General features: G+C 33.0%; 5 protein-coding genes, 1 non-coding gene and 1 pseudogene across 8 annotated transcripts; 3 read left to right on the top strand and 4 right to left on the bottom strand.

The window, feature by feature from the left end:
* The first annotated feature begins 5,032 nt into the window (after window positions 1–5,032).
* On the top strand, window positions 5,033–12,528 carry LOC116112781 (homeobox-leucine zipper protein ATHB-15). 3 transcript variants are annotated; one of them, XM_031398914.1, is made up of 19 exons: window positions 5,033–5,709; window positions 6,225–6,600; window positions 6,848–7,007; window positions 7,213–7,313; window positions 7,426–7,516; window positions 7,899–7,994; window positions 8,077–8,190; window positions 8,282–8,365; window positions 8,522–8,677; window positions 8,790–8,864; window positions 8,959–9,065; window positions 9,146–9,338; window positions 9,573–9,758; window positions 9,940–10,020; window positions 10,726–10,860; window positions 10,958–11,286; window positions 11,645–11,750; window positions 11,910–12,059; window positions 12,173–12,528. In XM_031398914.1, exons 2-19 carry the CDS (start codon window positions 6,392–6,394, stop codon window positions 12,317–12,319), a joined length of 2,520 nt encoding a protein of 839 aa, XP_031254774.1. In that variant the 5' UTR covers window positions 5,033–5,709; window positions 6,225–6,391; the 3' UTR covers window positions 12,320–12,528. The 3 variants fall into 3 exon arrangements, with proteins under 3 accessions (XP_031254774.1, XP_031254773.1, XP_031254772.1); XM_031398913.1 differs by having other exon boundaries at window positions 5,033–5,790; XM_031398912.1 differs by having other exon boundaries at window positions 5,033–6,600.
* A 1,470-nt stretch (window positions 12,529–13,998) lies between these two features.
* On the bottom strand, window positions 13,999–15,139 carry LOC116112875. The gene has a single exon (XM_031399004.1). The coding sequence runs from the start codon at window positions 15,061–15,063 to the stop codon at window positions 14,464–14,466; it is 600 nt and encodes a 199-aa protein (XP_031254864.1). The 5' UTR covers window positions 15,064–15,139; the 3' UTR covers window positions 13,999–14,463.
* Window positions 15,140–19,343: 4,204 nt separating this feature from the next.
* Window positions 19,344–20,242, top strand: LOC116112891. The gene has a single exon (XM_031399016.1). It carries the CDS (start codon window positions 19,417–19,419, stop codon window positions 20,020–20,022), a length of 606 nt encoding a protein of 201 aa, XP_031254876.1. The 5' UTR covers window positions 19,344–19,416; the 3' UTR covers window positions 20,023–20,242.
* A 9,197-nt stretch (window positions 20,243–29,439) lies between these two features.
* TRNAK-CUU lies at window positions 29,440–29,512 on the bottom strand. Its single transcript has one exon. It is a non-coding gene; the product is annotated as a tRNA-Lys (tRNA).
* Window positions 29,513–37,247: 7,735 nt separating this feature from the next.
* Window positions 37,248–42,962, top strand: LOC116112851 (casein kinase 1-like protein HD16). The gene is made up of 16 exons (XM_031398977.1): window positions 37,248–37,905; window positions 39,199–39,333; window positions 39,430–39,503; window positions 39,593–39,662; window positions 39,764–39,819; window positions 39,925–39,996; window positions 40,205–40,299; window positions 40,394–40,460; window positions 40,554–40,683; window positions 40,808–41,026; window positions 41,152–41,291; window positions 41,553–41,727; window positions 41,872–41,962; window positions 42,053–42,210; window positions 42,297–42,485; window positions 42,577–42,962. Exons 1-16 carry the CDS (start codon window positions 37,519–37,521, stop codon window positions 42,634–42,636), a joined length of 2,118 nt encoding a protein of 705 aa, XP_031254837.1. The 5' UTR covers window positions 37,248–37,518; the 3' UTR covers window positions 42,637–42,962.
* Window positions 42,963–44,576: 1,614 nt separating this feature from the next.
* LOC116112822 (protein SAWADEE HOMEODOMAIN HOMOLOG 1-like) lies at window positions 44,577–48,433 on the bottom strand (the record flags this gene model as incomplete). The annotated part of the gene is made up of 9 exons (XM_031398939.1): window positions 44,577–44,794; window positions 44,981–45,112; window positions 45,431–45,574; window positions 45,961–46,012; window positions 46,145–46,208; window positions 47,278–47,419; window positions 47,506–47,551; window positions 47,701–47,786; window positions 48,422–48,433. Coding segments are annotated over 9 exons (723 nt in total), but the record flags the coding sequence as incomplete, so codon positions are not given.
* Window positions 48,434–49,638: 1,205 nt separating this feature from the next.
* On the bottom strand, window positions 49,639–51,979 carry LOC116112782 (annotated as a pseudogene).
* Between the last annotated feature and the right edge of the window lie 10,962 nt (window positions 51,980–62,941).

Here is a 62,941-nt window from a genome sequence, read left to right as displayed (position 1 = left end):
ATTTTATAAAATTTGTATATATTGGGGTGTTCAGTTAAATTAGCAAACTTATGAGGTTTTTTTTATAAATTTTTAAATTTTACCACTTAATACTCCCCTATTCAACTATCCAATATTATTTTCAAAATTTTATCCAAAATAATAAAACAAACAGATTTTTTCTTTTTCTTCAAATAATTTTTGTACGATGTTTACTTAGAATCTATTCAAACTTTTGACTTTCAAAGATCGCAAAAATAATTATTTTTACTATTTTTAAAAAATAAATAATTAAAAAGATTTTTGATGGTTTCAAATAATTTTGGTGGTTTTTAATTAAACGACCATACAAATATATATAAAATTAAAAATTTATTTGTATAAAGTGTCATAGATAAATACAATAACGTCCGTGAAAAGTTACACTTATTTATATTTAAAAAAATATTTAAATATAACTATTTAGTTCGTTAGTGAAAATGTAACTATCCTTTTACTATAATTGATGCCATAATTATTCCGTTTTATCATATTTTTTTCCTTAATCTTTGGATAAAAGTAATAAATAAATAAATATAATTTACGTTGGGCCATTCTCTTTCTCCCTTAAAAAACACGCCATAGGGGTGCACGTTAGACCCGGCGCCGCCGCCGAGTAAATCGTTTCAATTTAATGAAACAAATCATAACATACGCCATGTCACCCGCCAGCTCAGCCAGCTCAGCTTCCCAAATTTCAAATATCAGGACATATCTTGGTAGGCCCCACGAATACCCTGTCGGGCCATGCCTGTCTGTCATCCCCCCTCCACCACCACTACTACCCGCCCCGAGTGTCACGTCATGTGCAGTATTATTAATTGCGTGTATCTACAGTGCATGACACATGATGCTGATGACGATATCCAGGAGTGATAATGTGAGGATGTCAGCGGTATGGAGGGCTTTGATATGATTTGTACCGGCCCCAAATCTTAAGAGGAGGTGTGGGCCCGGTGTGGAGAGAGAGGTGTAAATGCGTTGATCTTGTGGCAGATGGACCCACTTTTGGTTGCATCAAGTGAGACACCATAAATTGAGGTTGAATGATAAGGTCTATAGTATTATGATAGTCCCATATTAGATAGGCCCTTTGTACATGATTTTGTCTATGTAACATTATCAATACGTTGTAGCCATTGAGTTCATACTCTTCGGTTTTTTCAGATAATCATCAATTGCTTATTAAATAGGCCTTTTAATTATGATATATTATTTTTTATTTATTTAATAATAATAATAATAATACACCATAAAAATTGATGAATATTATAAGATTATTTTCATCTAATTTAATTAATGAAATATTCTTAGTATAAAGAGTGAATGAGGTTTTCCCGCCCAAGGTTTGCCTTGATGGCATTTTCCAATAAAAAAAAAATTCAAAATATCATTTTCTTATCTATAGTGTATATGACATTACTACTCAAAGCTGATTCTGATGGCAAAAATTATCTCTGTCACCATTATTTAAACCTCTAGTTTCTTCTTTACAAAATTCCTTGTACTTCGACATTTGATTTCTTGTCGATTATCAGCCATTATAAAGTTAGGTTTTCCTATTTTTAGCTAATTTTTAAGTAGTTCGACGGTTAATATTCAATCGATCACTACTATTCAATCCATCGGCTTTTACTCTACAAAACCCATCTTACTCTGGTTTCTGGTAACTCATCAAACACCGATGGAGAAAGTAAAGTGTGTTTTAGATATTAAAAAAATATAATCTTTGGTGGAAAAATGGTATTTTGAAATTTTTTGGGTAAAAAAATTAATTAAGGCAAACCTTGGGTGGGAGAAGGTTATATCATATATGGGTAATTGGAAGGGATAGATAAGGAGGCAGAGGCAGGGTAAAGTGAAAAGATTAAAAAAAGAAGTGAAATTAGTTAGAGTGTAATGTCAAAGTTCTGAAAATAGATGATGAACATTTGATGGAGGAGGTAAAAATAGTAAATCATCATCAATCATACATCAAAAGTGATGGCTACACACAACATATTCCATTCCCAATTCATGATATAAGATATGATATCATATATAATAATAATATAATAATAATTTTCTTCAAATTAATTTAAATCTTATATAGGAAGATAAGGTCTGCTAACAGTAACACCCAATTTGTCCCCACTCAAATTACATCACACCCACCAATACCATCCATCAGGTCACTTACGTCCCATTCTTGTCATTTCATCATCTCTTTTACTATTTTTTATGTTTAATTAATTCTTTAATGTTAATTCTTTTTACATTAATTGGGCCTTTTTCGGGGAACTGCCACATTTATTTGTAAAAATTGAGATGAATGTTCCTATGCTTAAATATATATTTGTCTTAATTTGTGAATTATTGATTAATTCATTTATAATAATAAAAAAATGTGTTTTAAGTAATATTTTCAAAATTTCTGTTATAAATAATATGGTTTTACGTTGCACTTTTTATTTTTTTTAATCATCGAAATATTCGGATTAGTTTACGTATATCTCAATTAATCTTTTAAGATTTTAGAACTATCGAATAAAAGTTATAATAATCACCTCTATTAGTGTCTGAAGGAACTCAAATTCAGATACTTATAAAATCTCATTTTACGTTTTTTTTATAGAGATATAATCAAGCAAAATCACGTAATACGAAATTATACATCTAGATATGTTTTATAAAATATAATTTATTTTTCATAAAATATATATGTTATAATTTAGTGTTTTTATTTATTAAAAAAATGAGATAAAATGACTTATTTTAAAATATCTATTTTCTTATCATACCTATTTATAATTTACGCATTATGTTACATATATAAACACGTATCATTTTAACACTGAGTACTCTCAAATACTACTCACCATTTGACCAAAATTCAACTTAGAAAAACAACATAATTAATAATATTAATCCTTTTAAAGTTTGATTAAATAGGAGAATATTTTTAGTGATTTCTAAAATAATAAAATCATCATCAACGTAAATAATTAATTTGATAAAATTTTAATTATTCACTAATTACATCAGTCTGAATTATAAAACCTTAAAATACGAGCTTTTTAAGATTTTGTTTTGCAATCTCCATCGGATTCTAATAACAAAAGCAGATCTTAATCTTAGATTTTGAAAGCAGATTACATAGATTTTAATAAACGGTTAAAAATATAAAATAAAAATAAAAATAAAAAGATTAATGAAAAAAGGTCACGTCTGTCAGCTGCTCTGCACTGCAACTCTTATATACTGCTTAATTGTTCTCTTTGCAGTCTGTTGATTTGACGATCATCATCATGATGCTGCAGAGCCAAATTAATTTTATTTTAATATAATTTATGTTTTATTATTTTATTATGTCAAGTAAAATTTAAAAAAAAAAAAACGTTTTTTTCAGCTTTAAAATCGAGACGCATGCAAGAACCTAATCATGTTGTCCTGTGTGTCCCACTCCCACGCAGACTTCTTTCTTTCATGCCTTTAGTATTTTATAAGTTTCTGATTCTCTCATTAATGCCCCTGTACTTCCCTCTTTATTACAACTCTCTTCTCCACTTCTCTAATTCAATGCCCCCTATTGTTAGGTAAGGTCCTTGAAATCTTTTTTACTTTTTATTTTTTTTATTGCCTTTTAATCATTTGGGTTTAATCTATGTAGATTTGGTTTTTTTTTTTTAATTTATTAATTTTTTTTTTAAATACGTTTGTACTAGTTTACGCATATCTTAACTAATTTTTTGGAATTATAAACTACGATAAAAACTCTAGTAATTATCCTTATTAACAACTGAGGAGAAACTCAAACTCATAACTTTTTTTTTTTATGATTAGGGACGTTCATGTCAATTTATATATATTTTAATTAATCTTTCGAAATTTTAGAATTATCGATTAAATAAGAGCTCTAATGACTATCGTTATTAACACCTAAGCAGAGACTCGAACTCACAACTTTTTAAATAATATAAACCATAATCGATTTTACAAGATATATAAAATAGTCCCTTTATAAAAAGATAATTGATATTTTAGTTAAAACATCAACATTATTAAACAAATAAGTAGAATAATAAATTATGCATGTCAAAAAAACAATTTTCATATAAAAAATACGGGTGGAAACGATTGAATTAATAATAATAATAATAATAAAAAAAAACCAATTAGTTTCGTGATGAATCTCTTATAATTGTACTCTCCAAGATTTCAAACAATTTTCATATAAAAAATTACGTGGAAATGATTGAATTAATAATAAAAAAAAAAAAGAGACAACTAATTAGTTTCCTGATTGGATCTCTTATAATTGTACTCTCCAGGGTTTCAAAATCAGATCCTCTCGCCATAAATATTAGTAACTATGTAAGATTAAAAATTATGAAAATATTTTCGAGATAATTTATAAATTCTTGATATAATTATTTCAATCAATATGGGTTTTTTAGTGATTGTGATTATTTGAGTCAGTTTACATATATTTCAATTAATCCTCTCAAGCTTTAAAGTTAACGACCAAACAAGCTCTTCAGTAATAACTTCTATTAACGTATGTAGAAACTCGAACTTAAAAATTCATAAAATTTTCTTTTGTTATTTTATAATTAAATCACTCACAGATGATTAATTTATATTAATATTATGGTGAAGTGCATATATATATATTTTTTATTTTTTTATTTTTTTCCTAGGCTATTGTCACACTCATTTAAGGTAATTCAAACATTTCGAATGAAAGTAATATTGCAATAAGTTTAGGAAAAAGGGTAATTTGGTAATTACAGATTACTCACCAATTTAAGAAAGGAAAAAAAAAAAAAAAAAAAAACTATGAACTGCCATTTTCTTACACAGTGAAAGAGTGGAAGAGCATCAGAGCCGAAAGTGACGAACCAATTAAAAAAACCTCAACAACAAAAACAAAAAGTGAAAAAAGACACCCAAAACAAAAACAAAAACAAAAGCCAAAAACCAATCCAAGTGAAAGAAATGTAAAAAAAAAACAAAAACCAAACTAAAGCTGTTGCACTGCACAAACAACACAACACAACACAACAAAAGCAAAAACACCCCAAAGTAGTAGTAGTAGTACTTTTCTTGCTTTTGCTTTTTATTTACCTCTCTTACAACTACAACTACAACTACAACAACAACAACAACAGAAACAAAAGCTCTAGCTGGCTGTTTTTGTTTTTGTATTTTCATTTACTCTCAAAAGGACCCATCTCTTGTTTTTTCATAAACACAAAAAACCCAGATGTTGATTTTTGTGTTTGTTCATTGGTGAGCTGTAGAAGTTAGGGAAAAAAAAAAAAAAGAAAAAATGTTTCAGAGGTTAGGGACGATTCGCGAGTATGGAGATCGTTGAAACGTTTTCGATCTGTTTCGTGGTTGTGTAAGCTGAGAGATCTTGCAGACGCGGTGCTTTCTGTTTATGTTGCTTTCGTGTTTGGAAGATGGGCGAGTCGGAAATGAGTAACTGAGTGGAATCGGTAGCTCGCGAGCTGAGGAGAGAGAAAGCCATCGAATCGCGGTGAAACGTCTTGTTCGAAACGTTTCGGTGTTATTTTTTTCTAGTTTGGTTGTTTTAGGAAACGTTGTGATTTTCTGGTGAGAATCCTTTCTGGGATTTTGAGCATCAGCTTTTTGGAATTGGTGGCTGGTGGGAAGAGTGAACTTTGAGCGACAAGAAATACCACCCGGGTGCGAAACGTTTCGTGGGGTTTATTCTGTTTCTGATGCTTTGGAGAACACTGGAAATGTTTTCGTGAAACAGATCGTTAAGTGTCGAAAGCTCTGATCTCGAAGGATTTATGCTTTTATTGTGTTTGGGGCTGTCTCATAGTTACAAAACAAGAATAATTGCGTACCGAATCAGGATATCCTTGTCTCTTGTCGTTTTTATCTTTACTCTTTAAAATCTTAAAGTTCGAAAATTGGATATAAATTTATGGAGTATATGCATTTTAGTGAAACCCCCTTAGATTTTGTTCTTTGTTTTTAAGCTTTAGAGGGTGTGGATAGTTTGTTTGAGGAAAAGGAGCTACTTGTGTTTGGTTTAGTTTGTGTTTATTTTGCTTGTGCTTTAAGGTGTATCAACTATCAAGGGCTTAAAATTGTGTTCAAGGAGTAGAAACCACTTGTTTTTGGCTTTTAGCTTTTTGTGGGTATTACAAACCGCTTAGAACTCATTGGTGCATTTTTTGGTGCTCTTGAAGGTATTAGAAGTTTGTGAGCTTGTGCTTAAGGAAATTTTAGCACTTGGTGGGTAATGTCAACTTGTGCATAAGGTGTTTGAAGCTGTGAGTGAAGAAGAGAAGCTACTTGGCTTTGTGCTAGTTTGAATCATCGTGGGAATTTGTGAATTTTGGTGGTGAAATTGAAGATGGCAATGTCCTGCAAGGATGGTAAATCAGTGACCTTGGACAATGGCAAGTATGTAAGGTACACACCTGAGCAGGTTGAGGCTCTTGAGAGGCTGTATCATGAGTGCCCCAAACCCAGTTCAATTCGCCGCCAACAGTTGATTAGGGAGTGCCCGATCCTCTCTAATATTGAACCCAAACAAATAAAAGTTTGGTTCCAGAACAGAAGGTACGCATGGTTTGCAAGTTAATATTGTTAAGTTACTTAAGTATAGTGCAATTATTTAACTTTATTGTTGTTAGGAAATGAAACTGTAAGCTCTTATGTTTCGATTCTTTTGTTCACCTGGAGACTGGAAACCTTGTTTAAACTTAGTTTCACAAGTAATGTTTCGTGGGTTATTGCAATATTCTTAATTCTTTTGTCATTTGGTAGTAACATTGTATTTTGTTTGTTTCTACTCTTGCTATTTCAGATGCAGAGAGAAGCAGAGGAAAGAGGCCTCCCGCCTTCAAGCAGTGAATAGAAAGCTGACAGCTATGAACAAGCTGTTAATGGAGGAGAATGATAGGTTGCAGAAGCAGGTGTCACAACTGGTGTATGAGAATGGATACTTCCGCCAACATACCCAAAACGTAAGAATTTATTCTTTTTGCTTTAAAATTTTACTTGCTTCTTATAATTGGCTATTTGGTTTGTGAGGATTTGTCGGAAAAGAAAATGAAAAGCAATTCTTTTTATGCAATTTCTGGGCAGCCTAATGAGCTCAACTGCATTATTGTTTAAATTATCTTGTTGAATCATGTGGAAGTTGAAAAAATAAGAGTTGCTTTCTTACAGACAACGCTTGCAACCAAAGATACAAGCTGTGAATCAGTGGTGACGAGTGGTCAACACCATTTGACACCTCAGCATCCTCCAAGGGATGCTAGTCCTGCAGGGTGAGTGAATGGGTATATGGTTGTTGAGTCATTTTCTGTCATCGTTTTCTGTACCACTTTGATTTTTGTGTGTTTGTTAGTGGGTCATGAATTCATGCTTGTATCCTTTCAGGCTTTTGTCCATTGCAGAAGAGACTTTAACAGAGTTTCTTTCAAAGGCCACTGGAACTGCTGTTGAGTGGGTCCAAATGCCTGGAATGAAGGTATCTGTTTGACCTTTTTCTTTTACTTTTTTTCTGAAAAAGTGTGTAATTAAGTTTTCTTTTTCTATTATCTAATAAACAAAAATTAAAGATTGTCCCAGAAGAAAACTAAAACTTATGAGTGTAAGGTAAAAGGAAAAAGATTTTAAAGCTTGATGCACGCGATGTTCCTGAATGTTACACCTGTGTGGGTGGTAATGGGTAGGAAAGAATGTGGGGAGTGGGTGGAAATAGTGGGACCACAATTGATATAATGTTTATATTTCTACTCTATTTTATTATCTTGCGGTAAAGGGTTGACATTTATTTTGGTTGAATAACAAGTTTTAATTTGTTTCATAATGCCCCTTTTTTTTAACTTTCTTCTTCTTGTCATGAACAGCCTGGTCCGGATTCCGTTGGAATCGTTGCTATTTCTCATAGTTGCACTGGAGTGGCAGCTCGAGCCTGCGGCCTGGTGGGTCTAGAGCCTACTAGGGTACGTACACTTAATTTCCTTTCTTCTGTGATATTCTCTTTGTTAAGTTTGTGAGACTCATAAATGACTATGTTCATTTCAGGTCGCAGAGATCCTCAAGGATCGGCCTTCGTGGTTTCGCGATTGCCGAGCTGTGGATGTTCTGAATGTGCTGCCAACCGCCAATGGTGGAACCATTGAGCTGCTATACATGCAGGTGATAAATGGTTGTTATGTACTTATAATACTTTTTGGAGCATTTTTGTTTGGAGATATTTAATGTTACCTTTGTTTTGTTGTATATTTAGCTCTATGCGCTGACTACATTGGCACCAGCTCGCGACTTTTGGTTGTTGCGCTATACTTCTGTTTTAGAAGATGGTAGCCTTGTGGTATGTAATACTAAGTTTATAATTTGTGAGACTAAATGATATTTTATTTTGGCTGTATGGATGGGCACAAACCCATGTATGTTCATCCTTTTTTATTATTATTTTTTGCTAATCTGATGTTTCCCTTGCATTGGTCTATAATGTGATATTGCTTAGGTCTGTGAGAGATCCCTGAAGAATACACAAAATGGTCCCAGCATGCCACCAGTGCAGCATTTTGTCAGAGCAGAAATGCTGCCGAGTGGGTACCTGATCCGACCTTGTGAAGGAGGTGGTTCAGTCATACACATTGTTGATCATATGGATTTGGAGGTACCTGTCTTTATTTGAAAATTTATCTTTTGCATTGTTGATTGTGGTTACTAAATAGTAATTTCCACTGAGCAGTAAAAAACTAATTATGCATGTTTGTTCTGACATATAGCCATGGAGTGTGCCTGAAGTTTTGCGCCCACTATATGAATCGTCAACAGTTCTTGCTCAGAAGACAACAATGGCGGTAAGCTTGTCATTCACTTTCAGCATGGTTTCACTGCTTCTTCAGAAGGCTGATGATTTTATTTTCCAATGGTGTCTTTCTCATTTTTATTCAGGCTCTACGCCAGCTGAGGCAGATAGCTCAGGAGGTTTCTCAGTCTAATGTCACTGGCTGGGGAAGGCGACCTGCCGCTCTACGAGCACTTAGCCAGCGATTGAGCAGGTTTGTATCTCTAATTTGACATCTCATGCAGTTAGTAAATATTTCTCTGGTATTCAAATCTGATATATGCTTCCTGATAGGGGTTTTAATGAGGCTGTCAATGGATTTACTGATGAGGGATGGACAGTGATGGGAAATGATGGCATGGATGATGTTACCATTCTTGTGAACTCATCTCCTGAAAAGCTAATGGGTTTAAACCTTTCCTTTGCTAATGGGTTTCCAGCTGTCAGCAACGCAGTCCTATGTGCAAAAGCATCAATGCTTTTGCAGGTTGGTACACTGAAAATATTTGTTCTTATTTTTCTTGGTGGCCGTTGGTTGGCTATGCTTTTGATAGTATAGTCCAAAGGCAAAGCACATAGCAAACCAAATCTGTTGGAACTTTTTTCCTCTGAATGGAGCACTATCGCAAATCTTGTTATGTTTTGGATTCAGCTTCTTATATGAATTTTAAACAACTTTTCTTTCTAATACCAATTCTTTTGTCTACTATTTCATTTTCAGAATGTGCCTCCAGCAATCCTTCTTCGGTTTTTGCGAGAGCACAGGTCAGAATGGGCAGACAATAATATTGATGTTTACTCAGCTGCAGCTATCAAGGTTGGTCCCTGTAGCTTAGCAGGGTCCAGAGTTGGAGGTTTTGGGAGTCAAGTTATTCTTCCACTGGCTCACACTATTGAACATGAAGAGGTAAGCATCTTGATACTTATAGTTATCCACAATTATTTTATTATACTGTATTATTCTTTCTTATGCATTAGTGTGATATAAGAACTTGGTTTTACTTTTTGTGGTTCCTTTTTCTTTTTTCTAAAATATATATTTTGGACATGATCCTTTTTTTTCCTTTTTTGTTTCTTTCGCTTTGTAGTTCTTGGAGGTCATCAAGTTGGAAGGTGTTGGCCATTCTCCTGAAGACGCTATAATGCCTAGAGACATGTTTCTCTTGCAAGTAAGTATCATTTCTTTATATTGTTTTCCTATTTCGTCTTTCAAGAGTTCAATTTGTGCAATTATAGGTTTTATAATAATTTAGCTTCAGTTAGTTTGTTTTGTCTAACTTTTGTTAAGAAAGCAAGAATAGTCACATCTAAGGTATGAGTTGGACTTGTGTTATGACCTGGATTTGAGAATGTTGTGGGTTTCTTTAAGCATCATATTTGTTTGACCCTAAATTGCATTGTACAGTATGCGACAAATCAGGGATGCTTTCAATTTTGTTTTATTTTACTTCCTTGATAACAGATAGAAGCAAGTGCCTGTGTGATATAACATGTTGAATGTTTGTTTCCATTGGTGTTGAAATGGCTATGCAATTTAGAGGCTTATCAGAACATACTTGTGTTAATGAATATGTTCCTCACTTCCTCTTTCCCAAGCTTTAGGTTATCCAGTAAAATTTAGTCTACAACACTTTGATCAGCTAGTTTGCTATGTCCACACAGAATTAACCTTCTGGTGCAATTTGGTGTTCAAGCAATATCATCAATTACAAAAAAGGATCTTACTTTTGAATGCACTGTTCTTGATTAGTTTACGCTTGTGAACGGTTAATATGGCATATTTGGAAATACTTATGTTGTCTTTGATATTTGGTCTTCACAATGATTTTATTGTTGGGTCTCTTGGTAAAATTTCCTCTTGTACTGTTTTATAGCTCTGTAGTGGAATGGATGAAAATGCTATTGGCACCTGTGCTGAACTTATATTTGCTCCCATTGATGCTTCGTTTGCTGATGATGCTCCTCTTTTACCATCTGGTTTTCGCATCATTCCTCTTGATTCTGGAAAGGTTGGTTAAGAAATTACATTGTTGCATGAACTATTCTACTTATTATTGCATCACATATTGTGAACTTCCCTAATTGATACCTTGCAAAATATTTCAGGAAGCCTCTAGTCCAAATCGAACCTTGGACCTTGCTTCTGCTCTTGAGATTGGCCCAGCTGGAAATAGAGTGTCTAGTGACTACTCTGCTAATTCTAGCTGCTGCATGAGATCAGTGATGACAATAGCATTTGAATTTGCATTTGAAAGTCACATGCAGGATCATGTGGCATCCATGGCTCGGCAATATGTCCGCAGCATTATATCATCTGTTCAGAGGGTTGCATTAGCACTCTCTCCCTCTCATTTAAGTTCTCAAGCTGGTCTTCGGACACCTTTGGGCACTCCTGAAGCACAGACACTTGCTCGTTGGATCTGCCAGAGTTATAGGTATGTTATTTGTCTGTTTTTCAATTTTTAAACATGGAAGGTCACATCATTTATTTAGCATGGAGGACAATACCTTTCTGTGAACAAATTTGTTGCCAAACTGATTTTTGTTACAATTGCTTTTCATTACTTTATCAAGTCATGAATGATTTTGTGTCATATAGATGTTGAATTTCAATTTCATACATACTGGAAAACATAACTGAAATTAGATTGTTTCTGTATTTTTCGCTTGTATGTTAATGGACTCCTAAGAAATGCTGTTGAAAATGTACATTGATGCAAAGAAAACTGCTGCTATGTTTTGTTCCATGATCAGAGGTTTCACTGTTTGTATTTTTGTTTCTAAATTTCCCAGGTGTTACTTGGGTGTGGAGCTGCTCAAATCCAGCAGCGAAGGGAGTGAATCCGTTCTCAAAACCCTGTGGCATCACACAGATGCTATCATGTGCTGCTCTCTGAAGGTGTGCATGATGACTCCCTCTTCATTTTATCTTGCCTCGTGATAAATGAGGTCTTTGGTTGGGGAGTTATAATTTCTAGGGCCAAAGAAATCATATCATTTAAAAATCTAGTATTCTCTAAAAACCAATTCTGTCTAAACACCTGAGTTTATGTTGCAGGCATTGCCCGTTTTCACTTTTGCAAATCAAGCAGGACTTGATATGCTTGAGACAACCTTGGTTGCACTGCAAGACATAACTTTGGAAAAGATATTTGATGATCATGGACGAAAGACTCTCTGCTCAGAGTTCCCACAGATAATGCAACAGGTTCAATAATTCCCTCAATTCTGACTATATAGAAAAATTAGACAGCTTTATGAATTCTTTTTTCCTTTTCATGAAAAGATGAATAGAAATTGATCGAGTTTTGCACTTTGTAGGGGTTTGCTTGTCTTCAAGGTGGTATCTGTTTGTCGAGCATGGGTAGACCGGTTTCTTATGAACGTGCAGTAGCATGGAAGGTACTGAATGAAGAAGAGACTGCTCATTGCATCTGCTTTATGTTCATTAACTGGTCTTTTGTCTGATATTTGGAGCAGCCAAGGATAAATAGAAAACACTTTCAGAAAAACAGTTTACATTTTGTTGGCTTGTTTAAACTTTCGGCCATGAAAGCCTTAAAATACTTTGCTACTAGGACAGATAAGGTTGTTAGGCCTCCTTTTGCTTTTCTCTAAACTTGCCTTGTGTTGCTTGGGAGTTTATTCTGTAATGAATATGCAACATGAAAACTTAATTAGGTTTGCAAAATCCTTTATTTCTTGTGTTGCATCTGGGGTCACTTCTGTTTTCTGCAAAACAAAAATCTGTTTTGATTTTGGAAACATGTTTTCTTGGCAAAACACTCAAAATGGATAAAACCCTTTTGGTTATTTGCAAAGCAGTTTCTTATTTGATGTATTAAAGTGTTGAAAACGTTTTTTTAAGATGCTTTGAAAATTTATTTATGTTAGGTTTTGAAAATTTGTATTTCTTGATGTGAGTCATACCATTAAACATGTTTTATATGTTTTTACGTTTTAGAAAACAAAAAAAATGTACAGTATTTGGATTGGATGTAACCACTACCTGAAATGATTCATCGTTGAAATAACAACAAAAACAGAGAAAATTGGGTTTCATTATTTATATGTCTACGTATGATGGAAATGGTTCTCATATTTTTAGAAACAGAAGCAACTTAAACGATTTCAAATTAGATACGAAATTAAATTGTGAAGTTTGGGTTTATGTCAACTTAAATTTATAAGTTTTAATTTTGACAAATTAAATGAATCATTATATATCACTGTTAAAATATTTAGTCCATTTCAAGATCAACAAAAACATGGAATTTGACCACCCATGGGTGGTTGAGAGGTTGATTATGGATTCTTGAGTTCGATTTTTTTTTTTGTTAATAAAGATGGTCATTAAAGGTTTATTCAATCGTTAATTTTAAGGTATTGAAAGTTTAGTTGAAATGTGTAATATCCAATCATAAGGTAAGGTTTATGTGTTCGTTAATTTATGTCTGATTATATTGTGAATAATAAGAAGAAATAGGTTATTGTGGCATTGATTTAGAGCAATCTAATGTAATAATAAGACAACTTCTCAAATCTCAACCATTGGATTATAATAATCAAAGGTTAGTAGCTTGTGTTACATATTTATGTCAAGATCTTATGTTATAAATTACTTTAGATTGTGTGTGTGTGTGTGTAATATGACATATTGATTATTGCGTTAAGTACATCCCAATTATTTAAAATTTTAAACTAAACTTTAAAAGTTTTGTATTTTCAGTATCTATTAATTCTTCCTATTATAGATTTCCCTTTGGTATATGCTAGCTCTTGGTTGATTCTTTTGAGATACTCAATGTTATTCAGTATATTTCAACAAACAAATATTTCTATTGTTAATCTTTCATGGGTAAAAAAGAAAATACAAATTCAGAAACCCAATAAATAATCGAGATTATATAATATTTGCTTCTTAGAGGGAATTCTCATGTTTATTAATTGAAGGAGATAAAAATAAGGAGATCACTTCTATAAAAATGAAAATAACAAAACACTTTATTTAAACATAAATATCCCATAAATAAAGTTGTACATAACAATGATTAAAGACCATGACTTAAACAGTTAAACCACATCTAATCAAGCTAAAACACTCAATAGGGTACTATATATATATATATATATTTTTTTTTTTTTTTTTATATTTTAAGAACCCTAGTAGGGTATTTAGAAGGCAACTTGTTAGCCCTAGCTCTACCTCAAAAACCCTAGAAATTGAGTAAAAGATAAAGAGCTAGGCAAATGGAAACCAAGGAAAGAAAACTCCCCTTTGTCAAAAAAAGTGTCGCCGAAAAAACCCTATAAACTCGATGAAAGGATATAGTACTCTATATTTGTAAGGGTCGATGCGTTTTAACAACAATTCAGCTGATCGAATCTGAATATTTGATATTCGAATCGAATCTCGCTTATTAAAATTTGGGTAGGAAGGATCAAAAGGGAGTAATTATGATAGTTAATTAGTGAAGGGTGAGGGTGACAAATAGGAACCCACATAACCCTTTGATAAATGCATGCAAAAGCAGAGAGTTTTGGCGAAAAAAAGTGTTATGCTTATTATCTGAAAGTGCTTTCCGAAAGCACTTTCAAATTAAAACACACCCTTAATTTGCAATTGTAAGATCGTTAATCTCCCTTGTAAGAGCAGGGATGCAGCTTGAACTCCTTGCAATCCCTCCTTTGTTTTGCCCTCCTTTATAATTTTTAACATCCCTAGGGCTAATGGATTTTTCCCTAGCTCCCCTCCCCTCCAATCTTGACTTCTTCAAAAGCTCTCTCATGGCTTCAGCTTGAAACAAAACCGGATACGCCCTTCCGAATTTGTTAAACCTAGCGCATGCATTCATATGTGCATTCAATGCATCATCACTTTTCCCTCCGTTTTTCTCCATCTCTTCCTTCACCGCCTCCGTGCACAACCCGCATATCCACTTCCCGGAGAACTTTTTTCGCACGCGGTCGATATACTCCGGCGTGCACTCTTCCGACATCCCACAACACTCGCATTTCGCGTCCTCGACCTCAGATATCGGTGGAAGACTCGCTTGCGATTTGATGTTATCTATCTCCTCCCTGCACAGTTCGAAGGAAATATCCGATATGGTTCGACTTAAACTATCGTTCGATAGTCGCGGAGGCTTGGAGAAGTTGTTGGTGCGAGCTGAAGTGAAACTGCTGGGAATGGATTCTCCGTGAGGCGCCATATTGATGATTTCAGGAATGAATGAAAACAAACTAGCCAGAACCTGAAGAGGGTATTGAATGATTGGGAAGATTGGCTGTGTTTCGAATGGTGAAGAAGGTGAGGTTGACGAAGGTTTATTTATAATAGATTGTTTGGAATCTGAAGCACTAAATTTATGCGGATATTGGAGATTCACATGTCAGCTATCAGTTGAAGCGTGAAGAAACGTGAACATGCTCGACTTTTCAAGAAAGATTTCTGAGAAAAAGCAAATTATTTTGGCTTTAATTAGTTGGTGAATAGTGATGATGATGATAACTCTACATATCTAACTTCATTCAATTTTTGCATCACCTTTCTGAAATTCATATGATTAACTTCTTGCATGCCTTCCTTTCTCTTTCTATCCCTCTTTAGTAGATATATAGTTGTGAGCTTTTTTTGCTTTATTTTTTTACATCACCATGTAATATACATATTCTGGTATATGCTGTTGAAACCACAACTAAAAGACACAAAATAAAAACAGAAAAGTAAAAAAGACACACGATTTATCCTGATTCATTCCAATCAAGGAACTACGTCCACCATTTAAATTACGACAGTTCACTCTTGCTCTCTGTTTTTTCACACTCTAGGTTTCTCACTATTACAAAATACATATAATAGAAAATCTTTTATGCATAAGCTATAATATGTCAAGACTAAGAGAAGTATAAATCATACACGACATATGCCTTATAGTTTTCAATGTGTAGACTGAATCGGTAGAAACTAATTATTGGATTTACAAAATACAAAAGTTAATCTAATATAGTTAATTACTCGACTTTATTATAGACATGTTAAAATCTTAATTTTCATGTTTAGTTATTCTTCAACGTAGATATCCTGAAAGTTTTAATATATAGATTAAGGAATAGGAATTAGTCGCTGATTTTGAGCTTTTCATTTTGTTTGTCAACAGTTAATCACTAGTTCTTGATTTGTAAATTAAAACTTTTAGGATGTTTATAGTAAAGAATTTTCTTTGAAAAATTGGAAAGTTCCATTTTAATTTGCAAATTAAAATTGATGAAATGAACCTAACTATCATATTGGAAACATTGAAAAGTTTTATTTTAAATAACCCACCCATGGGTAGCTTAGTGGTAAGGGCAAATCAAGGGGGTTGCAATGGTTTAATCCACAGTTTTAGGTTCGATTCTTTGTTGGGAGTAAAAGTTGTATATTTGTCCATGATTTACTTGAGGTGTCGTAACGGAGGGTTGCTATGAGATAGCTCCCCTTGATAATTAATTGAGGTATGCGTAAGTTGATCTTAACACCTCAATTATTAAAAAAAAAATAATAATAATAAAAGTTTTCTTCTAAACAAGGTTTTTTATCAACCATTATCGCTAGTTAGTTTGATTTGCACGCTAGAAGTTTAAGACATCAGCAATTGAAAATTTAGCTTGAAACATTGGAAACTTTCATTTAATTTGTCAAAAAATAATCATATTTCTTGTAGCAATTACTTCCATCAACATCATATGCAAAATCCCTTTCTCCATTAAATAACACCAGAACAGTTACTTGTCCCTGTACACTGATAAATACATACAAAAACAATCTGTGGGCAGTCACGGGACGGCCCACAGTAACCATATAATCCTTAGCCAATCAGCTCTCTTTTGGGCTGCATGCAGATGGATGGACAGTAACACGAAAGAAAGTGACAACATTTAACTCTATATCTCACCATTACAACCACAACTAAACTGTTATGGCAGTTGAAGCTAAATCACGAGCAGCTAAATCTCCCCACATGCGCAGATTGATCCAAAAAAAAGGTGGATGGCAGAGTGGTAGTTGATGAAGCTGGCTAGAGATGAATGAATTAAAGCCATTAACAGTATTTATTGAATAAAGATTCCATATATATATAGTTAATGCCTTGAAAGTGAGTTGAATGAGGCTTTTTAACAAGCATGTTGGGTGCATTTTCATTGCTAACTGTAGCGAACGCTGACGGCTTGGGGGCCTGCACTCTTTCATCATGTGAATGAAAAGAAAAGTCGCCATGCAAAAATAGCTTCGATCTTTAAGGTATTGTTTGATGTTTGGGCCAAGAAATACCTTATAGGCCTGTAGAATTCATGATCTGGGCTTTGAGCCCTATATGTGGGTTTTGGGTCTTTGGACTATCTATGGTCTGGGCTTGATTGTTGATTCAGCCCACTCTATTGAGCCTCAAAGGGATCCATCCATCCATCTGTAATGCTTAAGGCTTTTTATTTTTATTTCATTTTTTTCAAATAATGTGTTTGGCCTTTAAAATTATTAAATTTATCATGCATTCTTTTTTTATTTTGTCAAATAAAAAATATTGAAGAGAGTGAAAAAAATAAAAATAAAAAATAAAAACTAATATGTTGCTAGCATTAATCTTTAGCTTTTAATATAAAAATTTAAAAGACAAAGACAAAAACCCATATTTTCACTTATGTCTTATCTCGGTTTAGATAATTAGATTTTTTACTAAGATTTTATTGATTTAAATTTCTATCTTATTTTAATGTATAAGTTAGCTATTTTTAATCTACTTTAATTTACTCTTAAAATCATCCTATAACTAAAATCATGTTATCGAATCAACTGTTACATGGGTTGAGATTCTAACTTTGTATCTCAACTTTATTTTGAGTTAAATATACCCAATGATATATATATGATCAGGGTTGTCCGACCAGTTTACATGCATCTCAACTAATCATCGGAAACCTTGGAACTACCGACTAGGTAAGAGCTCTAGTAACTACTCCTATTAGTAACCGAGAAGGAACTTGAACTCATTACCTCTTGAGTAATACACCCAAGAGTCCATATCGAACCACTCGACCACCTAGAAGTAGTTCCTAGTGATATTTTTGGACTTTCAATATGTATACATGTTAGAATTGATTAAAATATATGATAACAATCTTTAACTCTTGAATAATACACCTAAGAGTTCCTATCGAACCACTTAGCTACCCAGAGATAGTTCCCAGTAATATTTTTGGACTTTCAATATGTTTAATTATTCTTAATTACACTAGATTAATTTCATTTTCTTCGACCATAATTGAAGACCCATGTATAAATACTTAATAATTGTGTCAAATGCCCCGTGAGGTTCATGATCATATAACTGAGAACTCATCCAAGCACTAATTAAGCCAGTTTCGAATTTAATCAAGAAATTAATAAAGACCACCACCGTACTAATAATTGTGCACATGTAAATCCTGCAAGATAGCTTTATAGTTGAAGGTCTCTTGCTTATACATTAAGTATAGATGGTGGCTGGAGGGGGGAGAGGGTGAGAGGCTAATAATTTAATTGTAGCTGAAAATTGAGCATGTTTTTCAAACCTACAAAAAAAAGAAAGTCAATATACAACACAAGCTTTAACATTTTGTATTACTATTCTCTCTGGTTAAGTAAACCAAAAGGCCAACATGCATGTGAATCCCTTCAATTTTATTGGTTACTCTAAATCCTCATGTTTGGTTTAATTATTTTTTATATAAAAGGAAACTCTATAAAGCTAGTTCTAAGGTGTGCCTCTTTATATGAGTTTTTATTTAAATTTTTTCAAGTAACCTAAAAGTGATCTTTATAAGAGTTTTGATTTGAAATTGTCAAGTAAACCAAAAAGTTTAAGAGTATTGACTCTAAATTGATTGAGACGATGGATACATTGAATGATTGATATTGTACATCTAAATTGTATCGATTTAAATCTATCTAAAATGTTTTACTTAGGGGCCGCGACAATGGGTTGTTGTCATATAGCTTCCTTTGAGGATTAGTCAAAATAAATATAAATTGGTTCGAACACTTTAGTTTAAAAAAAAAAAAAAAAAAAGTGATACCACTAAGTTTGTCCGTATCAATTTTATAAATTATATTAATCTAAAACCATCTAAAATGTCTTAATCTATTAGTTCATAAATTTATGATATTTGTGTTAAAAAAAATTACGCCACCAAACTTGCGGGTAAATGAATGTCAATTTTATAGTTGTCACAAAAAGAATTTATATTATAGGAGTAAAATTGCACACACCATATAATATCCAATCATGCATGATTGTACCAAATAAAATAAAAATAAAAAAAATCCATGCATGCCCACAAGAAATTGTAGCTAAAGTTTAAAAATCTAAAGCACACCACCATCTTTGCCTTCTTCCTCCCCTCCCCTTTAAATACTCCCTTCTCCCTTCTCTTTTTCTTAACCCAATCAACTATCTTCTCTTTCCTCTCTCTCTCCCTCTCTCTCTCTCTCATTCTCTCAAATCAAAAAACAAAAACAAGAAAAACAAAAACAGATTAAAAAGAAAATGGAGCAACAACAAAATCTACCAGTGTTAGCCAAAAGAATGTGGAGCATAGTACGTGTAATTTTCTTCATGGTGAGAAAAGGCCTATCCAAAAGGAAGCTCATGGTTGATCTCAACATGATGCTCAAACGCGGCAAGATTGCCGGGAAAGCCCTCAGCAATCTCCTCCACCATCACAGCCACCACAATCACCACCATAGCCACCACCACGTCTCCTCCTACGTGTTACCCCCAAATGAGTATGAGTTCAGCTGCAGCAACACCCCCAACTACACTTTCCCTTTCCACCTCAACAAGAGGAAGAGCAACTACCACCATTTCTTCGGGTGCACCCACGCGCCGCCTACTGACGACGACGACATCAACACCGTCAAGGCGGTTCTCGAGATGCTCAACAATAATGACATGGTGGTGGAGGCTTCCCCGGCGTTGCCAGGTTTCGGACGGAGCCCGTTTGTGAGGCCGTTGAGAATAACGGACTCTCCCTTCCCGTTGAGAGATGTTGATGAAGATAATGGGTATGTTGACAAAGCAGCTGAAGAGTTTATACAGAAGTTTTACAAGGAGTTGAAGAAGCAGAATAAATTGTCCATGGCTGAGTGTTGAATAGGGTTTCTGTTCTTCTTCTTCTTCTTTTTTTTTTTTTTTTTAATTATTAAGTTAATTTTGTTTATGTTGTTTATTAGTGTAAATGAAAATAATTAAAAGTTTGTATAAACTTTTAATGTTTTAATCTTCTGGGTCTTGGAGATTGTTATTGTAAGCAAATTATAAGAGATGTGTACACTAGAGGGATCAATTTCAATGCATAATTCTCCTTTTTCAAGTTTTGTTTGATTTCAATTAAGTGTTGAGAAACTAAAAAATTTAGAACCCTAATATTCTTTTCTTGACCCAAATCCCGTTATAAATTTATTCAAATCTTAACTTAGGGTATCTTTGTTCTTTGGATACCTTGCATCTCTCACACACAAAGTCAAACCTAAGTAATGAGTTTTCCTCATTCTTCTTGGGAAGCTAGCTTGGAAAAGGTTTTTTTGAGGTTTTGGGTTAAGAATTTTTAGCAACTTTACCTTTAAATCTTTTGAATTAGATTCATATACCGATATAAACTTTTTTTAGTTTTTACAAACGTTAAACTATGTTGAAGTTAATGAGCATACGTGTTGAATTCTTTTTTAATGATTGGGAGTGTCTAAGTTAGCTTATATGCATCTCAACTAATCTCCTAAGACCCTAAAACTACCAATTGAGTAAGAACTCTAATGGTTATCCCTATTAGCAATCGTAGAGACTCGAACTCGAGAGACCATATTAAATCCCCTTCTTGCTATTTTACCCTCAAGGGAACTTAAACTTGAGAGACTCAATTAGATCATCCTCTTGCTCTTTTACCATGGACTTAGAATTCGGAAAATCATGTTAAATCCTCTTTTATTCTTTTACTATTATGTCACGCAATGATGATTAAAAGTAATTGAAGTACGTGTTGAATTCAGTATTACTTTTTGATATCATTTTCCTCTTGCATACATAATTGCACTGTTTCTTGGAGATGAAAAATTGAAGGGTTACACATGTACATAATACAAAACCAAAGATGAATTAATATGATTGAATGTGGGAAATGGGGGTTTAATATACAGACTAAACAGCACTTTGATTCCACTAAACAGACTAAACAGCACTTTGATTCCACTAAATTTGGTAGATTTTTTTTCAAGTCTTGATGTGATTCCACTAAGTTTAATTAAAGTAAACCCCAAATAGCTGGCCCCAGTCCCCCCCAAGTGACTCCTCAAAATACTATAAGCCTTTTTTCCACTTTTTCTTTTTCAATTTTTCTCCTTTTGAGTATTTTATTTTCGAAATTCTACATGAAGGAAACTTCCTCATATTAAGGTTGGATGCAATTGGGTGCTTTTGAAGATTGAAATCATAGTCACAACCCAAACTCGAATGCCTATTGGAACCTAAAGTGATTTTAAAGGTTGTAAAGAGTTTTAATCTTTCACACAAAAGCTTCAGTCGGCGACTTACGCACATTGGAGAGTCAATGATGGAGGCCCTTCATCAGCTTTAATTAGTTTTAAAATTTTAAGTTAATTAAGAAGAAAATAACCCCAAAAAAGTCATTAATCAAAACTCGTATCAGAAGAGGATTTTGATCCCAGAAGTTAACTAATTAAAACTAATCAACTTCTGACGTTTATTTAATTGTCATTTTGAGTTTAGGAAACTCTATAAATGGGGTATTGACATGTGTTAATTAATCGAGTTTTAACTAAATAATCAAACGATGAATAATTTTCTTAAGAGAACGTAAGATATTTAAAGTCAAGAGATCGAGATCGAGATCGATGGAGATATATATAGGTAGCATTACATATCTTGAAATAGCTAGAGCTGAATGATTGAAATGATCAATATTTGATAATTAAAATAATGAAGTTGACATCAAAGTTTACTTGGACTAATTAGCTTTTGTTAAGAAGCAAAAGTTTTCGGAATGTGCAACCGAGAAGACCGACACAGCTAAGTACAAATTGATCGTCAAATTAATATGTTTTTATACACTGGATTAGGTAATCTATATCTAAGCTAAAATTGGCTGCTGCAAAAGCAAATCCTGAAGAAAACAACTGTCTTTATGGTGAGCTAACCCTACTTTTCTTTACATTCTTTTTCATTCTTCACTGGCTTTTTGTATGTGAAAAACTATCGTTTGACAAACTGGACTCCACTGTAGTACAACAAGTTGTACAGCTTAATATATGAAAATACTCATGTGGGCGATTTCTATACATAAAAACACTTTTAAACAATAAAAATGCATCAAATTGAATCTCTTCTTCGGTATTATAATATATACAAACACAGATATTTTTAGCTGCAGACGTTATAGATTTTAAAAAATAAAATTTCAATAAAATATCTGGTATAAATATGTTTTAAATTTTGTCTATAGAATTTAAAAGATAAGATTTCAATAAAATACCTGGTATAAATATATTTTAAATTTTGTCTACGGAATAAAAGTACGGATTTTAAAGGTTTTTTAAATAAGTAGTGTAGTAATTTTTTTATAGAGAAAGCAAATTTATAGGCATCTAACTATCTCTGAGTAGCCGAATGGTTTAATAAAAACTCTTGGGTATATTACTCAAGATGTTCTAAATTCGAGTCCTTCCTCGATTGCTAATAAAGGTTACTACTGGAGTTCTTATCCGACTAGTAGTTCCAAGATCCCGAAAGATTAATTGAGGTACGTGTAAACTGACCCAAATACCCTGGTTATAAAAAAAAAAAAAATTATATGCATCAGTGATGTTCATATATATTATATATATATAATAAATTAGACAAAAATGGCAACTGATTACTTGATTTGAATGAACCAAAAACATTGACAGCAACGGAAACACAAAGTTCCGATAACAATAATTCTAAAACAATAATAGAATAATGGAGAAAAGATGAGCTGGATTCTGGAATGTGATTTCTTGTGGGCAAAGATTGATGTTTGATTATTAATAACCAGAAGTCGTTTTTAACTTTTTAATTATTTTTATTTTCAATTTTTTCTTCTTTTATAATGCATGATGAAATTGGTGGCTCTGCTCTGCACTTATAAGGCCAAAAGGTTTAGGTAATATGTTAGGTGTGGACATGAAAGTGAAATTGCAGCACAGATGTCACATTTTCAACTTACCTTGGCCTAGCTTCTCTCTTTGACATGCTTCACGTGGAATTAAGCTCTATTGGATTTGATAATTACTTGTCATTAATCTTTTTCTTGATCATTTAATTAGCAGCTAATCATTGAATTCTACGGTATTCTTGAAGATTTGGCAACATTATATTATACACATCAAATCAATATACTCTATGCTGTTATTATTTTGAAGTTAGAAGCGAAAAACCAGTTAGAATCAAATCAACATTATATTATACCATCTAAGAACCGAGTAGAGAAGATAATGAAAAGACAAAAAAAGGGTTTTTTAAGGTGGTTCAACTAGTTAGAATCAAGTTTATATCCACTATTATATTATTGTTTTCTATTTACATTACATACAAGGTGATTACAAGGAAAAACACATAAAAACGAGGTTAAATTATCTCTAAGCGATTTCCTATTCTTTGTGTGAATAATCGATCTCCCAAAACGATGGTGGTTTCTCCCTTTTATACACTATCTGATTACAAGGTGGATTATATACAAAATCCTCGTAATCTGGATATGAATCAAGCCTCCCATGTTTAGGTCTGAACACTTATGTTTAATACTGATGAGCTATTGATAATTAGATCCCGACATGATGTAGAGGACAAGTGGCACGAATTCGATTGTCCAAAAGGCTGCACAACATATATGATCTTTAATTAATTATATTATTTACTCAAAAAAAAAAAGGTAGAGTATATAATCGGGACAAGATACTTATGTTTGTTCAAATTTTAATTTGATTGTGTTTATCTTTGAGAATCCGTGTTTGAATTGATTTAATTGAAGATTATACAAGAACATACACTTAATAATTTGTATTCAATAATTGGACGTCTTCAATCATTTTATATAAGTTTGTTTATAACTTATTAACATTTCATGTCGGCTCTATTGATATTTTTGTACACTTTGTTGTCACTTTCTACTTGGAAGTAATTGACCAGTCAAAATCATATAATTAATTAAGAATGTTTCCATCTAACAATTAGGATTACTATTTCTGTTTTTCACCATTACTTAATAAAATTATAATTAAATTAATCAAGTTGCAAGATTTTCTACGTGTATAATACATATACGATAAATTATTACCGACCAATATTATTATATAATATTAATTAATTAAATTTAATATAATTGACTTAGTCCAAATCACTCTAACATGAACCTTTAAGGAACCAAAATTTCTACTAAAAGTTAAACTAATTACATGCAAATAAGAAAAGCTGCTTTTTGACGTAGAAAATTTTGATTTTTTTTCCAATAATTTTAATTAGTTGAACTGCTGTACAAGATTTTTTTTTCATGGGGGATGGACCCATAAATTTTGTTCTTGTTACCGGCCAATTTTTGGATTTTAATAACAAGGTTGAAGGTCCCATCATGTAACAATATTATACTGATTAATTAATTAGAGAAATCTCGAACTTAAGAGTGATTATTCTTAAACTTTAGATCTTGGAATATCCAAGTTCAAATTCTAGGACTAGGATGGATCCCTAAAGATATTCAAGAGATTAATCCCATATGTATATAATCAAGAACTTATGCTGTAGACCTAGGGTTAAGTTTGTTAAGTGTTAAATATTAATTTTTATAATAATTCTTAATATATGCTTTTTGGGTCAGATAGTTACTGAACATAAAATAAATTTATCACAGTACCAATTTTTTTTTTTCTTTTAACAAGAGTATCGAGGCCAGCTTATGTATATCTCAACTAATCTTGTGAGGTCCTAAAGTTAATAATTGAGTAAATTTTCAAGATTCATAGTTGATCAGTCGGCCACTCAGTGCTGACTATCACAGTATCATTTTAATATGTGAAGAAATTTAAGTTAAATTCTTACTTATATTCCACGAGGGGTAAGTCTACTATTTTGGGCTAATTAGCGAATACTTAATTAATAATGTTCAACATGATGTTAAAAAAATTGATTATATATTAATTAATCTAAAAGTATAAAAAATTCAATCAATGGAAAAAATTCTTTTTACAAGCTAAAACTTTATACAAAGAGACCTACGAGGAAAGAATTAATTAAAAGTGGGCATGGTCCCTAGCCACTATAGCACGCCTTCGTCTTTAACCATGTGAGTTTCATTATTAATATGCAATACACATGATAATCATGGTTAATTCTTTGTATAGATTTTCATGAATTACATGTTTAAAATTAATATACTTTGCATCTATATCAAACATATTATCTATTAATTAACATACAAAGTTGGTGATCTAGGCTTTTAAAACTGAGACAACGTGGAATAAGGAGTATTCTAATTTTTAAACAAAAATTCCTACCAATTAATCGATTGTGTAAACGTTTGCTAAATTCAAGAGAGTAGATCCTATTATTTTAAAACACAAAGCCTAGATCATACTTTTTTTTTTTTTTTTTTTTGTGATCAGGATTGTCCGGGGCAGTTTACGCACACTTCGACTAATCCCTCAAGGTCTTGAAGTTAACGATCGAATAAACCTTCCAGTAGCCAACCTTATTAGCAACCGAGGGGAATCGAACTCAAGATATCTTGAATAATACACTTAAGAATCCATATCGTTTCACCCGACTACTCAAGGGTGGTTAACCTAAACCATAGTTGACCAAAACCTTATGGCAGATAAAGTATTTCTCTCTAATTAAAAAGCATAAAGAGCACAAAAACATGGTGCCCTACACTTGCTGAATATAGATTGCTTGGAAAAAACCATGAACTCTTAAATTATAGTTTGGAAGGTAATTAAGAGGAAGGAAGTGGTGGGGAAGGTTGGCAAAAGGAGAAGGCTTTTGTTTCAAAAGTTCAATTTCTTTCATGCCAAGCTTTCTTCAATCTGTATCTTCTCCACTAACAAAAGGAGCTTCAACTAAAGTTATAATTATCATATTCATTTCAAAAGCAATTCACTTACTTCCAAATCATAATACATGGATGCTTGTATGGACATACATGCATGCCTATGCATACATATAGGTTTAATTTATAGGTGATTTCATCAAGACCACTGTTTTGTTTTTAAGTGCAAATTCTATCGCTTAAAAATTTTATATCAAATAAAATTATAATTGTATGGATGGAATTATATATGCATGGGAAGCATGCAAAAGTTGAAATGGGGTTCTCAAATAGAAATTAGGTTTTGAAGTTTTCATATAGAAACAACAATGGTAGATTTTAGATATTTCAAAAAGCAAGTCTTGAAAACGACAACAAAAGCAAGAGTGGGTGAAACAAATAAAGAAAAGAAAGAAAATGCTGCCAAAGAAAGAGGAAATAGTGCTCAATAATTGAACTCTTCATTTAGATTCACTAATTTTAGCCACAACTCAAGCTTTAATTTAATTTTGTTGAATTAATTCATCTTTGAAAGCTGTCTAGGCAGGCTGCATGAAGACAAACTTGGATTTCTTGAGCCATGGGGTTTTCGACATCTGGTCCTCTCTTCTCTATGGGAATTACATGCAATATTTTTTTTTGTGAATTATCAAAGACAAGTACCATCAAAGAATCGACCGTGCTTCAAGTACCTTATTATAAAATTAGATCCTTCTGTTTATTTTTAAATTAATTCAAAGATTCTTAATATATAAGATATGTATATTCTTATAAAATCTGGCTAGTCTATTATCCAATATTCAAAGACTCTTAATTAAAGCTTAGAGAATCATTAACATCTACGTTAGATATTCCTTCATTTTTTTAACAATCCAGAAGTCTCTCACACTGCAAGCTCAAGTTCGAAACTGGAGCCGTCACCGAACCCTATAAAATTTGGAAAACAGAAACCAATAACCTTTAACCATGTAGGTGTAAATGAAAGAGCTTGAACCCATTGTTTGTAGAATCCATGAGATTTTTTTTTTTTTTTTTTTTTTTTTTTTGTTTTGTTTTGTAGAAGATATGTATATTATTGTAAAACCTAACTAATCCTGTAATATTCAAAAAATAGAAAACAATTACCTTTAACCATGCAGGTGTAAATGAGAGGGATCAAACCCATAGTTTGTAGAACTGATGGGATTTTTCTTTTTCTTTTTAGAAGATATGTATATTCTTGTAAAATCTAACTAGTCTCTAAGATCTAATAGTGAAAGACTCTTAATTAAAGCTTAAAGAGTCCTTCAATTACACAATCAAGTACAGATCTTTCCAATTAATTTAATATACAAATTTGTTTAAGAGAATTGACACAGTTTGGATAAACTAAACATCAAATCATGCACTTGGTTGTCAAGGAAGATTAAGCCATTAAGTTTTGTGAATGCCAAATTATTGGCAGGCAAACAGAGAATAATAAGTTTGAATAAGAAGAAAAGTGGTTTTGCCTTTGCCTTTTCTCTCTTGCTTCAATTATATATTATGTTTCATGTCAAAAGCACTTTAAAGTTCCTTCATTGTATATACTTTTTCGGCCACTAAGATCACTAGGTTATTGTTTACTCGGTAAAGCTATAACATATATGGAGTCCTAAAGCTAATGCTCATCCAAAAGAATTATAAAGAGAATTAGGTTTAGTTAGATGACTGTTTGGGTTAGAGGTGACAATTCTGAATCCTTTTAGGTTTTAAAGAAACCTTATCATATTTATGAATCATTCACAAACTATGTCAACCCTCCGAAATGGATACTCTGAAATCTTTTATTTGTAGACCAAAGGTTGGCGACCCGTCTCTAGCTTTACGAAATACAAAATCAAAGTTGGTCTAACCTTTTGTTCTCACATAAAAAAAAACTTCATAACATCCGCACTTGAAAATTTTGAATTTTATTAAGTGGGTATCCCTTATTTCATACGTTAAAAATTTCAAAGTATGAAATCCCAAGAATGACTATATATAATAGACCTAATTTTTTTCATGTTAAACATAATTGTTTAATTATTTCACCAATATCCTATCCTTATTTCAAATAAAAATACGCGTTTGTTTCCTAATTTTCAAAATCATATCCTAAATTAAGAAACTATTTAAACCCCTTAAGTTTGTTAATTGACAAAAATGCCCCCAACAATTTTTTTTTTAAGTTAACAAAAACACCCCCCACCCACCCTTAGTTGCCAGATTCCGTCAACCACCGTCGGTAGTAACCGGAATCTGTAACAACGGCACACTACCAGCCAAAGTTGGCTAGTAATGCATCGATCTTGCTGAAAAATGCCAGATCTAGCCGTCAACGACGACCATATCTTATGACCGTCTTTGAGGCTAGATCTGGCAGTAGATCCGAAAAGGGCTAGATTGGCAAGCGACTAGCCAGATCTGGCCGGTCGTGCGCCGTAACGCAGATTTTGGCCAGATCTCAGCAGTGGTGGCCAAAATCTGGCCACTGTGGGTAGGTGAGGGTATTTTTGTCATTTTACAAAAAATTTATATATCGGGGTGTTTAGCAAACCTATAGGTTTTTTGGTAAATTTTTAAATTCTACCTCATAATAATCACTCAACTCTATTTACCAATAATATTTCAAAAATACTACTCAAAATAATAAAACAAACACCCCCAATTTTATTATGTCATAATTTCATGGATTAGGCTACTTTTGAATATGTTTGTGGTATAAAAAGATTTGTTCTCCACCAACTTAATGCTTGATGATTGGGCAATATATACGTCCACCACAAGCAAGATATAAAAATAATTAGGTTTTTGGATGGATATATATATATATATTATTTGCTTCAAATCTAGGTAATATATGTTTCAAAATCAAATCCAATAAAAAAATGTACTTTGTGATTTTAATATCATAGTTTAAGATAGAGAGAAGACAAAACATTCCTTGATAAATTGCATCAATTTAGTCTTTTACTCTTTTATTTAATATAGAGGGGACATTCTTTTTCATGCTTTAATTTTACTCTCCCTCATTTTAGGTTCTTTCGTATAAGAAATAGGAGAAAACGGTGCTTGATGACTTTGAAATTAATTTTATATTAATCCCCACTTATCAAGTAAACAAATGAATCAATCAAGCATTTAAAACCAGGGTTAGCCTTCAATGGTTTAATAATCTAATTACGGTAATTTGTATGATTATTGGTGATAATGTTATCGACTCGATAATCGATTATAGTCTTTTGTTGGAGCATTTGAAGCCCACGAAGAGGCCCATCATTCCATTATGACAAAGAAGAAATGGACTCAAAAGCGCTGCGGAGATAAAAAAAATCAAGTTAGCCCACAAAACAGAAAACTCATACTGAAGAAGACCCAATAGAAAGAGAATAACATCAGCCCACAAAAAAGAAAGCCCATGTGGAAACAAATTTGACAAAAATTAAAAAATATTACGCCCACCGTGGGGCTCGAACCCACGACCACAAGGTTAAGAGCCTTGCGCTCTACCAACTGAGCTAGACGGGCTTCTTGTGAGTCTAATGTTGTCTTGTACAATTGTTATCAATTTAAAGAAAGAGAGAAGGCAGAGGAAAAAAGAAAGACAAGGATTTAAAAATCAAACTGAAAATAAATTCGAAGACATGTGAAACAGGACATGTTTGCTTATAGGAATTGTATTGAAAATGAAAGAAAAATAGAAATGGATACATATTCAAATAATGAATCAATGTGTTATGATTCTATTTTATACTTATAAGATGAAATATTAAGGGAATTGAATCAAATGTGTTGTATGTAGACAAAAATACCCTCGCCATTAAAATATTATTTACAAAGTTAAAAATTATTATTGTGTTTTAGATTAAAAAAACTAATTATGTAAATAACAATAAAAAATTTCATATATATATATATATATATTCTTTAACAATAGTTATTCTAACTAAAGAATCAAAATTTAATGGCCGATCAACTACCAGTCAATGATCGGTTAATGGAAGGTCAACACTAATCAACGATGGTCAAAGGTTGGTCAACGGCCAAGTCCTGTAAATTGTTTAACAAATGTCAATATTTATAAAATCACATCTTAATAATCAGTAAATTATAAAATATTAAAAGTTGAAATAAGAATCTTTAAAAGAAAAATAAAAGATTTAAATTCAAAATAGGGTAAAAAACAAAAGTAAATTATGTTGACAAAATAAGAGAAAGCGACAAATACTTTATGAGACAAAAGACAAGATTTATTTATTGCTTCACTGCAAATTACAATGACTCAAAAGCAAATTGTTCTATTTATAGAGCTAAATGCCAAATGACTATATGCATAAAGAAAATATCTAGCCACTAACTCCTGCATAAGTGCCCAAAGACTAGGACTTGTAAGAGTATCAATTTAAGCATTATTCCACTAATAACATATTCCAATGGACTCGGTCAAAACAATAGACTCATAATGTAAACAAAGAGATTTAATCAAATAAACCCACGTGACTCAACATTCCTTCCCTTAAATTGAAAGATTTTCAAACAGTCAGTTTAGACAACATTAGTAACAAAAATCATTCCTGAAGCTAGTCATTCCAAAGTGCGTACACCGAGCAATTTCTGTAGCTTCTGAAATAAATGCACTTTGAGGGGTTTAGTAAATATATCAGCAACTTGGTCTTCACTTCTGCAAAAGGTAAGATCAATGATTCCATCGTTGGTGAGATTTCTCAAGAAGTGATACTTCACATCTATATGTTTACTTCGCCCATGTAAAACATGATTCTTGGAGAGCTTAATTGTTGAACTGCTATCACAATTAATTGGGGTCGGTCCTTGTTGCTTGAAATAGAGCTCTTCAAGAACTTTTCTCAACCAAATAGCTTGGCAAGCACATGAAGTTGCAGCAACGAACTTGGCTTTGGTTGTTGATAGCGTGACAAGTGGTTGTTTCTTTGAAGACCATGAGACAGCTCCTGAACCTATCATAAAGACATAACCTAAAGTGCTCTTTCTATCATCTTGATCTCTAGGATAATCACTATCAGTAAATCCAATTAAATCTGACATTTCTCCTTTCTTGTAAAACAACCCATAACCAACAGTCCCTTGCAAGTATCGAAAGATTCTTTTTGCAACTAAAAGATGTATCTCCCTCGAGCGTTCCATGTATCTGCTAATAAGACTTACATCATGCATTATGTTAGGTCTCGTAGCTGTTAAATACATCAAACTCCCTACAATTTGCTTGTAAAGAGTGCTATCAATCTTCATTCCTTTAGGATCTCGAACAAGCTTCAAACCAACTTCAGTAGGTGTGCTAACAGAATTGCAATTTTTCATTTGAAACGTGTCCAAAATGTCTTGCACATACTTCTTTTGAAAAATAAAAATTCCAGCTGCAGATTGCACCACTTCACTGCCAAAAAATAATGCATCGTTCTAAGATCAGACATATCAAATTCAACCATCATAGATTGTTTAAATTTGTTAAACATGGCACTATCATTTCCAGTGAAAATAAGATCATCAACATATAAGCAAACAATGAGCAATTTTCCTCCATCTCCAGTCTTTGTACAAAGTGTATGCTCATATGGACATTTGTTAAATCTCTCTTTAGAAAAATAAGCATCTATATGACTATACCAAGCACGTGGAGCTGGTTTTAGCTCGTACAATGCTTTTTTGAGTTTATAAACCTTATTTTCACTTCCAAGCTTCACATAACCAAGAGGTTGATCAATAGATACTTGTTCTTCCAATTCACCATGTAAAAATGCTGATTTCACATCCAACTGGAAAATAGGCCATGAGTTTTGTGTCACCAATGCAATCACTAGTCTGATTGTGTCATGTCTTGCAACTGGAGCAAAAACTTCTTTGTATTCGATGCCGAACTCTCGCTTATAGCCCTTAGCGACTAAGCGTGCCTTGTGCTTGTCAATTTCTCCATTCTCCTTCAGTTTCGTCTTGTATACCCATTTCACACCAATGCTTTTTTGCCCTTTTAGAAGCTCCGTCAACTCCCAAGTGTTGTTTCTTTAATGGCTGCTATTTCTGCATCCATAGCCTGCTGCCACTTTGACTCCTTGACAACATCTTTGAAAGCTACAAGATCACAATATGAAAAAAGAGAAAAATGTGTAAGTTGGTCTTCAGATGGATCATTCCCAAGTACCTCATAATCAGTCATCCATGCTAGTCTTTTTTTAACTCGTTGAGGTCGTTGTTCATTAGCAATATCAACTCCAGTTGGGCTTAGAAGGTCTTCTGCAATTGGTTGTTGCTCGTTTTCTATCGGTTGTCCATTCTCCACGGGCTATTGCCTTTCATTTTCTCCATCAAAGTCTGCCAGTATTTGTTGCTTGACATTGTTTTCTTTCCATGTCCAGAATCTTTCTTCGTCAAAAATTACGTCACGACTAACGACAATTTTCTTGGTGATAGGATTGCACAATTTGTACGCTTTTGACTACTCACTAACACCAAGAAAAATGCATTTTTCTCCTTTGTCATAAAGTTTTCTTCTTTTTTGATCTGGAATATGTGCATATGCTATACAACCAAAAATTTTGAAATGCTCGAGAGATGGTTTACGTCCACTCCAAGCTTCTTGTGGTGTCACATTTTGAACTGCAAGGGTGAGACTTCTGTTTAGAACATGAATACTCTAATTGACAACTTCTGGCCAAAAACTTCTTGGAATCCCGCTCCTTGCCAAGATTGACCACACCATGTTCAAGATTGTACGATTCTTCCTTTCTGCAACACCATTCTACTGCGACGTGTAAGTTGTTGTAAGTTGCTTTTGAATTCCATGAGTCTCATAGAAATTTGCAAATTCATATGAGTTGTATTCTCCACCACGATTAGTACGAAGAACTTTTATTTGGCTGCCAACTCTTTTTCAACAAGAACTTTGTAGCTTTTAAAAGCTGTAAAAGCTTCAGACTTTTCCTGTAAAAAATACACCCATGTTTTTTGGCTAAAATCATCAATGAAGGTGATCATGTATCTTTTACCTCCATTGGAAGATGGATTTATTGGCCCGCAAAGGTCAAAATGAACCAACTCTAATTACTTCTTTGCTCTTCATGATTTTCCTTGCAGAAATTGATTACGGTGTTGTTTGCTAACAACACATTCTTCACAAACTTCAGATGGAGCAGTAATTTGAGGAAGACTAGTCACCATATTTTTCTGCTGTAAAGTCTTCAATCCACCAAAACATAGGTGACCATAGCGAAACTGCCATAGCCATGCTACATTGTTCAGTTTTGTTGAGAAGCGTGAATGAGTGGTGTTGTGGAGATAAAGCGGGAACATACGATTTGTCTTCATGTTAACTTGAGCAATTAAGCCTAATTTTGCATCTTGAATTTGACATACTCCATCTTTGATAGAAATCTCATACCCCTTCTCTTGCAGCTGACCCACACTAAGCAAGTTGGTCTTTAGATCTAGGACAAAAAGAACATTAGAGATAGTGTGGGTGGAATTTTCCTTAGTTTGAATAGTTACAATTCCTTTTCCCATAACAAAAACCGTGGAGTTGTCACCAAACTTAACGGTGTTGCGAAAAGATTCGTTCAGGTCAGAGAACGCCTTCTTATCTCTACACATGTGGTTGTTGCAGCCAGTGTCTAAATACCACATGTTTGGTTGAGTTTCTTCCATTACGTGACACACCATCAAAAGAGACACCTCTTTTTTTTTTTTCTGCAAAGTTAGTTCTTTCTTCACCTTGTTTATTCAGATTAGTTCAGCATTCAGACTTGTAGTGGCCATACCTATGACATCTGTAGCACTCCACATTGGACTTGTCTGCTAACCTCAATTTATATGTAGTCGAGTGGTTGACAGCTCGTCTTCTGCCTCTTCCTTGAAATTGGTTGTCTTGGTGTTGGTGTTGGTGTTGTTGTTGTTGTTGATTTCCACGATCATTGTTTCCTTTGCCTCTGCCTCGACCTCTACCTCATCCTCTGTCTCCTCTTGTCGCCAAGTGATTTTCTATTAAGGTCTTCAAAGCTTGCTCCTCTTTCTCCTGCTGGTTAAATTTATGCTCATGAACCAACAAAGAACTTTGTAATTTAGTCAATTGAAAGGTCATCAATATCATGAGATTCTTCTATGGAACAAACAACAAAATTAAATTTTGGTGTCATAGATCGAACAATATTCTCTACTATGGTCACGTCCTCTGTCTTGTCCCCGTGGATCCGCATCTTGTTCACGATCGCCATTGTTCGAGAGAAATAATCTATAATTGATTCTCCCGACTTCATTCGAAGTGTTTGGAACTCCGTATGAAGTGCTTGAAGCTACTGCCTCTTTGCCCTTGTAGAACCTTGATACTTCTTCTTCATGGAATCCCAAATATGTTTCGAAGTGTCTTTGCAAAGAATGGTTTCCAAGATTGAGCGATCAATTGCTTGGAAAAGATAATTCTTTGCCTTGAGATCTTTCAACCGTTGCCCTTCTAGCTCCGTTCTTTGTGCTTGTGTCATTGTCGTACTATCTATTAGCACCGTATTCATTCAGAGACGACATGCCAATACTCATTAAATCTTAGAAAGTTCTCCATTAACATGCTCCAATGATCATAATAACCATCAAAGCGAGGAACAGACGGTTGAACAAAATTTTCGGTGGCCATCGTTCACTACTACAAAAAATAAAACAAAGTGAAGGAGAAAAGAAATAAAGCTGCTGCAATACGCCCTTTCGTTCTCACAAAACTCGCCCCTTTTTTTTTTGTTCTCTCAACCTCACTAGCAAACACCACACTTTGTTCTTTCTTCTCTCACTTTTTGTCAAACTCCTTACACTATCTTTTTGTTTTAACTTGGTTGTACCAAATGTCGACAAAATAAGAGAAAAAGACAAATAGTTTTTGAGACAAAAGACAAGATTTATTTATTGCTTCACTGCAAATTACAATGACTCAAAAGCAAACTGCTCTATTTGTAGAGCTAAATGCCAAACAACTATATGCATAAAGAAAATATCTAGCTACTAACTCCTGCATAAGTGCCCATAGACTAGGACTTGTAATAGTATCAATTTAAGCATTATTCCACTAATAACAAACTCCAATGGACTCGGTCAAAACAATAGACTCATAATGTAAACAAAGACACTTAATCAAATAAACTAGGGGTGTTCGGTTCCTGGTACCCTGCATTTTTTGAAGGAATCGGAACTGGAACCGGAATTAGAACCGAAACTGGAACCGAAACCGACGGTTCCTTGAAATTTGGAACCGATACCGGAACCGACGATTCTGGGTACCCTGAAAAATTCATTATCCCCCAAAAGTTTTAAAAATGATAAAAAAACTCTTAAAAACTTACAAATACCCCCTACCCACCCACCCACCTGGCACTTGTTAAAAAAAATATAATTACAAATTATAAATTCAAAATTACAAACTTCATTACTTTGTAAAGGTAGATTCTCAAATGTCAAACCAACTTACTTTAAATGTTATGAAATATAAACATAAATGTATTCACATTACTTTTTCTACAAAAGTTTTTATTAACCCCCCTACTCTTTAATTTTATTTTATATTAGTCTCGGTTCATAATTATAGGAATTGAAACTACACAGTAATGGTTCCAAAAATTTGGAATCAGAACCTACCCATTGACGGTCGGTTTCGGGTAGGAACCGGAGCCAAAACCCGGGTACCTGTTGGTTCCCGTTCTAATCGGTTCTTTTGAACACCCCTAAAATAAACCCACGTGACTCAACAAATTCACTGGATTCCCTATCTTAAGAATTTGGTGGAATCCTTAACCTATGCTTTTATGAAATAGATTATCCATGAGATTCCAATTCTTTACTCAATTCTAATAAGTAAACAAGAGAATTAGGAATCCTAATCCTAATTCTATTCTCTTGTCAATTCTTAAAAGTCAAAAGTAAACTAATGCTTTTATGGGCTTAATCTTAGGTTCTACTTAGTAACCCCTTCCCTTACCAAGGTTTACGCATTTTCGCCCAATCCATAACTGCATCCATTCTTCCTTTAAAGGTATAAATCCAATTTATAAAGTTTTTTCATACATTCACTTACCATTATATATGTATGCCAACATTCTTATACAAAGATACTCTTGAAAACATGCAAGCTTATACATTTTGGTACACTCTAGTTTATAGGAGTGAGCAGGTCCTAGTACTCGACCCAATTCCTTAGAACTGGATCCAGACCCAACAGTGCCTAGGATTTAGGAATCAGAACTAGACTTGATGGTTCCTAGAATTTAGGAACTAGAACTGGACTCAGTCGGTTTTCATTCCTAAATGCTTGGAACATGTTTCGGTTCTAGGACGGGGTATCGGACATTGTTCACACAAAATTACAAATATACCCCTCATGTTCGCAAAAATTACAAATATAACCTATAAAAATTACAAATACACTCCCAATTGTATACAGAAATTACAAATATGCATCAGATACCCATTGGTTCCACCTCGGATACTTGGACCTCGGTTCCGAGTTCAATTCCTAAAACGGTGAAACCGAACCTGGGCTCACTTAGTGCCAGTTCCACCAAATTTGGAATTGAAACCGATATCTCAAGTACCCGTTGATTCCAGTCTTACCTTAAAAATTTGCTCACCCCTACCCGTAGTTCATTCGCTCACGACACTCAAAGTCACCAACATTATACATATTATATAAAGTTTTAATGTACAAATCAAAGGTTTTTGTCAAGTTGATTGCCTTTAATTTTTGCATTTTGTAAAGTCAACGACGGGTTTCTAGTTTGTATGGTACCATAGGAAGTTCACACTAGACAAATTTTATATATTAGTCAATGAAACCATAAAGCGTCAACATATTTTGATTATTTTTATGTAGACCAAAAAATCAATACACTAAAATGATATTATTTTTTGTTCGGATGTCTGCACTTGAGAATTTGTGTACATTCCCTTATCCAACGGGTTAGATTCACGCAACCTCACAACAAGTTCCATGCACCATCATCTATCAAAGTATCACAGTTATTTTACTTTCTACTTTGTGTCACCGCTTCGTGGCTTTGTCCTTTCTGTCAGCGCAAGTACAACTCAAACCCCCTTTTAGTAATTTCACACCCTTCATTTTTCGTAAATTCATATCAATTTATAAAAATTCCCATCACCGTCCATCTTGTCCCAATTAACGTTCCAGATCGTTCCACGCTATAATTTAAATTTCTGAAAACACAAAAAATTATAAATAAAATTTTCTTACTTCTCTTCATTGAAAAGTATTCTTCTGCTCTCTCCACACTCTCTCTTCCATTAGATTCTTCCTTAATAGATCCCCAAATTTCAAAACCCTAATTTCGTCACAGAGTGACAATCAAAGTCTTCAAATTTGCGATCAAAATCCAAAATTGAAACATCTGGCTGATTCACCGTTAGAAATCTTGCTGAAATTAAGAATCTTTTTCGTTGTTGCGAGTGATTGTGAGGGAAGATTAGTGTTGTTAGGTTCTTTTTAAATTGTGATGAGAATAATTGAAGGATGAACGATGCCGGTGCTGCGTAGCGGAGTGCGCAGAGGCCGAGCAGCAGCAGCAGCGAAGGCGGAAGAGACGGCGGAGGATCGGCGGGAGGGGAATAGGAATATAGTCGAGGGATCGGGAGAGGCGATTGCGACACGAACGAGGCGGAGACGCGCGGCTGCGGCGGCGGCAGTGCCATTGCCGGTTGGAGTGCCGAAGAGTAATAATAACAATAAGGAGAAGGTTAAGGTTGATGAGAAAGTAGTGGTGGTAGCGGAGGTGAAAGAGGTGGAGAAAGCAGAGGAGGAAGTTGGGGAGAAGAATATGGATGAGTTTGACAGTGGTGGTCGAAGTAACGATAAGGCCGTGGCGGGGGGCGAAGATGAGGGAAGCACGGCGCCTCTTCCTGAAAAAGTAACAATTTCTTTCTCTTCTTTTCTTTTCTTTTTTTCTTAAATAATTTTTGGTTTTTAGGCCTTTTTGTTATAAATTTGATTTTTTTTTTTTAGAGTATCAGATGTACGGTGGTTGTTTGGATTGGTTTATGAATTGAATTTGTTGATGGGTTTGATTTATGTTAGTGTATGATGTACCAGTTTTAAAGTCAAGTTTGGGACGGGGAGTAATTAGTGTTTTGAGTGTTGGTTTTGAGGACGGAGTAATTTTAATTAAACAAAGGCTGTTATTGGGGGAAAGTTAGATTTGGTTGTGATTGCAGTGTGAGATGGTTTGCACGTGTTAGTTTTATGTACGTTATGTTAACTTATTTGGTATAAAATGAGGATCTTTCGTCATATATTTAATGTGGACACTATCTTGATGCACTGAGAATATATGCTATCTTGATATACCCAGAATATGCAATATTCTAAACTGCCATAACTAATATGTATTTCTGTAGTTAGATGTCGTCCTGCTATTTGAAGGTATTTTTTTTTTTTTTTTTTTTTTCGTTCCTGTAGCTTATAACTACTTGGTCTGACCTAATTTATAGGACATCAATGGTTCACAAAACGGTTTATGATATTCATTTATAAACTTGACTTTTTTCAATTTGGTCGCCTTGTGGCATGGCGCTTTTCTCGTGTTTCGCCTGTGTATTTGTCTTCTCTTGTTGCTTTCTAAGATGGCCTGAATTTAAGTGAATTTCGAGAATTTAATCATCAATAATGACAATAAAGTAATTGTGGCACTTAAAAGTTGTTTTTTGTCAGTGTTATACCGCAGGCATTGCAGTATTCATATTAAGAATGTCATGAGTTGTTGTTCATATTTATAGGCTGACTTGGTCTCCACTAATTTATTGATTGAGTTAACATATTTTTTGTATGAAATGACCTAATTAGCCTTGTTGACCTCTCTATGAAAATGAGGTTTCTCATGTTGAATAGGGTGCTTAGTTAAAGCTCAAAAAATTTCTCTGTATTATTTTTTTATCCGGCAATAAGGCTTTCTTAGTTTATTATTTTCCCTCTTCCTTCCAATATTTTGATCAGCACGGGTTTTGGTTTGACATTTGATTGGGAATTGTGTAGTTTATTCTATATGGAGTTAAAGACCAGTTGTAAGGCAGTTGTGAAGCTTTATATATAATTTTGTCAATTGAATTATATTTGGATAAATGTAGTCTCTTATTGTAATAGTACCATGACATTTTCTTTTTCTCTTGTATCTCCGAAAAATGAATTTAATTCTTGGTTCTCACAGATTTCAGTTGGGGGTTCCCCAATGTATAGACTGGACCGAAAGCTGGGCAAGGGTGGTTTTGGGCAAGTATATGTTGGTCGTCGTGTGTCTCCTGTAAATACAAATGATAGATCTACCGGCCCAGGAGCTGTGGAGGTATAGCATTTAGTATCTGATTTTTTATTCTGTGAATTTTGTTTTTTATCTTTCGTGTTGTACCTACTTATTCATTGAATGATCTCTGCATTCTAGGTTGCGTTGAAATTTGAACACAGAAGTAGTAAAGGATGCAACTATGGACCGCCATATGAGTGGCAAGTATACAAGTGAGTATAGTAATATTTGCTTATGTTTTATTATGATTGTTGGTTTTCTATTTTTTATAGACTGTTAACCTTTTTTGTGACTTTAACAGCACCCTTGGTGGTAGTCATGGTGTCCCTCGAGTACACTTCAAGGGCCGGCAAGGTGATTATTATGTCATGGTATGTTATCTTTTGAACTCTGTTTTGATTTTTTTTTTTTTTTTTTTAATCTGCCTCAGCTTGTCTGTACAAGGATTTATGAAAAACCTTAATTGTTGCAGGTCATGGATATGCTGGGACCAAGCTTGTGGGATGTTTGGAATAATAACTCACATACGTAAGTTCTCTCAAAATTGATGCATATTCATTTAGCTTTTCCCTGTTAAAGTACTATGTCATCTCGTTTCTTGGTTGCTTAATTTAATACTGTTGTTAATGACAGGATGTCCATTGAAATGGTTGCCTGCATTGCCATTGAAGCAATATCCATATTGGAGAAGATGCACTCCAGAGGGTAAGGTTTCTTGTGTTACTAACCATGTCTTTTACTTCTTGTCACCACTCATACCCATAGGTTCCACTGTTTATTTTATTTTTCTGTGAGGCGGAGTGCATTGGTCTGCATAGTTAGTGACGTATATGAAACACTCCTATGGTTATCTGTATGACCAAAACCATAAAATATAGGATTCTCATATTAGGCTCACCGCAATTTGTGGCAGGTATGTGCATGGAGATGTAAAGCCTGAAAATTTTCTGCTTGGTCCTCCAGGAACAACTGATGAGAAGAGATTATTTCTTGTTGACCTTGGATTAGGTAAACTGTTTATCACTTTGTTTCTTATGTTAAGCACTCTTTTTGCAAAAATGTTTTGTAAGTCATAGATTTATGACCTGATTTTGGCAATCAGCTACTAAATGGCGAGATAGTTCAACTGGATTGCATGTTGAATATGATCAACGGCCAGATGTTTTCAGGTATGACCATAATTTTGTCATGGTTGGTTTGAAATTTTTTTTATTTCTGGTATTTTTATTCTCTTAATTTAAAGGGTTATTCCTGTCTGGCAGAGGAACTGTGCGTTATGCTAGCGTACATGCCCATTTAGGTAGAACTGGGAGTAGGAGAGATGATCTAGAATCACTTGCTTACACACTCATTTTCCTTCTTCGAGGTCGTTTGCCTTGGCAAGGATACCAGGTCAGTAGTCCTTCTTATCTTTTGTAGGAATTTGTATTTTGTGGGGATATAAAAAAGGAATGAGAAAGGATAGATGTTTGTGCTTGATCTTGCATGTAACATTTTAACATTATTATTTTTGTAGGGAGAGAATAAAGGATTCCTTGTTTGCAAGAAAAAAATGGCAACGTCTCCAGAGGCTCTATGTTGCTTCTGTCCACAGCCTTTTAGACAGTTCGTTGAGTATGTTGTGAACTTGAAGTTTGATGAAGAACCTAATTACACAAAATACATTTCCCTCTTTGATGGGATTGTTGGTCCAAATCCAGATATCAGGCCAATTAACACAGAAGGTGCACAGAAGGTATTGGTTATGTTTATTTATCTTGTAGTTATTGTGGTTTTGCCATTGAAGGTATCGTTAGATATACTGAATTTGAATGATGAAAGATTTTGGTGTACCTAACTTGTACTTCTAAACTTGTGAAGCTTTATCAAGTTGGTCATAAGAGAGGTCGGCTAACAATGGAGGATGAAGATGATGAACAACCGAAGAAGAAGATTCGGATGGGAATGCCAGCTACACAATGGATTAGTGTTTATAACGCTCGTCGACCGATGAAGCAAAGGTATAATCATGCTTCATGTCATTTGTTAGCTGCTTCGCAGATTTGGCTAGGGTTGGTTTAATGATATTATCAGTTCTTTTTGCTTTTTGGGTCTGTTGTTCATTGGAATGGTTAAGGCTTTACTGAGTTTATAGTTTTTCCTGTCTATTGCAATTTGTGTCCTTCATTTTTAGTGTCTGCATTATTTCCTAAATTTAATTAAGAATGATCAAATAGTTTGAATCATTATGATGAGAATTTTGCTTTTTCTTGCCATTGTAGGTATCACTATAATGTGGCAGATGCAAGGCTTGCGCAGCACATTGAGAAAGGGAATGAGGATGGATTGTTTATTAGCAGTGTAGCTTCATGTCAAAATCTGTGGGCCCTTATTATGGACGCTGGCACTGGTTTCAGTGCACAAGTCTATGAACTCTCGCCCTTTTTTCTTCATAAGGTACATGCTCTTTTTTATTTATCAATTTGTTGTCTGCTCTTCTGTACTGTCACACTGTTGTATCCCTTAATAAAATTTACTATCGTGTAAAATAGGTTTTTTTAGGATAATAGTAACTAATTTGTTGTTTGGCTGTCTGTGCAGGAATGGATAATGGAGCAGTGGGAAAAGAACTATTACATCAGTGCAATAGCTGGAGCTACAAATGGAAGCTCCTTGGTAGTCATGTCAAAGGGTTAGTCTAAGATAGTTTACTTCTTGGTTCTGTATGCATTTGAGTTTTTAAATTCATTGTAATTGACTATAAATTATATATTGTGTGCAGGGACACAGTATTTGCAGCAATCTTACAAAGTCAGCGATTCATTTCCTTTTAAGTGGATCAATAAAAAATGGAGAGAGGGTTTCTATGTCACTGCTATGGCCACCTCTGGCAGTAGATGGGGAGTGGTCATGTCTCGCGGTGCAGGATTTTCTGACCAGGTCATTTTGGAATTACCGATGTTGCATGCCAATGTTTAATATGGTAGAAGCACCTGTAACTTACTGATGTTCTGCATTTATTTCAGGTTGTTGAACTTGATTTTCTTTACCCAAGCGAAGGTATTCATCGGCGGTGGGATTCTGGATACCGTATCACAGCTACTGCAGCAACTTGGGACCAGGCTGCTTTTGTTCTTAGCGTGCCAAGGAGAAAACCTGCAGATGAAACCCAAGAAACGCTTCGAACTTCAGCTTTTCCTAGTGCACATGTCAAGGTTTATCATCTATTTTGATCATGTATTGCATTTCATCTGTTACTGTTTTCAATATAATCTCCAGGTCTGAAAGTTTTAACTGCTTTTGCAGGAAAAATGGGCTAAGAATCTTTATATTGCATCCGTCTGCTACGGACGAACAGTTTCATGAGGTGTACATTATTATTTGGTGCCACTCCTGACAGCATTGTAACTAGTGAGAATCCTTGTTCTCAACACCACCTTAGGTAGCCACTGGAAAGCAAGAAATTTCTTAAGTTTCATGCTCAAGGCTTAGAGAGGTTTTGATGAGTACAGATTTAATTGATTTTAATCAAGGTATAGATGCCAGGTTAGTCACACTGTATGTTGTGTCAATCGGGTGGAATTTCTCTTTGGCCAATGTCCCAATTTTATGGGTCTGTTAGCTTTGTATAGTCTTGAACAATAAGCACTTTTGTAGGTCATAATATGCAAAAAGTTGGCTTTTAATCATTATTTGTGCTCTTGATTTGTAATTCTATATTTGTGTTGATTTGGTAACTTTATCGAATCAATAATGAAATATAACCCAATGTTTTAAAACCCAACCCGGGGTGAAATTCAAAAAAGTGGTCGGGTCTCAGGTAGATTGATAGGTCAAATTGGTGTTCAAAAGTTTGAAATCTAACAAAAACACCCTTGAAAATTACATGTAAGTTCTTATATGTTTGAAATCTTGTAAAAACACTCCAAAGATTATCGTCGATGTCGGCAAATAGGGACGACAACACTCTCCATCACCACAAAAACATTCCTCTCGGCTTCTTGACCAAAACTTATATCACCCTTCTCTCGTTTGCCTTTTCAATCGTCGATAATAGCAAGATTTTTTCGATGATATTGTTTTGCGATTTTCAGTCGATTCACTCATTAGAAATCAACGTTGTTGCCACCATTATACTCACCGACAATTTTTCTTTAAAAGCCTTAACATCTTAATCTTTAATTATTCATGGATTGATGTCCTAATTTCTAAGAATTTTAAATAAATATTTAAATTTATAGCCTCACCTGGTAAAGGTTTTGAGTCCCAATTGAACTGGTCGAGTCAGACTAGGTTTTAAAACAGTGATATTCCCTAAATGATCACTTCAACTTACAAATTCAGTTCTTTGTTTTTTAAATAAACATGGGAAAACAGTTTCCAAAACGCATCCACAGACCTTCTAGTTGTTAATCAAGTCACAAAATGACAAAATAGTTAAATTATTAACACTAAAATGGCGTTTGATTGAGAGTTATATGAGATTACTAAGGTTATATTATCTTATATTACTTTATTATTACGTTTAGTTATCAAGTAATATAAGATTTTGGTAATATTCTAATACCAATTGTAGTTACTGTTTGTAATATTAGAGGTAATCTGATAACTTCAATTTTCTTAGGTATTGTAAGATTACCAAGATAATCTTATTTTTGTTACAATTTTATCCCTTATTAATAAAATTTTAGGACAATAATACTCTAATTTTTAAATTAATTTACATGAATCTAACTTTTACTATGTTAGCCCAATCAATTAATTTTTTGGACAAAATTACTCTTGAATTCAAAACAAATTACAGCCCACCTAAGCCATCACCCCCACCCATCTACCGCTAGCCAAACCATCGCCAGCTGTTGCCAAAAGTCACCAAAAGAAGCTGGAAATCACTGTGAGTAGCTCACCATCACTGGGCGACTTCGATATGACCGTTTCTAGCCATTTTGATGACTGAAAACAGCTATATCAGAGTAAATCTGACAAAAAACGACCATATCGAAGCCTCACGATCTCTCTCGACTACTCACAGTGATTTCCAACGATGACTAACAGTGGCAGGTAGTGGCTTGGAGTGGTAGGGGTGATTTTGTTATAAATTAAAATTTTATATAAGCAGGGACGTTTTAACTAAATCTAAAATGTTGAGGATTAAAAAAAATTATTCAAAAATTAATAATATAAATAATATTATATTAATATTTAAAAAGAGGGTAATTTAATAATTTAAATAATATACCTATCAATTTATTCCTCCTAACTAAGCATATTAATATAACATACCCACCAATTTATTCAAACTAAACAAACACATTTTCTTAAGGATTCTCAGTAATCTTCAAGGTAATCTAACTTTCCTGTAATCCAATATTCTTAATAATCTAACATTCCCTAAACCAAATACACCCTAAGGGGAAAAGTTGATCTTCACTTTTCACCCTAATGCAAACCGCTTGAATATGAAAGGTTGCCTCACATTTTAATGTTTAGGCCTGCGACACAGCCTCCCCAAATCAACAGCTTCCTGGTACAAACATGTCAGATGAAATATCAGACGAGATTGATTTAATTTCTACATAACATAAAGGTTTAAAACAATACAGCATGACTTGAGTTACCACGTGTAGTTTCGTATGCAATACTCGTATACGTACATACATACATATGCAGACAAACTGACAAGAGGAAGGAGATAGTTTTGTTAAATAACCTCGGTGTAGTCATGCCTGTAACGAACCAAAAAGATGCACCGGCAGGCTTCTATATCATTATTATCATGATGTAACTGCCTCTGGATTTCTACAACGTAGGCATCACAGTAGACTGCTTGATGTTCTCTTTCCTGTAATCCGCCATTAAAGAGAGAGAGAGAGAGAAAAACAAACAAACTTAGTTTAAGGGTATGTCTCTTCTCCATTCTGTTTCTTCCATACTTCCCAAGGCAACAACCTCACATAGCATACAAATGGGTTTCATTTCTATATATGAACTGCAAGTAATGCACCATGGATAGTTGAATCGCAACAATAATTAAAGAATAAGCAAATGATAGTCAACACAGCAACAACCCTCTATACGCTTTTCAAAGTGCATAGTCCAAAACGCGTAATTGATAGTTGCATGTTACTTCCTTCTTATTTTTCTAAAGAAAATGGAATACCTGGTAGCACAGTACAAGATCTCCAACGTTGACCTCATGACACTCTGATGGTTCTAACGGAATAGATCGCTCACGAACACCCTCTTTTACATTCACCCATTCATCTTCCGCATTGCCAAACCCAGAAAATCGTACACGTACTTCCTATGAATATATGCACTATTTAGTAATTTATTGTAGGTTTAAATAATGAACAAATCTCTCTCTTTAATGAAAGATATAGTAAGCTCAATGTTTCACTGGACAATGTGTACTTGATTGAACTAGTCTAAGCCGTATTGTTGCAGGTTGAAATGAGTTTACGCACTGATCAGAGATTAGATAGCTTTAGTTTGAAAAAACCAAGATCCAAAATGTCGAGTTCAATTGCAAAATAGTAATGTCGAAACAAGGAAAGCATTAGAAATAATCACCAAAGCTTGAGAAACAATTCGCTGGTTCATTTTAAAAGATCTCATAAGCAAGGCACTTGTTTAAGAAATGCCACGTTGATCCTTAAGAAACATAAATTCATTGTAAATGATTCTTACTAGATCACCAGCATATGTAACCCTGTAGGTGAGGAACGAAGCAACATCGTACCTGGACGTTACACCAAAAAAGCATTTCAAACATTCTACAATAAATCATAATACGGTTTCTGTACATGCAAGAAGCAAATATAGCAATTTAACACAAACTTCTGCGATCCCATGTTACTAGATACATTCTTACCATGCAGCGTCTTTTGCTGATTTAGCTTCAAATTGGCATTCCTTTAGTTCTGAGATCCGGTTACCTGCATAATAATTGATATCAGAAATCAAGTTATAGTTCTGTTTATAGTTTTGCATCTATGGCAATACTTTTACTGAGACTGAATGACAAAATCAGATGGTCAGCTATCATTATTAATTTCCATAGGATGGCCTGATATGTATACAGCATAAGCATTTAATTCATCTTTAAAATGAGGGAAAAAAATATCGGATTATATTTTGTCATCATAAACTGCATTCAGATTTTGCTGAGTAGAGAAGGAAAAACAGGTATTACTGATCTAAAGCCTTACATGGGAAGTTAATAATTAACATTACAGCAGCAGGAAAAGAGGGAAAAAAGAATATAGATGTAGATTGAAAGTAACCAAAAAAGACATCTCAAAGCGAGTTATAATACTCAAAAGTAACTAATCTGCATCACGTCACCAGTTTTCATATACTTCAGCATTCTTATTTATAGAATATAACTAAAGGAAAAGACTATTAGGCTTTATCCCTCATTTTCTCAATCATAAAAAATCAACAGTAGGCATCCAAGAGCCTCCAGTAAACTTGTTATTGCTCCTAAAAAAAGGCTGAGATAAACTATATCAACAAGGCTGCCAGTCGACGTCATTGCACTTGGCAAGTATGTGCTGTATCCAAAAATCATGATTGATTCAAAATGAATGACAGGTTATGGTCATTGACAAGAATGAGATCCTGGCGCCAGCTTATCCTGTTTTTCCATAGCTACAAAACCGAATTAGAATGGCTTACATTATGCTCTATGTTATAATTCCTCGTTCAGATTTTGATGATGTCCCAATTATATAACTGTTTCTTTTTCTTATTTCTTGAATGCAATTCCACTATTGCAAGTACAACAAACTCTAACTCAACAAGTGACACTCTTGGGTTAAACTTGTGGGTAACTAGCAACCTAAGTTTAGTTCTACACGATCAATAAACCTCAAACAACATTTTCCAATAATTATTATGCAGATTATCAAGCCTAAAGTTCAAAACACACAGATAAATGATTCAACATAACATAATTTCAAAAATCTTAATTTCACAGCAATTCTACTCATGCTGATACAAAACCTTTAGGCTTTTGTGAAGTCTCAGGTTCAATGCTTGGAAAAATTTCACGAGAAAGATTAACAAAGAAACTAAGGGCCTTAGATGAAGACGGTTGGACTTTAGTTCGTGAGCCTTTCAGCTTATCCAGGAACCAACTTTGCACCTATAAGAAAATAAGAACAAGACAAGAGTTATGAAGGGATTCAAACAAACAAATAATAAAGTTTGGAGGAGACTCAAGAAAACAACCTGTTGCCAAGGAATGGCAGGTCTCGCAGCACGACTCGCAGCAAAACTGATAAATACAGAGAAATACAGAGAAGAAAAAGACTAAATGTTCACAAAACTTGTTATCTAAAGCACATAATAGTAATCAAAAAAAAGAAAAGAGACAATTTTGATTCAATTAAGGCTACATAATGATTTTCCAGAAAGGGATTCCACCTAAAACTGGTTGCGAGTGCTTGGCAAAACTCCTGGCTCAATGATGCTTCGCCTAACTCCTTATATGTACTCTCCAATTCCTTAATCTATCAAAGAAGACGAAACAACAAACCCGCGTTCAGACAGGTGGACCTTTTCTCTTGGAATTGTAAAAGAAATCTTGAGATCTCATCTTTCTCAGCCCATGGGTTTGAGGGGTTCGCTTCAGTAGTTGTAAGTTAAATTTTATTTTCTTAAACAAAAACGAGATAATAAAGTATGTACTTATATACAATGTATATAACTGAACACGCAGAGGACAGCTAAAGTGAAAAAAAAAAAAATTGAACTTGAACTGCAAACTCAATAGACAGCCCAGAAAGCTACAAAACCCAGTGAAAACAGCAAATGAATAAACCTACCTCACTAAACCTTCACAATCCTTCATAAACCTTCCATAAAATTCCAAATTATCATAAACCTCAAAAAAGTTCTTCATACACGGTACACCCCATCAGAAGTTCCATAAAAATCAAAATCAGACAATGAACTATTTAAGAAAAAAAACCCATAATCATCATTCTGAGCAGAAACCATATATTACAGCAGATAAACACTTTAAGCAACATAAGCACACAAACTGAGAGGTGAACAACCAAAACATACCCTCATGAAAAATGAAGAAACCATGAAGAAAATACTCTCAAAGATAATATTTTTATTATTTATTTTATTATGTTACCTCAGCAAGTGTAATTCAGGCCATGAGTCTCCTGCTGACACCAAATCCCCCATGTCTTTGAAAAACGAACAAGTTCAAGTGAGAGAGAGAGAATCTTGAGGCTTCACTTTCAGAGGTTTATGTCAGAACTGAGGTTTAGTTGGTGCTTAGTGGATTCTGTCGCCCAATTACATCTTGCCACGTCGGGTTCAGAACAAGTAGACCCCACGTGCATTCTATATTGCTGTAAAACGACATGGTTTTGGTGTATAGATTCCTAGTTTATTTCCATTGACTCACAAAAATCAAATGACTTGTATTGTATATTTGTATGTTCATTTCTAGAGCTCTTTCTACAAATGATTATAAAAAAGTATCAATAGAGGGATTTATAAGACTGTCATAATATTTTATTAAAAAAATAATGTTCGGTGAAACATTAATCGGTTAAATTTGTATTGTGTTGGATTATTACGAAAGTTAAGACATCTCATCGTTTGAATCTAATCGTCGAATTTGTGAAATCTGCATATATGATAGCAATTAGAGCAGTTTGGATAATTGTATGGAGGTTGAACTTGACGGTTATCTAAAATGCTTGATGGATGGTTGTTTTGTCGTTATAGAAATAAAAAATAAACCCCAATTCATATTAAAATTATTATCCATCTCATTGCTATATGATAGTGATTAGGTAATACAATTGTAGTAAGTTTTATGAATGATTTATGGTAATTTAATAAATTTAAGCCTATCTAGAATAATGATAAAAATGGAAATAATTCTTGAATTTCGCCTCCCATTTTTGTTTACACCAAAATTTCAACTCTTGTGCCGTTGATTTGAGTCATTCAAACACTTTTTAGCAAAGGTGTCTGGGCTATGGGTAATGGAACCTGAGATCGTATATCTATCTACACTATTTCAGTTCACTTTAATCATCTGGGCTACCTATGATAGATGCACCATTTAAACACACTCGTGCATTTCAATTATTCATATTCTATAGCAAATTAATCTGAACACTAATTTAACGATAAAATAAATAAATATTTTATGCTAATCTGAATAAAAAAAAATATAGAGTTTGATACACAAAAGAATGTGAAACATACACACAAAATTCTCAATATAGAAACTCAAGAAGAAAAAAATGATAAAAGTTTTATGAACAATTATGAGTGAAGGGTGTGAATATGTATAAATCTGAATGAAAAAAAAAAAAAATGTAGACAGAATCAGAATTTTTTGTAAACAAAAACCAGAAAATGGTACAGAAGAGTTAAAAGTAGCAACTATAAATTGTTGGGAAGGGAAATAGTTTTTTCCTTCTCCAGATTGGGGGTAAAGTTGGTGATAATGGTTTGAGGAGCAAGAGAAACGCCATTGAAATACAGTCCCCTTTCTCTTCTTTATAAACTGGCCTTCCTATCACATGCTTGTACTGCCCACCACTCACTGCCTGTCACATAATAAGACATTATTTTTTAGCAAAGTTTGCACCTCATTACAAGAATTTGTAAACTATTAGTTCATGTTTAATTAAGTAAATGTTGTCTGTTTTGGGTCTACAAACTAGAACGAGCATGAAGAGGTTAATAATATTTCTTTATCTTTTGAGTTGTTTTATTCGATCGGTCACCAGTCACGGTTATTCATGACTTTAGTCTTTTTAGAGTTGATGAGAAAAATGGGTTACTTCTTCTGCACTCAATGAGAATGATTATGATCTATTTCATGACCTAAATATAAAAGATACTCTGTGGATCCTCACAACAAAAAAGATTGCACTTGGTTTGATAATATCTGAGTGACATTCTTTTTTCAACCAAATCAGAGAATTCAACTTCTGTTTTTTTTATCACCAGGAGTATTCGACCCGTTTATGCCACACCTCAACTAATCTTGGAGCCTTTAATCTGTTGGCCGAATAAGAGTCCAATGACCGTCCTATAATGTCTGGGAGAACTCAACTCAGGTAATATTTTTTGTTTTTTTTTGCCCTTTAGTATCAAGCTACCCTACTCAAAAGAATTCAACTCATTGGAACTAGTTTTTGAACTTCGCAAAAATCACTCAACAACACACATCTGCTTAGTTAAAAGAACCTATGAGTTATAAATCGACCCCAACTCTCATCTCCTGGAATCTGGCATGATCAATCCAAATACCATAAACTAACAGTAAAACAGTAGTGTTAAACTCTTTTAACAGAATATATAAAGAAAGGGAGTACTACAAATTGTCATCATTTTCTCCATTAAACTGATAAAGAATATTAGTCCGATTCATCTATTATGCTCAGCTGTCAAACATAAAGAGAAAAACTAATGATAGTTTTAAGTTAATTAAATTAAATGGTGGGTTTCTGCAATTATGCAACAGTCTCACTAACAGTTATGAACTACACAAGGCTATGCCAATGCAGGATAATAAAAAACAAGGTGTCTGCAAAACTCAACCAAACCTCGATGGTACGATGAAAATTATTATTTGATTCGAGCGTATAATGCAGAGTTGATTAATGAGATAAGTTACCTGTATTTGATCTCCAGCAGTGATGAGAATGGCATCTTTATCAGGGCAAAATGACACCCAACCTTTCTTGAGTAGACATGAAACTCTGAAGCTCCGTCACAAATATGCAGACACAAGGCATGTGAATAATCAACTCCTCTTATCAGCATTCTGATCACATCATATCTAGGGAGCTAAAATCAGCCAGAATGTTATGGCTGTTGTGAATATGACAAACTGACCCAACATTTTCATGTTCCGCCACTATTTCATCCCCATGCATTGATTTTCTCACACAATTTTCCCTCAAACTCACCAGAATTTTCTCACCAACTTCTCTATATCCCCCAAAAGGGTCTCCATTTTCTCACTGCACATTTCAAGAAAATTCGTCTTTTATAGAATTATCTGTTTGTTAAACCAGAAATCCTCGAACTTTATTATGAAGCACAAGAAAATATTAAACTACAAGAAAAACATATATGTTCAAGAATGGTTGTAATTACCTGATTTTGAATATCCAAGAGGCCAAATTCCCTCCATTTCAAGCTTCAAATTTTCATCTCTACACACATACAAATTCTCAATCATTTCACTCTCTTCTTCCCCAGAACTTCCTCAAACCATATGGCTTCTCGGGACCTCGTGACTGTTGCTCTGCTTTCCGGCGACACCCGGAAGACTCCGGCGGCAATGGCCAAAGCAGATTTGATTAATTCACTTGGAATTCCATAATTCACAAGCTGAAACAACCAATTGTGTTATAGAATCCACAATCTTGAACAGAATCACAACTCTCTTCAGAATTCAATGTCTGAAAATCAATTCTTGGAGGGTTTTCAATAAACTTTTGCCTAGGAAACACTTTATCAGGAAAATCAAATCCGGGACACGCAGTGAATGCTCAAGATATTCAGTGAGGACATCATCATTGGTGACCGATGACCGGCGGCTGCTGGCGATGGGCGATGGCGGTGGCGCACGGAAATCGAGGGGCTTTTCGGGCACGGATTGGGGTGAAACTGCAGCCATTGAAAAGATCAGAGAATTAAGCTCAGTAGAATTAAGTTAACTTGTATTAATATGATAAAGACTGTTGAGTGTCTTGGCATATGAATTCTCCATTCCTTTTCTTATTTAACTTTCTTTTTTGATAAGTGATAAAGAAAAAAGTGATTGGAGAAACAATGATGCGCTGCCATAAACAATGTCTACATTTACATATCATCACAACATTTTTTTGCTTTTTTTGTCATCATCTCTTAAAGCAATTGAATTGGCCTGCTGGCTGACACAGAGGCTCATTCAACATCAAGGGTCACATTGCTCACTAAACCAATAGTTACGTACACATAATCTCCTTATTTTCAACTTTTCACAATGTCAAATTTGAGTTTCCACCTATATATATATTGGGTTTAAGTGAGAATAGTTTTTTTTTCTTTTTTTTTTCTTTTGGATGACCAAAAGTGTTCGAGCCAGCTTACTTGCATTTAACTAATCTTTTAGGACTGGAATTATCAGCTGGATAAAAGTTTAATAAACTATCCTATTAGTGATTAAGGAGGGACTCGAACTCAGGATCTCTTGAAATATACCCAAAAGTCCTATCGAAATTATGTTATGATTTGAACTTAAAGTTTAAAGCTTTTATGCTGTAAAATTGAAAAAAGAGGACGGAGCGAGAGAGGAGAGAGGAGATCTCATGATAATACAAATGCAGGCTTATTCAGACTGCAGGGCCCTCTAGGCCCACGTGTCTCATTCATAAAGTTAAGCTTCAGCTATTGCTAAAGATTATTCTTACCACCACCAAACCTAAACTATCCCAACCTTTGGTGAAGCAATTATACCACCGATGCTCAAAATGAACAAATTTGGGTCTAGAATATACATAAAAACAAAATTAAAAAAAAAAATTAAATGGGCTGGGCCACAGTCCAATGGTTTGGGCTTGGCCCAAAGTTAGTAGGAGAAAACTAAACTCGGCCTGTTTTGAATTAACCCGTTTCTCCTAATCATAAGCCCTTGAGTATGGGCCGATTGAATATTTTGGCCCAATCAATTAAACATGAATTGGCCCAAACTGAAGACTACAAGAAACTGAGGTCTAATCTGGCTGCCAGGACCTAGAATTTAATTGAGTCAATGAAGTCAACTCCATTTTGGTTATTCATTTTAAAATCTCCTACATATATTATATATATATAATAATATATATATATATATATATTCATATTTATAGTGATCGCTTTTGTAGATATACAAACAGTCTTCAAGAAAACACAGATTCAACCTTTTCTTGTTTCGTTTTATTCAATTTTCAATACTTTGAAAACAAAAAAGTACACATAGAAAATTAAAAAAATAAGCAAAGTCAAATTTGGTGATTAAGTGTCGGTCTTCACTAATTCAAATATTAAACAAAGTTTGATCTATGGTTTTTATGGTATGGTAAGTATAAATCTATTTGAATATGAAGATTGGGTAGGGTATGAAATTGAAAAATAGTAATTACACTGAATAAAAAAAAAAAAAAATTAATGTTTATAGAAAATTTTCAATGTTTTCACAGTAAAAGTGAGAAGATATCAATGTATGAACACATGGGTACCAATGTTGCATATTTTCTATAATTGAACAAGTAAACTTAGAAAATTTTATAGTAGAAACAGAATATTTGTGCCATAAAATGGTCTAATACCTAATTGTTTAAGAATTTGTAAATTCATATTATTGTAAGTTGAATGATATCATTTTGATTAATATCCCAAAGTGTTTTAAGTTAACTTTTCAAAAATTAAATATATCTTTGTATTTAAATATTTCAAATTTAATATGAGTACATTTTCATACTGTAACATTTATTCATTTAATTCCTTTCGACTCATGCATTTAATTTAAGAGTTTTGTTATTTATCTAATGTAAATAAAATAAAATCCTAAATTAACTTCCATCACCTCAATTGTTTTATTTTATCACCTTAGATTGATCATATTTTCTCAATTTATTGTCTTCCCTGATTTATTAGAGAAGTTATGCACTAACAGTACCATGGTGGATCTGATCGAAAAAGACCATATTGGCGTACGACCGATCAGATCCAGCTAGTCGTGCTTCGTTCCGACGATTGCCGACTGTCGTTCGACAGTGGTGGTTGGCGATCGGCTATCCTCTTGGGTGGTTGGAGTGTTTTAGTTAATTTTTAAACTTTTATTATGGGTGTGTTTAGCTAAATTAACAAATGTAGAGGGTTAAAAAATAATTTAAATATTTCAAAAAAATGTTTTCCAAAAATATATCAAACAACTATTCAACATTATATCAAACTCTGAATATACTTTTCAGATATTTTACCAAACACATTTTCAAAATCTAATCCAGTTCGATTTAATCCAACTCAAATCAAGTTAAACCACTTTTTAAGAACTTGTGTAGGATTTTTATTGAACCAATTTGGTTGTTTTTGAATGGATGGATGAACAAAACTTTCCACAGCCTGAACGTATATACATAAAACCTTAGCTTAATAGATAAGAAAATGCTGGAGAATATAAGAACTACATGTTATATAAAAATTTTCTCATTTTTCATGAGTTTCGGACCTTAAAGTGAAGAAGTATTTAAAATGTAATAACTCGTATTTTATGGGATTTTATTAAAGTTTATTTTGTTGATTTTCGGGGGGTAAAATGTAAGTTTTTTAAATTTTTATTGGTGGTGAAAATGAAAGAAATGAGAGTTGCTAGGAATGGGCATGTTCCCCGCCCTGGCCCGAATGGGGTGAAGACTCCCCGAAATTTTCGGGGATGGTCCAGGCCCGAGCCCAAAATCAATCCCCGAATTCAGGGACGGGGTTAATCTCGCCCTAGCCCGTATATATATATAATTACTACTTTCATAATTAATTGTTTCACATTATTAATTGATCAAATTCAAATGTGATTATAATAATATAATTGTGGGAACATTGAGTGAAACCATATACAAATGAATAATACTAGAGAAATTGTCTATATTAAATATAATAAGCTAATATGCATATATAAATTAAATATAGTAAATCATTATGAATATTTTTAATACATAATAAATATGTTATATATGTATATGTATAATTTGATATACATAATATATATGTTATATATGTTTAATGTATCATTTGATATACATAATGTATATGTTATATATTAATAATGTATAATGTATTATATGTATTATACATTATAAATAATATGCTATTATCCATAATCATATGTTAATATATATAATGTATCATTTGATATTTTGATTTATTATAAAAAATCAATAAATCACTATAAATATTTTTTGTTATTCATTGAATCATTATTTCAATTCTATTACCTAATTGTCCTTGTTATATTTTTATAATAAAATATATATAATTGTTTCACATTATTAATTGATCAAATTCAAATGTGATTATAATAATATAATTGTGGGAACATTGAGTGAAACCATATACAAATGAATAATACTAGAGAAATTGTCTATATTAAATATAATAAGCTAAATATGCATATATAAATTACTTGATATATATGTAAATGACTAAATGTTAATACTATATATGTTATACTATTGATGGATAATAACATAGTTTTTATTCAAATAACTTGTAATTCATTTAAATTAATTAATAATACATAATGGTAACAACATTAGGGTAGAATTGTAGTTATTTATTTAGAATTTATCTAAATTCTATTTAATGATTTGTATAGAGACTTAAAAAAAAAAAATGGATAATCTCTCTTAACAATATTAATAAAGTACAAATAATATTATAATAGTGTTAATATATTATTCATTTGATTCATATAAAGTTTTTTTTTTTTTTTTTTTTGGGGGGGGGGGGAATTTGGGGAGGGAGGTGGGACTGGATTTGGGGATTCCTTGAATCCATGATTCGGGGGGGGGGAAGTTGGGGAGGGAGGTGTGGACTGGATTTGGGGATTCCTTGAAATCCATGATTCGAGGATGGGCTAGATTCGAGGAATCCCCTTGGGTTTTCAAGTCGAGCCCAGAGGCAGGGATCCCCAGCCTCGACTTAGCCCATGCCCATCCTTAAGAGATGTTGGGTTTGCATGTAACAAAGGGAAGAAAATGGGGCTCTTTTGCAAGAAAAGCTGATGTGGCGAGGTCATGGTAAGAATAATAGAATTTTAGGGCAGCTTCATAATTTCAAAAAATTGCTTCATATAAAAATAGATTGTTCGCCCAAATGTAGAGATGGCCGTTTGAGCCGCTCACGCGGGGACGGGCCAGGGACAGAGTTTGGTTGCATCTTGCCCCGCTTATATATTTCATAGAAAAAAACATAAAATCTTTTTATTTAAAAATTTAATATAAAATCTTTTCTATGTAATTTTATCAATATTCTCTAAATCTTATTAATCTTATATTAATTTGAATAATTGAAAATTAATCAATTAAGCAAACTAAACCAATTAATTATAAGAAGGAAGATGAACTTTACACAGGATCAAATTAAAAATAATTGTAAATTAAATTTACCAATTAATTAGAAGAAGGAAGAAGAACTTTATGTGTATTATAATGATGGAGTCTTGGGGAGACACGATAATTTGTATCATATAAGTCTAATATCTAATTTTAGATAATAATATCTTCTAAATTGTAATATCTAATTTTATAAACATAAGTCCTACTACATATCTAACAAGTTACCAATGTTATATTATAATTAATCATAGATTATATCTAACTAGTCTTACTATATACTATAATCAATTTGTGACATTTCATTTAAATAATAATTTTTAATTAATTTGTCTAGTTATAACAAGTTTTCTTTTGCTACTAAAATTCATTTCTCGATCTTTATCAATATAATAAATTCTCTTCTAATTAGATAGTATTAGAGGATTTTAATTACCTTTTGTAATAAATTTCTAATAAAGAAATTACAAGTATATTTGAAAAGGTATTTCAATAATCATGTCAGTGAAAAAGATAATGATTTATCTTTAAATGATTAGAGTAATTGATTATTTTTAATATTTGGTTAATGTGGAGATAATATGGGTCTAGAATATATCAAAATTTGAATGGGCTGGGCCACAGTCCAATGGTTTGGCTGGGCCCAAAGTTTAGAAGTAGAAAACTAAACTAGGCCTTGTTTTGAATTAACCCCTTTCCCTAATTCATAAGAGCTCTTGAGTATGGGCCAATTGAAAAATTTTAGGCCCAACCAATGAAACATGAATTGGGCCATAGATATGTTGAATGGCCCAAACTGAAGATCACAGAAAAATGAGGTCTAACCTGCCTGCCAGGACCTATAATTTAATTGAGTCAATGTAAACTCCAGTTTAGATATATTTTTTTTTCATATATATATACAAACGGTCTTCAAGAAAACACTAATTCAGCACATTTTCTTGTTTTGTTTTATTCAAATTTTCAATACTTTTGAAAACAGAAAGTATACATGAGAAAATTAAAAAAATAAAGCGCAAAGTGTAAATTTGGCGATTAAGTGCCGGTCTTCACTAATCAAATATTAAAACTTTGGTATGGTAAAGTATAACTCTATTTGAATATGAAGATCTTGGTAGGTCTTGAATTGAAAATTAAATAGTAATTATAATTTACATAAAATATTTAATGTTTATAGAAAATTTTCAATGTTTCCACATGTAAAAATGAGAAGATATTAATGTATGAACACATGGGCACCAATGTTGCATATTTTCTATTACTGAACAACTAAACTTAGAAAATTTTATAGTAGAAACATAATATTTGTGCCATAAAATGGTCTTGGACCTAATTGTTTAAGAATTTGTAAATAGTTTCGGGGAAAAGTAGGTGAATATACATTTGACTATTGTAAATTCATTTTATTTTAAGTGGAATGACGAATATGTGACTTAAAACCAACTCCGTATGGTAGACCATTGGGTTTGGCTTGTCAGGAGACTTATAGATCTCATGTTCGATTCACTTAAGGAATGACCATCTATCATAATTATGACTTATCCAATTTATTCGGTTTGTAGGGTATTCAATGGACCCCAAAGACTAGGTTGATTTGTCTTGTTCAGGGTTCGGTTTGAAGTAGACATTGAGAAAAGTGGGGGCGCCTAGAAACCTCGGTAATTAAAAAAAAAAAAAAAATGTGACTTGAAGAACATTTCTTAGTTTTTCTTAATTACCTAATCAGTATTTTGTTCTAAAACATCTTGTAAACATGCTTTCTTATAGTACTAGATGGAAAGACTTTTGACACTGTTGAATTAAGAAAATATAACATTAAATATGTAAAATTGGCAATGTAAAATAATTTTTCATAATAATTTTATTAAAATCAATATCAATACAATAATTAGAGAAATTCTTTCATTCAAATTAATAATGTGAAACAACAAAATTCCATGTCATTTTCTTAGGAGAGAAAAAGGAAGGAAAATTTATCTTCTCTTTTGAACATATGCTACCTAAAAATCACTTTTTTTGTGGAAAATAAAAGAGGAAGAAGTAGAAAACACTTCAATTCTGATCATACTACCTATAAATATAAGAGTAATACTACACTTACAAAGAATTTTACAAAGATCTCCATACAAAGTGATGTGGCAAAAAATCAATGGAATAGTGAATTTAATGAGTTTGACTTTTTGTTTCACTCTTCCATTCATTTTTTGCCATCTCACTTTGTATGGAAATCTTTGTAAGATTTCTTTGTAAGTATAGTATTATTGTAAATATAATCTAATTAATAAAATAATATAGTCTAAAATATAATTTTATTATATATTACCTTCGATTAATCCTTAAGGCTATGACTGTTCAAATAAATCATGGACAAATGTACTACTTTTGTGATTACTAGATAATCGAATCTGGGACTGTGAGTTCTATCAATTTGCAACCCCCTTGGTTCGCACGGACCATTAGGCTACCTATGGGTGGGTAAATAATGCTTTTTGATAATGATATAATAACCAGAAAATTTTCGAATGTATTTATTAATTCATTTGTAAACTCATATGGGCATGCAACGAAAGAGATGGTAGTCAAAAGAGTAAGTAACTTTAAGGTTTGTTAGGTAGATTAAGTCTATAGGTATGAATAATTAATCTGAAATTCAATGACATAATTATCTAATTTCTTTGACCACCAAACTTTGCCGCCGACGGTGGCTGGACAGACTCAACCAACCGTGGCTATTTCTTTTCATATGTTATGCTTTTTATTCTTTAAATTATACCTTCAAACGTATAATTATTTAATTATATTTTTTATATATATAAAAAAATCCAACTTATCAACTAACCCCTTCATTCTAAATATTCTAAAATGTTTTATTTTAAGGCAAGTGAAAGTCAGTTTTGAAGGTTAAAGAAGCATTAAAATGTTAATTGTACATAGAATGAAAATGTTTTAAACATAACTGCCCTTGGGTGGTCAGTGGGACGATATAGACCTTGGTGTATTAAGAGATCTTGATTATTTCCTCTCGTTGTTATAGGGATGACTCTGGAGGTTATACTCGTCGTTACTTCACAAGCCACGAGTAATCAGTCAAGATGCGCGTAAATATTGGCCCAACACCATGTTTATCAAAAAAATAAAAAATTAAACATTTTTATGGTTATTATTTAAACCAATGTTTCTTAAAATAAAAATTAATTTCATCATAGATAAAGAAGCCCAAAAAGCTCCTTGACTTGGTAAGTTAGAATCTATTTATACTTTGATCTATATTTAAGATGATTAAATATATAAATTCACTTTATGTTGAATTCTCCATGGGTAAAAACTGGTGTACATAATTAAAATTTAATTTTATTATTAAAAATTCTAAACTTTTTCTCTTTTTCTACAAAATATCCCTTTAAAGGCACTCAAAATTATAAAGTGAACTGATGTATGTGAATGTGAACAAAGTGGGTTTCAATTATTTGGGCAAAATTTACCACAATAACCCAAATTTCATTACAAAAGACTTGCCTCCAAGATACATGTTTAATATTACTTGTTAATGTGAACACTGAACACAGTCCAAGATGCAATATTTTAATCATGTCCAAATACGAGGATGATCCCTTAATATTTTGGGTAAAAAAGTCAAAATCCAACAACTTGATTTTACAAAGACAATTTTTTTAAAATAAAAATCGCAACCTTCATATGGATTATCATGATTACTTTTTTGTAATAATATCGTTCAACAATCTTCCAATTCAGTTTACTAATTATGGTTGGTTTTTGAGGATTATTTTTTAATTAATCAATATATAAGGCTATATTTTTGAATCTTTTCATAAAAGACAAACGGAAAACATCATATGTGAGATGTTTATTTTTATTAATGAAAATTTAAACCTAAATTAAGTTTTAATTAGTAAACTTACCAAACATTATCTATGTATAAAAGAAATAATTAATTAAATCTTCATCTTTAGTCCATGCCACACAGAAAAAATCAGTAGTGAGGCGCCGATAAGACAACCGATATACTCCTTAAAACTTAATTAAACTGTAATTAGCAAGGAAGACACTGAATTTAATAATTGTCCTTATTATTATCTAACATTTATCCATGAAATAATTAACTACCGACCGTCCGGTGATTATCCTCTTATTAATTATGTCTCTAATACAAGATAATTAAGGGTTTAAAATATTGTAACTTCTCTTCTCTGTGGCATCTTAAAGAGCATATAATGTTTGGTTTTCACATTAATTATTATTATGTATTGTTTTGACTCTTTTCTATAAACTGATGGACACAATATATTAATAATATTCCCAATATTCTCAGTTAGTCAGTCGCTTATCTGGGAATCTTATGGCCGTGATTCAAACGAGGCAGAGAACTTTCAAACCTGCATTTATAATATTGCATATTTGTATTATTCATTAAAGTTATATGATAATCTTGAATTGTTACGAAGAATTGGATAGTGACTTAGAATTGTGGATCACCAGACAATTCTAAGGACAAAGAGATAAAAAGAATAACAAGTGAATTGAAAGTCTCTAGTTACCATAGAATCCCTTGGATCATCTGTCGACCGCTCAATCAATTACTTCTTTTGGCATTACGAGAAAAATGTCTTTTTTTCGATGACATTTTACTGACTTAGAAAAATGCGGATATGAAGCTTATTTCGATACAATAGTTCGCAATCTCTATGGCTCTTTTATGATTTTATATGATGTGGGTATACAATAAACCAGCAACATCACTATAGAGTTGCAGTACTCATCAGAACGTCCATCTTGTTGAATCCGAAGACAAACACTTATAATAAAGTATAAAATAAAATATAGAACACACACGATTTATCGTAGTTCTTTCAATTAAGAACTACGTCCATCATTCAATAGAGAATTTTTTATTGAGTATCAGAATTCTGCAACAATTACAATGACAACTCATTCTTACTCTCTATTCTTCAAACATTAGGTTTCGCACTATTATAGAAGACATATAAATAGAAAACCTGACTATTTTTAGACTTATTCCATCTAACCCCATTTGGGACCTCTAATACATCTTATAGACAGATAACCCATTAAAGCTAAGAGTAGTTACACCATATCCACCAACTCATCGTTACCATATCCAGCACACTCACCACATGACGCCAACCCAGATCTGTTTTTTGAGAACATATACGTATCAATATTTTATGTGGACATCTTGAATTCCTATTTAAATTTTTTTAATTCAAACATTAACTTTGATTAACAGAGTTAACTCCTACTTGTAAGATTATAGGTGTCATAGTTCCTGACCACGTCAGAATATACACCATAAATAATGTCAAGTAGGGTTTAAGTCATGATAAAATTTATGTGAACATATTTCAGATGAAGTTGGCAATTAGTAAACAATGGTCCATGATCTGATGCTTTGAAATTTTTCTTGACTTATTGCTCTGCCTGTCGCTGGTATTAATATATGATACAGTTTTTATCACCAATAGACATGAAAACACTGTAACATCTAAACTATATATGTTTAATAAGAAAGTTTATCGTTTAGTAACACCATTTCTTTTTCTATCTTTTTGTTACTCCTTTCTTTTTTTTTTTTTTTTCTTTTTTTATTCTCTTTTTTTTAATATATATAATATATACACACACACTCAATCTCTTGTGAGATGTAACAAAGTTTTTAAAAATCAATTAATTATATATTGTTTTGTGTTTTAAGTACATAGATAGTCGATTCGGATGCTGATGTCATATTTTTTTTAAATTGAAATATTTAAGCTAATGACGTCAACTCGACTAATCCTTCAAGAGGAGTTTATCTCACAACATTTACCGTTATGATCTCTAGTAAATTATGAGCAATACCACTACCTTTGTGTCTAACGGAGTAATCAAACTTGAAATAGTAGGTTCTACCCCATTTGTAATCCTCTTGGTTCTCTTTTTACCATTGGACTACCTATGGTTATAGGTTGACATCAAAATTTTTTAATGTCACACAAAGATTAGTTTTATTTACATAGATTTTTTTTTTTTTTTTTTTTTTAGTGATTTAAGTAAGTTTTTCGTATTAATAAGTTTGGAAGTTAATTATAATAAGTCTTTATAATTTCAGAAACAATATTCCAATATACTATTCAAACTATTTTTTCTTTCTTCTTCTCTAGAACTTTAGTTCTTTCCAATCATCTATTAGGTTCTCTACGCATCTCAACATCCTGTGAATATACGGTTTGATTTTTTTGTTAATTGATGACGGATTAAATCTTTTCATGACGAAAGCTGATGAAAGAATGAAACAAACATATATTGTCTAGAAGTCTTGAACTAGATCTATTTAAAAGGGACTTGAAAACACCACTCATTGGGCTAATTCAAATGTTGGGGACTTAAAATTAACTAAACTATCACTATATTTAATAATAAAATACTCTACCTGACTCTAGGTCTTCCAGTCGTGACCAAGTATAATTTATGTATTAAAGTTTACACTAGATTTCAACGAAGAAGACCCCGTGATAGCCTAA

This window comes from Pistacia vera, unplaced genomic scaffold, assembly GCF_008641045.1.
Source record: "Pistacia vera cultivar Batoury unplaced genomic scaffold, PisVer_v2 Contig67, whole genome shotgun sequence".
Lineage (NCBI taxonomy): Eukaryota > Viridiplantae > Streptophyta > Magnoliopsida > Sapindales > Anacardiaceae > Pistacia > Pistacia vera.
The sequence above is the reverse complement of the archived record's forward strand: the minus strand, read 5'-3'. Positions and strand labels throughout refer to the sequence as shown.

What these genes read in the sequence shown, in the direction of transcription:
- LOC116112781 (XM_031398914.1), top strand. Translation starts at nt 6,392, where the DNA reads ATGGCAATGTCCTGCAAGGATGGTAAATCAGTGACCTTGGACAATGGC. An exon ending in AGGGATGCTAGTCCTGCAGG is followed by an intron (nt 7,314 to 7,425) that starts GTGAGTGAATGG and finishes GTATCCTTTCAG; the next exon opens with GCTTTTGTCCATTGCAGAAG. An exon ending in TTGAGCTGCTATACATGCAG is followed by an intron (nt 8,191 to 8,281) that starts GTGATAAATGGT and finishes TTGTATATTTAG; the next exon opens with CTCTATGCGCTGACTACATT.
- LOC116112875 (XM_031399004.1), bottom strand. Translation starts at nt 15,063, where the DNA reads ATGGCGCCTCACGGAGAATCCATTCCCAGCAGTTTCACTTCAGCTCGC.
- LOC116112891 (XM_031399016.1), top strand. Translation starts at nt 19,417, where the DNA reads ATGGAGCAACAACAAAATCTACCAGTGTTAGCCAAAAGAATGTGGAGC.
- LOC116112851 (XM_031398977.1), top strand. Translation starts at nt 37,519, where the DNA reads ATGCCGGTGCTGCGTAGCGGAGTGCGCAGAGGCCGAGCAGCAGCAGCA. An exon ending in CGTCGACCGATGAAGCAAAG is followed by an intron (nt 41,292 to 41,552) that starts GTATAATCATGC and finishes TTGCCATTGTAG; the next exon opens with GTATCACTATAATGTGGCAG. An exon ending in GTGCAGGATTTTCTGACCAG is followed by an intron (nt 42,211 to 42,296) that starts GTCATTTTGGAA and finishes CATTTATTTCAG; the next exon opens with GTTGTTGAACTTGATTTTCT.